Genomic DNA, 72,089 nt, shown 5'->3' with positions numbered 1-72,089 from the left:
ATAATAATATAGAGTATTTCCAAAAGCGCCAAATCCACATTGATTATGTGCTCAAGGCGCTGAGAAAAGGAGATAGTAAAGATTACATGAGAAGGATAAGACAAAGGATAAAAGAAACATCCGAACATCAAGTACGCATGACAATTTGCGAAAGTTTGGATCTCATTTTATTTGAAATAATTTTATCTCACATTTTTTTCATTACAATCAACCTTTTTTTTATATTCATATCACTTTCAATATCCAAACCAAAGATGGCCTTTACCAATATATTCATGATTATCAGAAACATATCAATTAAAAAAGTATTAATTCTCTGAAAAATTCCTTTGTTCTCGACTGACTTTGATCAACAAAATGATAAAGGATAATGTTGAACATGTTGATTGTTGTTAGATAATTAGTCCCAAAGATTTTTGTTTAACCTGAAAATGAATAGAGGATTCCTGGTTACGTCATAAAGACATCAATAACATTTTTGCTTGAACAAAATATTAATTTTCATGCATTTTTATCTTTTAATGACAAAACTATCGTATCATATTCTCCAACGATTCAATCAATTTCCTTATTTTTATGATACGTATACTAATATAAAACTTCTATGAACATTTTTTCTTTGCGAATAAAAAGTACGTAAGTGCAGGCTCGCCCCTCTAACCTCCCAAAAGGGGGTTGTGGGATAAGAAATTAAAGCAGGAGGAGTTAAAGTCCAATAATGCAACTTGGAAAGAGGACTGAGGCGGAGATGACAAGAATGGAGGGAAAAGAGCGAAACTGGAACAGCCTTTCGCCAAAATAGGATAACAATTAATCTAGTCGACTCCAGCGTCCCAGTAGCTTCCCCGGTTTAGGTGCCAATTAGTGTGTTCTTCTATATAGTTATGGGCTGAATAGTACCCTAGTACCCTCCAACCCCCACTCGTTAGTACAAGACCCTTTGGCCTAGATACACAATACCACTGACAGGTCTAGACGTGAATCCCGGCCGTCTTCTGTCGAATCTGTTGGATGTATTTTTTTTAATGAGAAAATGATGACAACGTACAAGCGATTGAAAAAATGTAAACTACACGTCGTCCATAGAGCAGATATGTTGGATAATATACAACAATTATGAAACACTAATGTTGCTGATCAAAACAAATAAAGGAAAAAGAATGTGTTAAATGTTATTCCTTCTGTTCTCTTTGTATCTTCAATTTGGAAGATAAATGCGTTGGCTTGATAGCAGTAGTGTTCCCGCCTCATGAACGGATCATGATCGTGGGTACGACCTCGATCGTATCGTTGGACCTATAATATGTATACCCCTTTCCTGGTACTCATCTAATTTGAATGAATAACATAAAACTGTGTTATGCAGGAATTGTAAAGATTCAATGGCTACCCTGTGTCAATATCGAAAAATGAAGAAATTTATGCAATGGAAGACAATAATTGTATATTTAAATTGAATTGGGAAATATATATATATATTTTTAAATCTCTAGGCAAGACTGTATATAGTCATTCTGACGTGTCCAAATTTCAAGCATTATTGTCAGATTATTGAGAAGGGTGTGTTCAGGGAGCTCTAAATGTAACATTTATACATTTCGGCCATCCAAAATAACAGAGCTTGCAGGTTTATGCCTTCTTAAATATTTTTTTGTATTAATTTCATACCTTATATCCTGGATGTTGCCTATTAAAACATTGAGACTGATAGATATACCATCTGTTGATAATGATTCAATGCAAATTGATATTTTGTCATTCAGGAAGAGAAAGAAAGAGAGAGAATGGAGTGGGTGATATTAAGAAAATTGGCAAAATAAAGAAAAAGGAAGATATTAAAATTCAAGGGATGCTGTGGAAAAAAACAATAAAGATTAAAAAGTGTATTAAGTAAACCGGTTTGGGCTACACATAGCATACTTCATGTGGGAATAGCGACAATGACAGAAAATACATTGATAAGGAAAAAATTAATTCAATATAAAGAAAATGTTCATTTATTTATTTACTTTTGGGGGGTGTTATCAGATATGAATTATGAATGTAAAAGGAGGAATGGGAGTTAAGCCAATAAATGATTTCGCAAATTTAAGTGCATATGCATAATAATAACAATATACACAATTAATAAAGCGCTTTGTACGGACGTTCCAAAGCACTAAGGAAGATGTAAAGAAAGAAGAATATAAAGTGGAAGGTATCTCAGTAAAAGAATAACAAAGAAACTGAAAGCTAAAACACCATTACGAAAATTAATGATACATATAAATATAGAGATAATCGGCGAATATACAACTTAAATATAACGGGTCGATAATCATGTGAGTAAATTCAAATAATCATAATAATTAAGGACACAATCCGACTTAAAACATCTGCATGCATGATACGAATACTTGTCAATGTGACTCTAGAGATAAACAGGCAAAATCTGACAAATCAACACACTTTACAGTTGTCCTACATAAACTCGTGACTATTGTCTTATCATGCTACATGTAATTTACCAAAGGGAACAACATTTTTACAGTAATACATGCATGGCAAACAAAACGACCGGAAAAGAGTCTATGGTGCTATATCAGAACGAGGCGAGAGTAGAGCGCGCAGATCGGCGCGTCTCGGCGTGTTGACGCGTAGGGTTCTGTTGGCCTAATTTCAGGGCTCTAAATATGTCAAACACCGAGGATCGAGTCTTGAAGAAAGCCCTGCTAAGATGAAAAGAGAAAGACAGAGGGATAAAAAAAATGAGAAAACAAAATGGAGAGATGACTGGGTAGACGAAGGGAGAATATCTCAAGAAAAAAAATATATGTGGGGGAAAGGAGGTGCGAGGAGAAGATTGCTTGGTTGAGCAGCGACATTCTTAATCCCATAATTGTGAAGATGTTTGTACATTTGTGTGCTTCTCATTCGTTCTATTTAAGCATCCCCACCCCATAATACCGCTGCTGGTGATTGATGCTCGAGTTTAGACTCTAAAGCCTTCCGCGCCGGCCAGGGCGAGTGCCGCTAGACCACACACATCATACAGCCTCGCATATAGAATATGATTTCTCTTTTGATGATCTCGCAGCCGTTGTTATGCTTTTTATTATTTCTGCACTTCACAACACCTCCGATCTGTCCCCCTTTCGCCTGATCTTGTTTAGATCTAAACTTTCTCAAAAATGCCCGTAGCTTTTCGGGGATATTAGGCTCATCCGTCCTTCCACCGTTTTGGATTGTAGATGGGGCAATCTTGTATGGGTTGACGACTGAAATGTCTCCCGGAGTTTTCCCGTAATCGTTTGGCACTTTCCAGCCTCAGGGGAACGAGAAAATTGAGCAAAACAGAACCTTCATTGTGGAATGGACCTGTACTATTTGCAAAATTTGCAAAATCATAGCCGATTTTATGATATTTTACATCGAAAACTTAAAAAAAGACAGTCCCTAAAAATTGGTACTGAATGAAATTGTTTAAAAATTAAGTGAACCTCTTTCAATATCATGTTAACTGTTCTCTGTTTTATTTTTTTTGTTTTTCTTCAAGGATACCATATTGTGTAAGTGATGTAGATATAGATAATCATATTATTGCAGTAGTATACCATTGAGATATGATGACGCATAAATGTGTCAGATCTTTGGCAATCAACAAACATGACAAAGGCGAGTAGTTTGGTTATACTTATCTCAAATATTATGCCGCATAATATCATTTCCAACAGTAATAACTTTCCTAGAGAAAAAAAAATGTAAAAAAAAAAGATGCAAGCACGTGTGAGTCACCACTGGGTATTATACTGATAGATATTTTTATCTAAAATATGGAGAATGTAAATGCATGAAGGACTCAAATCCTTCAAAATAAATATGCGAATATCTATTTAAATTTCTTCAAGTATCATGTATTTCATCCGAAAGGTGTAATTATTTGGAGGTGGTATAAAAGTCTGCAATTTCATTTTTTATAAATCGTTGCATTTTAGTGATATTTAGCCTACTCATATTCTCTGAATCGTTTGAAAAATAAACCAAATGTGTAAGTATTATAATGTAAACTATGATTTTATTTGGAAATTGAAATATCTCATGCAGTGATAATCAAGAGAGAATGTTATTATTTAAATGGAAAATGAGATATAGCCTGCAACGAATCCATGCCATATCTTGTCATTATATTCCCTTAAAATGTGTGATTTTTTCAACATCCCTTTTGCCTCTGAAACTTTTTCCTAATGCCCGATCGAATAATGTCTTCGTCTTTTCCACATGACCGCGTTTTAATAAAATTCTTAATGTATTCGTGATAGCTGCAGGGAGCAGGCAGTCGGTCGGCAACAAGAAGTATAAAACGTTGCCAAAAAGAAAAAAAAACTCGGCTCCCGGTTCCCAAAATTGTATTATTTTTGTTGCCCATTCTCCAGAGGCTTGGAAATATGAATGAACTCGTCAAAATCATGAGAGAATGTTTCATTCATAAATAGAGATAAATGCGTATTGGGAATGCCAGTCCCACCCTATTTATATCCCTATTATCACACAGTATATTGATGTTTCAAACTGACAAACAATAAAAAAAAGGATCATGATGATTAAAATTCAGAGAAAAAAATACTTTAAAAGGAAGTAATAGCATTTCTTAAATAGTTTCGTTTGATTTGTTTATATGTTTTATAGTATTTTGCTACATGTAAGACATGATAATAAAACGCGGATCCAGTGAGAATCGGTGTAATTTGGCGATGTAAATTTTCTTATTCAATTTGAAGCTCTAAGGTTTGAACAGAACAGCATAAAACGAAATCGTCTCTATTCGAAGGATGTTTTGTTTTAAGTGGACATTAGTTGTCTACATTTTCATTTTGAAAAGGGATTCTAAGTTTGGATATAGGACGAGATCTGATGCATGATATACAGTTTTCATGTATGCCAGTTTGACATATGGACATGCTAATTTCTTAGGGTGCACATTTTATGACATGTTATCATTGGCAAGTTATGTTTTCTATTTTCTAAAAATATGTTTCTTTCTGCTATTTTGCCCCATGTATATAACCTACCAACTTCAACCCTTTCCACGTTCAATCCCATCGCGTGACTAGGATTTAATTTTTATCTCTATACATAATTCCATGGTATTTCAATAAACAAGACATAAGACTGTTTCGTTAATAATGATTCATCTTCGTGAATGATTTATTTTTTCTTCCATTTTTATAATTTTCTTTCCATTTTTTCCCCTCGACGAGACCTTTAACACTTGCATCTTTGTGGAGCCGTTGAGGTTCAGTGTCATCGCTTGCTAACACGCATAAACAACTAGAAAAGTGCAGTTATACACAAAATAAAGGGCGAGGTTGAAAACTGAAAGACACATAATGGAGAATGAAGGGAAAATGGATGGATACCTGATGAGAGAGAGAAGGAGAGAGAGAGAAGGGGAAGTTGTGTCATGAGTTATTAAGGTAGTATATGCATTGAAAAAATGTATTAAAAAATAGAAGTTGAATATAATCAGATAAAACACTTATACTGATAATGTAATAGCTACATAGCATTAACCCCACAAAATTTGAACAATAATTGCCTCACTTTCAACAGAAAGAAGTAGTTTAAACACAGGTATTCATTTGACAAAAATAAATCATACAACAGATTTTTATGTTAAAGCAATCGGATTACATTTTAGTTTTAAAATTATTCTGATACCTGATAATGAAATAAAGATTTGCATTTTAAAAGACCAATATAAATTTCTAAAATTGTAATATCCATGCGAAGTATCTTGATTTTGCTTTGGGTGTATGTGTTTTCAGACTCGTGCACACATTCGACGTTAAAATCAATAATGCATAAAGCATTTTCATATATATTTGATGCAAGATAAAAGACCAATGTATATAAATATGCTTTGGCCAAGGGCAAGCCTGGAATCGAACCGCGGACTTGCAAGGTGTAGTCGGGCCCCTTAGACCATTTGGCCACGGCACCTCGCTAATTTTTGAACACGATACTAACGATCGATATACTCCTTTCATGCCTTTATGCGTATATGGCATACAAAAAAATGTGTATGGTGTTTTTGTTTTCTTCTATTTCTCCTGTTTGTTGTTGTTGGTGTGTTAGTTTGTTCAGCTTTGGGATCTGATAGGGGGCTCAAGGGGCAGGAGAATAGTCAATATACTTCACTCTTCAATTTGCGTAGTTGTTACGTCTTTTTATTATCATTTGCTTTAGCTGCATACATTAGCTGTTGAAATGTTATTTTTGCATGATTTCGGATTATGTCTCTGTTCTGATTTGCCTGCTATGTTTATTATTTATTTATATTGTGTATTGCACTGCTGCAATTATCATTTTGTTTAATATTTCCTTGATTATGTGTGTATGAAATTTATTTGAATGAATGATAAAGATCACTACAAACGAAAAATACTCCCCTTTACCCTTTACGCGTACCCTGCTCACCGGCGCAGAGAAGTAGAAAGGGAGCAGAAGAAGAAGGCGGCTCCGAAAGAGCTCCTGACAGATATGCGGTGTAGGGAATGAGGGTTCACAATACTTTTCGGATATGTCGGGAATTTTGTTTTGCGCCAGATATTATATTTAACGCCCTGCGCGTATACCGGCTTCACACCTCAACCCGATGACTGATGTACAGGGAGGGGAAGGAAGGGGAGAGAGGAGGGGGAGGAGGGGGGTAGCTGGTGGTAAGTTATTGGTGGTGGTGGTGGTAGTGGTGGTATCGGATGCGGAACCCAAACCCAGATGGTGTCATCCATCCTGATTCCTCTCTTCTCTCATCTTGTCCCCTTGCCCGGCCTCTTCCCTGGGGCTAGGATCATGTATCCCCGCCTGGGATAGGGGCTTCAGGTAACATCATGTCATGTGGAGGTGTAACTGCTTCCTCCATGGGTGTGTGCGATGGTGGGGGTGAATATGATGCGTGAGCATACCCCTGCCTGATAATTTGCAAATAAATGATAATCGCTAAAATCATGCAAACTGGAATAACAATAGTTTAACGAAATGAAGCATTTCTTATCATATTACCATGAAATATATAATAACATTGTTATACTGCTGAGAAAATATTTAATTACTTGAATTTCAACGCAGTGTGTGCTACATTTAGACATGGAGGTATATCTATGTTTTATGCCCCCATAGTTTAGGTAAGGGAACCGATTGTATAATCTGAAATAACTCCCATCAATTTGATTTTCAATGTCTGTTGAATCTGACTTTTTTTAAACAGCATAATGTAAAATTGAATAAGGACCAGTCCCCACCCCCCCCCCCCTGAAAAAACATCAGCCGTTTCTTCCTGTAACGACGGTAACATTGCACCCCTTATCATTCTTTAATGAAAAACGATAATGGTTGCAAGTTATCGTACAAGATACCAGCCTGTATGCGCGTTTTACCATATCCCATCCATCTTTCTCGAGTTTACACTCAAATAAAAAACTAACCGAAAAGCTGTCAACCGGGTGATAAAACTGTTATTACGGTTCGGTTCCTTTGCATATTGTCGACGGGCAATCAAATCGAAACGCACTTAACAAAGAGCGAAAAAAATATCTGATTTCTTGCTCGAAATCGATATCACTTCAGTGTGATTACCTTTTAATAAACGAAGCAATTTGTGAGAGGATTTTTTTTGTGGTCGACCAGCGTCTGAGAAGTAATACGAGATGCCGATTATACATGTGTCGTAATTACACGCGTTAACGACACTGAATATAGGAAAGGAAGTGTCGGTGTGTGGCGGAGAAAAATCACTTGTAGAAATCATGTGAAGCCAGAATGTTACTGAATGACATTCCGGTTAACATGGTCAAAACCGAAAGCAGCATTGTGAGTTGCGCAAATGGTGATTCGTTGATTACCTCGCATGTATAGTAAAGCAGTGTAATCTAGACGTGAGAATATTAATAACTTTATAAATATTATACTGTCACCATTAAGGTTCTACATTTTTACTTCAAAGCCTAAATCTGACTCCTTATCAATGTCAACTCCGAAGAATGTGATTTGATTTGATTTTATTTCAGCATTTTTCCAACAGAAATTATTAACAAACATAATGTACAACATAAAAAAGTAATGATACATTTCTTTTTACAAAAATAGATACAAATAATAATTATTCGGCAAAAATGTTAGGTAGGATTAGTTTGCAATATTATATGTTGTGCTTTGTTGAGTAGACAAAAAAAATAAATAAACTTGACTGAACCATTTAATATTAAACAATGCTAATTCCACATGTATATGGAGGAATTAATCACTGTTTCACTTGACAATGAGGAGAAAATTAGAATATATCATATTTCACATAATAAAATACAAAATAAATAGTGAGTGGATGACATTATCAGTCTCCTCATTTGCATACTGACCAGGATGTGCATATAACTATTTTTTAAAATTAAGCGAAACTTTAAAATGTCATAACTTTCTTATTTGATATCCGATTTTGATGAGATTTTCAGTGTTATGCTTGTTGGATATTTTTCTTTTTATTCAAATATTTTTTTTTGTTGGGGTGGACATGTCAATGCATAGCTCAATATAAACTGTATTGCGTGAAATGGAATCCTCTAAAAACGTGAAAAAATTCAGGATGATTTTCAATTTTATATTCCATTATTATCTTCATTTCTAATGTGAAGGTCGCCTATAAATATTGACAAGACATAGTAATAAAAATACAATTATGTTATTTTATTCAGGCATAATGATGCGCTTTAGAAAGCCTGTTATTTCCATGTAAATGGGCTTTTAATCTTCATGACTTCCTGTGCTTCCACTTGCAATCATCAGTACAATGCCATTATCTTGTATTTCCATCCACCATCATAGAGCTATTATTATGCAGTTACCGCATTCTATCCGTTTGAAAATGGTTGTATCGGCGCATTTTGAGAAGTTCCAACCGAGATCAACTGCGTATGCTTCTTTGTTAGGCATCTTAAGCATAAGAATTGGCCGTATTCAATGATAGCATAAATAGAACAAAAGAATTCCAGAGAAGAAATCTCTCTCTCTCTTCCCCCTTCTTTCTTTGCATTTATTTCGTCTTTATTTTATATTTATTCTCTTCGTTTTCATAATTAGCTGGGTTGCAAACGGCCTTGCATGTGAAACTGACCACAGGTCAAAATGGTGAGCTAGATTCCATTCTTTCAACTTTTCCACATTTTTCCCCGTAAAATCTATTCAGAAAATTGTGATAGAATTCACCAGGCTTTGGCGGTAAAACGGTTTCTTTCATATACTTAAATAATGAGAATAAAAAGAAAAGTCCATTCGTTTAGAACAATAGCCTATTATCGTGACATGATATAAGTTCGAGGTCATGGAGATTACCATTCAAAATAGAATTCACATTTCAATTTTTTTTCCGAGATGCGAGAAAGAACCGAAAGATAGACGAAGGACAGTTGGAATGCCATCATGAGCATGCCAACTACAATAGAGATCTACTTTACAGTTTGAATGACAACTCAAAGTCATGAAACCTAATATTTTGGAAAATTCATAAGAGTATGCAACTAGTCAATGTCCATTTTAGAATATCGTGTTGCAGAGCCCTATTCCTAGAGAAATTGCATATTAGAAAACATTTTCATTGTTGTAAAATGTTTCCTATTCACAATTCGCACTCGTGTGTAAAGTGTGTCTACATCTACGGTAGCTAGCAACAAATTTACCCATATATTTCTTTCTCATGCGGATTTTTTGTTTGTTGGTACGTTTCAAATCCTTATAAATTGCTGTTTAATTTATATTATTAACTGAATATAAATTGTTTAGTGGAAAATCATGTGATAAATATCGGGTCTGGGGTAACTATAGTATTCATTTGAAATCAAACGCATTAAAAAATAATCGAAAACTTATAACAATGAGATGACAAACTTCAAAGGTAGTAAAGTTTCATTAGAATTTGATTTTATAATGATCGTGATCCCCAGTTTTAAAGAAATAAAGAAATAAGGGATCGTAATTGCCCATCCCATAAATGGAAAAAGCACACCATAGCACTTTCTTGACCGACACTAGGACCACGTGACCTAAATTGGGTGGCGCCACAAGACTGAGATTCTTGTACATTGATGGCAGCACGTAAGACGTTGGCGGGTACTCGGATTCCGCTGCGCAATGGTATCATAGGTATGGGTCTGAGGTTGTTCCTGGTGCAGGAGGCTACACTGTGACGTGGACGACAGGTGATCAGGCAGTGATCCGAGCTTCTCTTACCTAATTCCGTAAAGACGATCCTGCATCCCCGACACATGTGAGAAGCCAAAACCATCTTATCCTATTAAAGAAGTAACGAAAAGACAACAATAGGTGGGGATAGTGTGTTGTAACTCAATTGCTCCGACCCACTCTTGACTAACGCTGTAGATCGATAAGACAAGGAGTTCCAGTGGCAAAGGGATTCAATAAGCCGTGGTTATTAAGTCTAAGCGCATTCAACCTGCCTTAATCAAGTTCGGGGGAAGATATATGTCAGGGGTGCAGGGATTTGGATTGAAGCAGACAACCGGAAGACCAGGTGGTGTGGTTTGGTGGTTCGGTACACTGAAAGAGGAAGAGATCATGAAGTCTCCAGGATCAGTACATCAAGGTTCAAAGTATTTTTTTCTTGAAATGAGGATTAAAAGAGCATTAGCTCGGTATTTCCACATCAGCAGTAGATCGTATAAGGTATATACTAATGAATACAGAGAGAGGGATAGAAATAGGGGTGGAAGCTAGGTACAAAAAGAAGAGGGAGGTGGAATTTACACAGGCACACATTCAAGCAAACCCAAGACTCACCCTCCCATGGCTACGCACACACCCATCCCCGTACACACACATACGCACACCCAAACCAAGAAATTTATCTTATTAACAATATATGTCACTCGGAGCTTTCAAAATGACCGATAACTTTTCCCCCAAGCACATTTATCAAAATCTTATTATGTCACAATGTTCCCTGACAATAACCTCACAAAAAGAATAGTATTTATTGCGCTTGTTAACTCTGATGAGAAAAAAGCTCAACCAGCAAAGACGCTCATTGTTTTTTATTTTATTTTATTATCATTCTTAAGCCGTATTGAAAAGGTTGTACGTGTTCCAAAACATAATACGGGGAATAATGCATCCAATTCAAGTAGATTGTATTAATGAATCGTCTTTGTGGCAGAATTAAGAAATGGTTCTGCTATCAAATTTCAAGGAATATTTGTTTAAACTTGAAAGACTCGTCACATCTTCTTGTCAGGGGTATCAACTTTAATGGGATTGGTGGGATTCCAGGAGGACTTGATCACGCCTAGCAAGTCCCAAACTTGAACCCCCTCCCCCCCCCCCCCTCTCTCTCCCTCTTTCTCTCTGATAAATCAAGGAGCATTATTCACGCTAATTCGCGATTCCATGCCCAACACTCATATAGGTGGGGGTAATAAAGATAAAGAGCTGAAGCTTTGACATGGATGGGGAAGGCACGCGCTGTGTTTGGACGGACATGACAGGTGTGTGAGCGCGCTAAACGCCCCTAATCCTCGAATCAGATTGAAGAAAATTTAAGGCAAATCGAATTAAGAATTATGGGAAGATCTCATCGAGGTTCATTAATTGAGATCCACCTTCAATCCCTTAACTTCTTAGATTGGTTCTTATTTCATTCGGGAAGATTAACTGTTCACCTCTGATGTGATAACGTAAATCCTTTTACTTTTATTATTTTTTTTATAAGTCATTCGTATTCCTTTACTATATCCCAAAATTGAGAAACAGTCTTCTATGAAGGAACTTTTGCACTTTTAGAATTGAATATTCGAGCAATTTAGATGTTTCATGCATCCATCTTATCAAAAGCAGTTCTGCATGAGGTTTCAAGTTTAAAGAGAAATATCAGAGTTGTCGTACATTCATCATTCACCTCCACTGTACATGTTGCTAAAATCATATCTTATCTCAATCGAAAACTATTTCAGAAATGGAAAATCACCGGTCGATAATGCTTCAAACGTTTCTACAAATGTAAATTGAAAATACAAAATCCACCGATTCATTCTATCATTCTTGTTTATGCCTTGTATTAACCATGTTAACAAACTAATCAAATTACAACACGTAGGCCAAAAAAAAATTATCTTCCTAAAGAGACCGTTGTCGTCATCAATTTACAATGTTCTCGAGTTAATAGAATTTCCAGATTTTCGCATTTTAGGCGTAACGTTCTCGCTTCTTGTGCCATGAAGTTTATGACGAAGAAGGACATACATTGACGGCGTCAATGAAGAAAATATGATACCGCAAACATTCCATTTTAACCTTTCGCGTCCCTCGGCGCTGTCTGTATTCATTTGCATTCAAGAAATCCCTACGAAATTCTCATTTTCCATTCTCTTTCCCATAACTGGCCACCTTCGCTTTCGCCCCCTCAAACCAAAAAGACACCGTAAACCTGTTAAAGCGTGAAACTGACATCGGATCAGATCTCGGCCGAAAAATTTATCAATTCCTCCCCCCACTACCCTCCGAAAATATGTGGGAATATAATTTTCCATTCATTCGATACGCTACAAGAGCCAACTCGGGGAAGGGCGTTAATATGTCGGTCCCACATATGTGATAACGATGATGGATCCTTGGCGTTAAAGACAGATAAGTTTTGTTTATGTTGCCGCCGCCACTGTAACGAAACCCGGTTGGGCGAATTACCCAGTGAGCCACACACACACATCATGAGATGCACAGCCTCTACAACAGGGAGGGTACATTTGAGGAGACAGAGAGAAGTGGGGGAGAGAAAGAAATACACAAACATACATACAAAGATACATAAAGACAGAAAAGCTGAAATAGACGGTGCAGATACGTGCGGGTGTGTGTGTGTCATTTTTGAATAAATTATAAAAACAGTAAATTTAAAATCTGAAGCACATAATATTTTATACGAATCCAGTATTGTGTTACGCTTCTTATCAGAATGACCCTATATTGTACTAATTTTGTAATTTAAATAGATTGTCTTTAATTTTTTACAATTGTAAGTCATGCACGTTGTAAACTACTGTAAATAAGAGCTAAATTAATTAATCGTCAGTAATTACCACCGATTTTGGTCATATTACAATGATGTATGAATGACATTCAAATTAATATTAATAAGACATACCAAGTGACGATCTGAAGAGATCAACTTGATAGCAATGAATAATTATGTACCTTAATTCAGCACCCACCAAATATGTAATAGCTTGATAAATTAAACAAAACGGTGATCAGAATTATAGGAATGATCCATAGAATGATTTGAAATACGATTAGAGATACTATAATTACTGATTGTTTTCAAGTTCCGATGCCAGGTCAAAGTTCACATCTTGCACTGTGTCGGGGTCAACGCCTTTTGAAAAACAAAGTCACACCTTTTCATCAAAAGAAAGAGGTTTAGAAGAGGGAAGGAAAGGGGAACAGACTGAATCCCATTAAGGGACTTGTAGGTGATGGAAATTGAAGAGAAACTCCTCCTGGGTATAAAACCGAAGAGGAAAAGGGAAAACAGGTTGTATGGAAGGAACAAAGCTTCAATAAGAGAGCACCGAATAGAGCAATGTCATGATTTTCAACTCCTTCATAACCATGCCCTCAAAATTTTCTTTGGTGTTTTTTTTTCTCTCTTCTATTTTCGTCATCAAACGGACGTGCGCTGCTGCACTAAGTGTGAAGGGTGATGAAAAAAGGATGGGGGAAAATGGCAAAGAGAGAGGGTGAAGCGACGGACCATTCGTTTGAAGATGATGAAGAGTTTGGCATGAGAAGGATGGTGATGATGATGGTGCATGTTAAAGGCGATGGCGGTGGTGATGGTGATGATGATGATGGTGATGATGAAAGCCCGGCCGGGCGGGCGCACTCGGCGGATCCGGCACTCTTCTCCACGGCTGACGATAAAAAGCTCCGGACTTTTCCCTCTTTTCTCTCTTTCCTTCTTACATCTCTCTCACTCGCCCTCGCTCACTCTCAGCCCGAAGATATTTTGCTTTCCCCACAGCCAACTTTCAGCAAAAGCCCTGGTCCTGAATCACAAACAACCCTCTGAAAACGAGCGACCAGTTCAACCGTGAATACCAGGAAGTCGTTAGATCCTTCAGGCTTTTCTCTCCTTTTTTCCCCTTCCTTCCTTTTTTCAGGGGTCGTCTTTTTGCAATCGTAGTACCTTGCTCCCATTACCCCCATCTTCTTTCTTTTTCTTGAAGAAACTAAATACTTAAATATTTAAAGGAGGGATTAAAGTCTTCGCGATCCTTGGAAGGTTTTTAAGACATACCCACAAAATGCATTTTGACCAACATGTGACCGACCTGGTTTGGTTTGGGTGTACATACACTGTTTATAAATATCCTTATTTTCGCAGGTCTGCCTTTCATCCATCACTGACTCCCCTTAATATCAAGTTAAAATAAATATGATTTATCGTAATTAAAGAAATATTATGATTCTTCTTATTTATCAGATCATGCAACGCACACTCTCTTTTAGAAAAAAAAGCTGACTGGCTACTTCTGGTTGAGAGATTAAAAAGTCACTCGTGTAAAAAAAAGCTCATTCCATCATCCTCTCTTTCTCCCACACAAACACACATATCTCACCCTACCCCCACACACGTTCACGCACTTCCACACACAGACAGACAATCTACATTGATATACTTTATTTTACTTTCTTTAACTATATACCGATCTGTTCAGCTATTCTCTCTGAGCTCTGAAATATACCCCCCCCCACCCGCATTCTGATTTTTTTCTCCTTGACTATTTTGTCTTGCTTGTAGCCGTTCTTTTTATTTGCAGTGATTTTATTCAAGTGCCACAATTATTCAACCCTTTTCGAGATTATTGTGTAAGTCTCTTGTCCTGCCCAACCAGAGTGGTCCAATTACAGGTTTGACCAGAAGCTATTTCCAATAATCCAACACCTCTAAACCTTTTCACACTGTTTCAATTTGTACATTCAATTTAATTTTCTACTTGGAAGTTGCATTTTCAGCGAACGTTTACACATTTAATTGAGAATGCCTTTTAGGGAGCGTAGACACGGTCAGATTGTGTCGCCATGCGTGCCATGCGCTCTGACGGACTAACGTCGATGAATTATGCAATGGTCTCAACTCTCTTTCTTACTTTAACGAATTACACCATAAATAAGCATAATTATGACAACGAGCTATACACCTTTGCGTCACAATAGCAATGGCGGCTTTTGTTTTGATAAAGATATGTTATTCATTACCTTTTGACATATGATTGTATATCAAAATCAAAAGTATTTATTGCATTCGTAGCTATCAAGTATTTTTTAATTTGATAATTACATTATGATAAAGGGTAAATGCTGAAATCAAGGGAATATTTACACTTATATGTCCTTTTTGGACATACAGTATCTGTATCTCTGACTGAACGTATCTCTGTATATCGATAAGGCTCCATGTCGAACGAATTATAAATGAGTGTACAGATAACACCTATAATGAAATGCCAAAAACAAGAATGCAACTTTAAGATGAGACGAGTAAAGGGACGAAGAAAGTCAAACCTGGAGACCAACGAAAGTCAAGAATAAAATGGTCTCCAAAGGAAAGCAACTGCGATGAAGAGGAAAAGACGAGGTCTTAAGATATGAATTGGACTTGTTGTCGACCCTACAGAGGACTCGTAAAGGATGGGCCCGCGGCACGTCTTGGAGAAAGAAAAATAAACGGAGCTGCTTGACAGAACTTGAGGATGGCTTTTTTGTATTGCGTTGTTTAGCAGCGGCCTGCGTTGCTTAATACACCACTTGTCAGTGCTTCTCCAGTAAATCCTTACACCATGCTAGTAGGTCCATGCTTACACCATGGATGTACACCTTCTACACATCCATCCCTTTTCAGTAAACCGTTCTCCATGTACGTACACTTTCTTCCTTTCAATTTCCAGTTAGTAATTCGTAACCATGGTAACGTCAATACACCTCCTTTCTTTCCATTCACTTTCAGTAAACACACACCATGTATTTACCTATTCTATCTTTCAATGTCCTTTCAGACAGTTCAGTAGACCATGCATTTACACCTTCTGCCTTTCCATTAAACCCTTCAGTATACCCTTACAACCTGTATTTACACTTTCTACATTTCCATGCCCTTGTGTGTTAACACCTAATAGCTTTCTATTTTCTTTCAGTAATCCCATACACCGTGATTGTAAACATTTTACATTATATTTCCCATTTAGTTAACCCCTAACGCCATGTAATTACACCCTCTACATTTCCAATACCCATGAATAAACCCTTACACCTTTTATTAACACATTTTTACATTTCCATTGCCTTTCACCATGTATTAAACGCTTTGTCTCCCCATTCCCCTTCAGTAAACTTTTACATCATGATTGTACAACTTCTTCATATCCGTCCCCCAAAACATGTTTTTATATCTTCTTCATTTCAATTCTACTTTCAGTAAAGCTTCACGCCATGAAAACACCTCAAATTTTCCGTTTAGCTTCACTAAACCCTTAGGCTAAAACATGTATTTACACACTTTACCTTCTCTCTCAGTAAACCATTACACCATTTAGCGCACTATTATACGCATCCATTCACTTTTGGTAAACTCATGTACCATGTATTTTCACCTTTTACCTTTCCATGCCCATTCAGCAAACCCTTACACCATGTATTTACACATTCTACCTTTCCAATTCCATTCAGTAAACCCTTACACCATTTCAATGTACCTTCAGTAAACACATGCACCATGTATTTACACATTTTACCTTTCCATTTCCCTTCAGTAAACCCTTACACCATGTATTTACACATTCTACATTCCAATTTACCTTCAGTAAACACATGCACCGTGTATTTACACCTTTTACATTTCCATTCACTAAACCCTTACACCATGTATTTACACATTCTACATTCCAATTTACCTTCAGTAAACACATGTACCATACATTTTCGTGCTTTACCTTTTTCCATTCCCATTCAGTAAACCCTTTTACTGTGCATTTACACCTTTCACCTTACCGATTACCTTCAATAAAAGTATACCAACATGTCCATATATTTACATTTATTTTCCTGATTCTGATAGATATCACAATAATTGTAGAAGGGGAAAATGGTAAGAGAGAAAAAAAAGGTTCTACGATTCTGTTGATAAAATGGTTAATTTCGGTACAGTTTTCTCTTTTCAAAATGACAAGTGGTACACTTATTCTAAACTGATGATTGCACGTAGTGACAGTCATATTACTTCTACTTGGCCTATTTACAATCGGAATGCTCTTCCGTGTTTCTCTTTTCTCTCTCTCTCCCTCTCCTTTTCTTTCTCTCCCTCCCTTTTCCTATCGTTCATTATATTCCCATCCCATGTCTGCATCAAACCATTCTTTCTCCTCTACCTCTCATTCACTTTCTCTTTTCCCCTTCTCTCTCTTTCTCGCGCTCTCTCTCCACCCGATGTCCACTGTGTCAATAGCATGGCAACTCGGTAGAAGTTCATAACCTGAGATTGAATCAAATTCATAAGCGTAAAATCTAGCACCAAGGGAGTTGTTGAGGTGGTCTGCGTGTGCTTGCAGATGCGTCGATCCTGGGGGGCAGGGGGGGCGATCGCCCCACCAATGAAAATATTGGGGGGGCAAACATATCATTTTGCCCCCCCCCCAATAATTCCGGATATGGCAAAAAAAAAAGATTGTAATGTTCAGCAAGCGAGAATGAGATAAACAACTCGTTCTTTATTTAAAATCGTGCTCAAAATTCCCGCTTTTCTGATTGAAATATAAAAATTTTCAGCTCGCGCTTCGCGCTCGCATCATTTATGTAACAAAAACCTATACTTTTCATGATAAAATAGGTGAATGCAAATGTCCTGTTTTCACTTTAAAGCCTCAAAAGACCTCCTGCTTCGATTTTCAATCATCTTTTCTTGGATATATATCTTGTTCTTTATCAAAAACGTCCAGTAAACTGTCATTTTTTTTCAGATCGAAAAATAAAAATTTTCAGCTCGCGCTGCGCGCTCGCATCTATTCTTCTTTTAGATACCAATTTTAATCATTGGTACCAAAAATGCTTAGAATATCAAGCTTTCAGGTCAGAATATATTTTTTTTAGCTCACTCTCGGCACTCGTACTATCTGTGTAGTGATGTATCCTCATCATGAGTTACTACAAACAGTTCTAAACAGGCACGCTTTTCCTGCCAGTATAGTAAAAAAAAAAATCAGCTCGCGCTTCGCGCTCGCATTAATTTATTGGTGAGGTACGTGACTGTGTCTCATAAGTCATATATATATATATATATATATATGTGTGTGTGTGTGTGTGTGCGTGTGTGTACATATATATTATACATATATATATGTGTGTGTGTGTGTGCGTGTGTATGTGTGAGTGTCTTGTACGATCCAGCGCCTGTGGAACGTTAATGATTTTGCCCCCCCAATCTGAAAAATGGATCGACGCCCCTGTGTGCTTGTAAGTGTGGGCGGATGTGCGTGTGTGTGTGTTAGGGGAAGGTAGGCTCATGTGCTTCCCAAAATAAGCAACGCCGACATACATTTGTATACACATACACATACATATGTTTATGTATTTGGTGTTTTATTGATACAAAGCAACCTTGCATGGTTCTGACATAAAATTCGTATCATATTGATATATTTACAAAAGGTTAGGGGATAACCGAAATTGAAAACGTGAAATATGGCTAAAATTGACCATAAACATAAACATCAGGATTAAATCATTTAAACCAAACTGTTTGCTTTTATTAAAGACTATTCCTATAGACTATTTATACATTAATCAATAATATTGGGTATGTTTGCATGATTATAGTCTGGAAAGTCATAACATAAACATTAATTTAATTATTTCATGAAATGATTTAAAACTGTAAAGAATTTATATTTTAAAAAAAATATTAAAATACCTCTTTCTACAAAACTAGTTATCCTCTGTATTTGACCGAATTTAAAATTTCATATTAATAATTTAGAGACCAACACGTGTACTTATGTTTGGGTTATCTTCCCCCGATAGCGACTCATATCTTACTCAAGATAATTTTAAGCCCTGCGGATTATAAGTGCTTTACAGTGATAGCAAATCATTAATGCAAACGACTAAATATTGTCTCGCTTTAAAATAAACCGATGTCATAAACAGATAATGATTGTTCCTATTTAAGATTCTGCAAGACCCTTTTTATTAATATTATTTGTTGCTCAAGCAATACATAAAGAAAGATGACTAATCCATAGATATCAAACTCTTACACCACAATTCAACACAAATTTCATATCACCATGGCAACCATACAATGGATCGTAACCGACCCCCATGGCTTGCACCATTGTACTTAACACCTTAATAATCGAGCTATCAGTGACGTAGAGTATTAATAATAACAAGCTGGTATCCCCCCTGACTCATACACAGCGTATTCGATAGCCATGTCTTACATGACCCGACAATGTTGTTCAAAGATGGCCCAGTGCTTCTTCACAAAACAGATCCACGAATATTGACGTTTCAGAAATAATATTGCTGGGGCTCGGTCGGCGTTTATTTAACCAACGCTCCGTTTGTTTTATGTGTAAACCTCAGTGTTTTTCCTCTCCCCTCACCCATCCTTGCCTAGGTTTCTATATGTTGGAAGCTAGCAGTCCAGGGAGTTTCCATCCTCATTCTACATTGTATATCTCTCCATCTTCACACATAATTTTCTCTTTTCATTTTCATTCATGCTTTTATAGTATTACGAGCAAGACAGTGTTTGTGGGTAGCAGCTAGCTAGCCTGCCGGCGTAATACTAGAGAAACACTACTAGATGGTGTGGCAACAACATTAGTTACATATGGAGACAGCAAGATGGAAGAGGGTAAAGAGAGAGAGTGGGAGAAACGGAAAGAGAAGAGCCTTTGGACAGAATATTATTGTAAGTATACGGTAGGCTAAACACATTCACCTCTATTACTAAGCCAACCTGCCTCACCAATTTACATTTGTTACTCACTCTCCGACTATGTCATGTCCATGATTGTTTTTGCAGCTTTCATTTTTTTTTCTTCACTGTCTTTCCACCCACCCTCAACTCATTTTCCCCATTTCTATTCGCCTTCGCATAATTCAGCGCGACTTCATAGCAGCTTTGACTGTTTATCCTGCTTCAAGCAGCCGTATTTTAACTGCATGCATTATGAAATAACCACCTTTTTCAGCAGAAAGTCTTGTATAAGCGGATTTAATCTCCCGCACCCTCCGGGACCTATCCCTCTGAACATTCTACTCGGTGACTCGCTTCGACTAGGCTAAAGAAATCTCCAACAAATACCTTTTATCGCAAACGTGATTATCATTAAAGATTCCGATATTGATCTCAGGTGACCATACAGGAACAGATTTGGTATTGCATCTGATCCCGGATTTCACAAGCGCCTATTGATACACCGTTTTGCGAATCGTCCAAATTTGGCGCCAATTTCGTGTCGTCTGCGTCATGCATCACAATGACGACGTGTTCGGAGGGAACAATCGCCTCCAAGGGGTCTCAACAAACTGATCAAGGTAAGACCAAGATACCTACAAGCATTGTTTGGCCGTCTGCTCGCCGTTCTAACTCAACCAGCCCCCTGGCAACATGAATACAAAGTAGAGTTGGCCCAGAATTTCACTCACCTAACCGTAGAAAGCGCTTTCACGCGCCATTTTGTTCCACAGCGCCGGACAGCGCGCAGTCTCGACAGGAATATAATGAAATTGTATCTCGCGTAGAAGAGAAAACGGGCGCCATGAATCTTATTCGTTAAACTTTCAGGAGAAATCTATCGAGGCGGAAAGGGAGGATAGGATGTAACTAACTTAGTGATTTGACTTACCTTTTGCTTTTACTTTCATTGTACATGGACCTTATAATGTCACGTGTGGTCGTGTTGTCGAGATAGTCCAGATTAATGTCCAGATCAATGCTGCCATTAAACAGTCTTGAAACAAAATCATAAGGATAATATTCTTATCATGACTATGTATGGGTATAGCTCAGTCATCCACGTGTTCACTCTATGCGCATTGTAGTCATTTAAACGGATATATCAAACAGTAGCGTGCATTGTTTCATCGATAATATAATAATATCTTTATCTCCTTTATTTTAATTATGATATTTCATAATGATAACCACAATAATGTTCTGCTTGGTGGTATTTGACATTGTTTATATACCTTGAATCTATACCTTACTTGAACAACTGGAATTGAAGATGTGTATCAGCTCTATATTACTGAATGAAGATTGAAGATTCTCTTTCGGCGTGTATGTTTGTTAACGTCAAGCTCTTTTCGCCCTTAAACAGTAAAATAGGTTTGAAATACTTGTGAAGAGGAATTTTCCGTCACCCATGAATACGTTCAATTAAACACACACAAATAAATCTCACCCCCATTCCTACGCACCCTCACACCCACATAGGCTCACATTCGTTCACCCCTCCCAATCCCCAAGTCATTTATGATGTTTGTCCTCTCTCTTTCCCTCTCTTTTTTCCTAGCTCTTTCACCCATTATTTCCACTTATCTTTCCATACCCCTCTCCCCCTCCCTCCACCCCTCTCTTTGTTCATATTTATGATTTCTCTTCATCTTTTTCTCTTTTTATTTATTTTTGGGGGATACAAACAAGAGTGTAACCACTGATAAAAGAATCCTATTTCTGTTCTCTTTTCATGTTAACAGATCTCAAAAGTGCACTGCACGACTATGAATTACACCAACACACAAGTACAATACCTTTTCACCTATATACACTCGACAACCCAAACATAATTGTTCTAAAAACAACACAAACTAGACTAGAAACTGGAGAAAGAGGAACATAGGACCAAAGAAGAAAACATCCCCTATTTTTAACCTCTGTATTCGAACTCCCCTTGGATATAGCTTAGCAGTGGGTGTTTTGCGGTAGGGTTCTTTTATCCAAGGGCTAAGAATCAATTTACAGGTAAAGTTCCACGTGTGAGCTCGTTGAGAGATCTGAGCTGGCAATTAAGGCAGATTTCATCCTTAAAATCGCTTTCTTTTATTTCTTTCTAGATCATTGGACACCAACGAGTTCAATCCCCTTCTTCCAGCATTCCTTTACAGGGGCATAACCCCCCCCCCTCCAGAATATCACCTGACATGAAAATCCCTCATTTCGGCTGTTTACAATTTAAAATGTGAAGCGAGACATTCTGCATCTACGAGAAGTCAACAATACGTTCAATTTATATGCGCTTGCAAGTACAATTATAAAATGTAATTTGGTCAATCAAGAGATATAGATTGACTGTCTACCCTGTCATTGTGAGGTCCGTGTAACACAAAGGGATACGACTGATATTTTCAATTGATTCTAAACTCTTTAGGTGCGGTTTGTCATTGACTCGCAGTTAAGACTGATTGTACAATTTATGTTTGTCTTTCGTGAAACAGGGCACACTATTTTAACGCAATTCATAATTTCGACTTATTATAATAGGCATTTCAATTACCTCAACGGTAAGCAGTCAATAACTAAGATATATTTACATGTTCGTCACAGTTGAATTGGTTCTAAACACGTTACTTGTATTTGAAGATTTTTTTTCTTTCTTTAACAAAAAAAAAAAATTGTGTCACTTCATAAAACATTGTACAAATACCAAATATCGTCACTAATTTATGAAATCAAAATGCGTTCTCGTTCATTTGGCATTATCATACTCAAGTGCACAGTGAAACACATTTAACATTATATTTTCTCAGATGTAACTATGAAAGGAAAAGCATTAACTAAATGTAATTCATGTTGGAGCATTCGTCATAACTGTGGTATGATTCATCATTAGCAGCAATAATAATAGTACATTTTGCACGGGGACATCATCAATTGATTGAGCTTTAGCTACACTGATATTTGCTTACCTTTTACAAAGAAATTCAAACTCCTTATTTGAACATATTTCAATTCATTATAGCCACAGTGAAAAACGGAGTTTACTCCCAAGTTACAGATATGTCGTGATTTTTTTTTGTAAATGTGTAATTGTTTCTCTTTCTCTTGGTTTTCAAAAATGTTAGTATTATTGGGGCACGAGTCAGATATGTTTAATAACAGCAGGGGTTGTTTTCTGATCCATTTTGATCCATTAATTTTATGCACAATTGTGGCAAATTACGAAAGTTTTCTTCTCCCCGATCCTCTCACGATACGTTGCCTCTCGCAGCGGGGTGGAGATTGGCGGGTTCCGACCCCCCTTGTTACCGGGCAAACCTCGAGCACTCAACGCCAATATTCGTGATATTTGAAAGTAGGAAGCGGTGAAGTGTTTATACACAGCGCCTTGAAAGATTGCGGGATTGATAGAGGTTTACTGATCTGTATTAGATCTTAAAATCATATCGCCATTTTTCGTTGAAGTTTACTCTACTATCTACTTTGATCTTGTTGGAATTGTTAAATGAATTGTGTTGCAAACATTTTTTGTAGATGAAAAACCTGCGTTAATTTGTTATGCCCTTGATTTATTCTATCATTATCCACGGGATTTTAGTCAATACTGCAGTTATACGTATGTTGGAATGGCGCCTTACTTAATTTTATAATCAGGATAGTCTTAAAAGAATTAAATATATGATCCACAACTAGCTGGTTACAACACCACTGTAACCGGTGTGTTTTATGGCAACTCGGGAATCGATTTTCATCTATCTTCCACAAATCATATTATTCTTATTTCTTCCAGATAGTGTTATACCCATAAAATTATTGCATTTGTAAAAAAAAAAGTATGCTCTAACTATATGAATTTCGACAGAGTGATGTTTTGCCCAAGCAGATGCAAAGCGCATACAAGTTGGTGAATATTATAATGAGGAGGTGTAAACAACTGCAATTCAGTATTTTGCGCTCTTTTTGAGTTACTATTCATTTCCTCAAAACAATTTTATAAACCATGCAAACTTTATACCTAAATCGATATAGACACACTTATTACAAAGGCTATTTGACGAAGATGGTCCATAGGCTTACATCTCTTTCATTTGTTTATCAATGCGATGAAAATAAGGGCAACCTACAAATAATATTGATTTGTATGTCATATGCAGAGGCATGCATGCGTTTGCGGGGGTAGGCTTTCCAATTTGTTCACTTCATAATTTATGTTCATTTGACCGATTTATCAAGTATTGTCATGTGGTATATTGTTTCACACAGCATGGTTCGTCAATCTATGAACGGCGTTACTTGTGTCTGACACGAAACCAAATATTACGAGAGATGAAATAAAGAAAGTAACAACCCTGACATTTTTCCCCATTGGTAAACATATTGTTTGAATTCGAATTTGACTGTGAACAATGTCTCTAAACAAGCCAGGCGAGTGCGTCTTTGTTCTCGGGATAGATTCGGCGTCGTAGACCTCGCCTCACCAGGTCCTAGTTTGAAAGCCGAGCTGGGTGACGAAAATATATTAGGAAAAGAGACATTTTACAATAATTTGCCTCCTTCTGGAGCCAGGCGGAAACAGCCAAAACTTCGATTTTCTATTCTTCTCTGACGTGTCCAAGACACAGGGCCGACGAAACCTAATGCATGTTCAAAAATACAATACCATTTTCCTGCTTTCCAAATGTGTCTAGAAAATGCGCTTAAATCGAACTAACCCCGCTCAAATACACGTGTCTTTGCGAGGATGGCCCGCGGCCGGCGCGGCGGCGTACGTTCCCAGTTCCTGTCCGTCGAATCTTCTTCGACAACCAGCCGATATAATTTCGATCTCTTTCCTCTGTTTATTTTCATTCTATTTTATCCTTTCCTCATCGTCCCTTTTCAAGACCCTCCATCCGACGTGGTATTTTCGTACTTCTGTTTTCATTTCTCTTTCCCCACCGAATCAAAGCCATTTTAGTTCGAGTTTCTAATTAATAATATGTCGCCCAACTCTGACTGGCTTTTGGCCTGTAGCAAGTCTTGACACTGGCCACGTGTGTTGGCGCTTTTCCTCCACTTTCCCTCAAGAAATCTGCTTTCATTATTTTCATTTCCCATGATTATGCTAATCATTTCATTAATTCAATTTTATCAAAATATCCCAAGCAGTTCTGCGACAGAACATACTCATTTGAAGTGTTTCATGTGTTTCATACAGACGATCAACTGATTCTTTAAATGCTGCTTCCATGACTTGTGATAAAAGTCGTTTGTTTTGCATTGTCTTGCTGTAATGATTCGTCTTTAAAAATCTTTACATGACTAAAAGGTATATGAAATCCTTTCACCCAATACCCGAAGACTATAATTATGCAACACGGACAAACATCCAAAGATTTGACAACAACAAGCTCCGTTCTCTAGTTTAATACGTTTGTTCTATTTAGAAAGTATATTATTTTGAAAGTAAATGAATAGTAATGATATTTTTAACACAAAAAAACCATGATCATGATATGACATTTCGTCTAAATACTACAATGGAAACAGATACAATTATTTCAGTCATTGCCTAAAATCATGAAAATTTCGTTTGTTTATATATTTAACGCTACTTTGTATTCACTAGAATTCAAATGAATATGTACTTTATTAATATGATGCATCATCAATAAATGACTAATATTTTGCTATGAAACATTTGATATGATATATATATTTTTAATATCTGGGCTATAATATATTGGTCGGGCTGAAGGTAATCATGGTAATTTGGTTTTGTTTCACACAGAAAAGTATTTATCAACAAAGGAAAGGGGTTATAAAAATAAACATTCCCTTAAAACTTTGCAGAAATGGAGAATCGGGGGATGCGGGGCGGGGGGAAATCCGATACGATATAAATTACATATTTTATTGGCAATTTTAACACAGCATCGGGTTAAGCAAGTATAGTATTTGAGATCATTAAACAAAACATCTATGATAAACATTTTTGAGAAAATTTATTGAATGTGTAACATAAACACTTTCAAATGATGATAAAGCAATAAATTCCATTACAAGTAATGGATACATACATGACGAATATGATAAACTTAGGCCGATACGCATACTTAAAACAACATCTGTAATGGGTCGAATATCATTTTACTTTCACTATTATTTCAATCCTTACTTCAGTCTTTACTTTTAGTGCTTAACTCACGAACAAAATCCTATAGTCTTCTGGATGTCATCAAATATAGATTTTAGTTATTAAAAAATATTTTAAATTGGTTTTCATTAAACATATTAAATAAGAATGAACTTGAATTCGTTTATCGGAAATATATCAATTTAAGAATTTCATGGTGTAATATATATATATATATATGTACAAAAAATAGAGCCTTGCATTTTAGTCAAGTTAGGAACAAAACGGAAATTCAAGGAAAGCATCGGGAAGACGCAAAACTCGCTTGGTGCCAAAAATACGACAAAAAGTGGGGAGGAGGTGGGTGATGGAACATGAAAAAAGTAAATCCGTCAAAATTCGGTTGTAGATCTTCGAACAGGATGAAGAAAGAAAAGGAGAGTAAGGGGAGACTTTAGACGAATGAAGATGAGTGAACGGTAGAAAATCCTAGCCTGATGTGTGAGGATCGTGGTGGCGCCTGTCTTCTCGTCGTGGTGTTATCCAATAATGCCCGCCGGCCTAGGCTACTTCTTCATACCCACGGGCTAAACGAGATGGATATAACAATACACATATATATCTCTCACGAACACACAAAAAATGCTCGTCTTACGTGAAGAAAGCAAGCAAGCAAGCTATGTCCAAGATCATGCTTGATGGGAGCGAGGGGGGGGGGATATGTCCGCGTTGGGGGTGATCCCTTAGACGGGGTTAACGTATGACGGGGTAGTTTAGCCAGAGCAATTTAGAAGATGGACAGAATCACTTATTTCTTTAGTATCCCTGACTTTCGAAGTCCGTTTTCAGCCTTTCAATCAGCTGATTTCTTAGGATCTCAATTCGTGCAATTACACCGACTATTTTCAAGAATAGTTTCATTTGTCGAGCTCTCTATATATGTAATGCAGACTCAAAGATTGATACGAGACAATTTAAGGTAGTGCTTTTTTCTGTCAACTAATCTCATGTATTCATTGTCACTTAGACTGTGTTTGCCATACACTAATTTAACGTATGTATAATGTTCCGGTAAATCATATTCACGAGACACATGTTGGTAATTTGTATATTTTTTTCTACACAAACCATGAAATCAATGATATTTAATTTAGTGATATTCCCCTCGTTTCTTTGACTTGACAAAAACCGATGTCGATAAATAATTCACACATGCATGATACAATGTCGATTCTTATGATTTCCTCATCATTGTCTTTTAAATGATCGTTCTATAATCACTTCAGAACTACACAAAAATAAAACAAAAGTGTAGTAAAAAAAAAATATCCCGTTACCATGGCTCCTTTCTTGTATTCCCACGTACGATACCGAGTTAATGCAATACATTTTGATATAAATTAATTGGATAAACCTAAAGATGGATATCCGTATTGATTAATTGATTTTATTTTATCATTAATTCGCAACGATTTAACATTAAAAATATAGTCCACTTTTCATTTTTATTAAATATAGTCATATCAGACAACATGTGATAACTTAAGGATTGATATCCGTATTGATTAATGAAATTTTGTTTTATCATTATTTCACAACGATTTAACATTGAAAATATAATTTAATTTTCATTCTTTAGGGTGTTTTTATAACAACCCTTGGCAAGATATCATGACTTGTACGCATACATCTTTTCGTAACCGAAGAAAACTGGAGCCATGACCCATATGTCATTCCTGGTTAGTAATGTAACATTTCTCTCGTTTTTTGTCCGAATCTATTATGCTTTGACCGCTGAAAAAAGGGGTTCAAGCTTATCACCGGGCGTCTGAAAACTAGAGAAGGGGGCACCCTTTATATCACACGAGCATATAAAGTGCTGATTATGGAGGGATGAAGGGGAATTTTATGAATTTATTGACTTATTTTTTCCACGTCCAGAGAGACATGTTAACATCAAAAGTGAAGAAAATCTCTCACGTGATATCAACCTGTATAAAAAATACTATTTAAAAGGGATTACATCTTTTATTTTTCAAATATGACAATTTTAAATGTACAATATACTCTAGTAAAGTTGCCCAAACACACATCTTATTCTATACATTTTGCACTTTTTCTTTTATTGATTGACGCATACAAAACTTTTTTTTAATATTTCGATGATTTTACTTCTCATTTTTTTCACATTTCCAAACGCATTTATCTTTTTTTTTTATATAGGTGCATCTCGAATAAGACCAGTGTAGGTCATTGGTCGCAACCCTATGTCCCTCTGTTTATTGGAGCAGAATATTGATCTAATTAGATCCCTTATCCGTCTCTTCTCTAATCGTGTTCCATTTTGCTAAAACAATCTCTACTTCTCCCATCTCAAAAGAAAAATCTTTTGACGTAAATCTGTAATGAATCATGATGAAGATATGAATTAAATGCACCCTCAGGTGCTAAGCTCCGCATCGTCACATTATTCACACGAAAGAATCCTCGGCACACGATCAGATAAAAATAATTTTCATCTATTATCTTTGGTTGGTTCGCGCCAAAAGCAACTCATCTTTCCCCCTGGGTCCTCGGCCTGACTAGTGGGTGATGTGTCTATCCCATGCAGGGGTAGATAACTCTTCGGGCATGCAGTTCTTTTGAGGCGGCTTGATTAAATCGAGACTTAATTTTTGTCTTTTCTATATTTCCATGAACTGAATTCCATCGCATTTAGGTGTTTTCGTCCTTATGATCCGAGTTATCTCGTCAGAGGAATAATGTTTTCATTATCATGATTGTTGGGGTCATTTGATCTCTGGTTGCAATATCACCATAGCAACGTAATAAAATGATAAAGATATAACGTTTTGCGCCATCTGCATCACAGTTACTAATCCTTTCACCTGGTACGTCCATCTATTTTATTCCATATACATGTAATCAAGGTTTTATATTTTCACAATCAAATCCCAATATACAGCCTAATTATTTAAATTCCCACTCTCTCTCTTTCTCTCTCGTTTTTTTTTCTGGGTATGTGATCAGTGTGTGGTGTTTTCACCCTTCTTTGGTTACTTGGAAATGCCCCGTTTGGTGTTTCGATTTTTATCGCAGTATACATTGGTAATTATATGAGAGAATTATAACATTCTTAAGATGCTATAAATTATACAAAATGATTCAAACACTGATGTATTTTTAAAAAGTCATTGAAAGATAATATTATGGTATTGATCAAACATGATTAAAACGTAATTTGGTATACACTGCAAATGTGTTTCAATCTCCTATCTTAAATGTGATAAACTATCCCAGTTTTCCAATCGACAATTTCCTCTCTTTGCCTGAGGACATTGGAGTTGATGATCATAATGATTATGACGCTGTCATGAATGAGATGAAATGCTTTAAACCCTCAATCAGATCAGGGATTTCAAGCCATGTCCGTGATGCAACTGTCCCGTAATTTCTATCTCGTAAAGTCTATACGCCTCACGCCATAATCAGGCGGGGCGTCGGGGACACATCGGGCGAGATAAGTCCCTCCCTCGGCGGCTTCCAAACAGTCACCAAGAATCTTATCACAAATTAATAATTATCATCTCGCAATCAACCGAAAAGAATCTTCTTCTTTTTATAGGAGAGAGGGGATAGACACCACCTTTACCAGTAACATCGTTTCTCTGTCACACTGGTGTCCAGGGTAGTGCATGTTAGCCCCTGGTCCTTTTTTTTATTTTGTCCATCCACCGTAATTTTTTCGGTTTGGGCAACCCTTGGGAGTGGGGGCACGCTGAATTATGATGGTAGCGCGGATAGGGCAAACTATCTGCCGAAAGGGCTTTTAAAATAAAGAACTAACAGAGATCAAAGAGTTGTTGAGGGAATTGGGACAAATTGAATCTTCTATACGGATTCGCCTGCTACAGATCATTCTTGAAAGACGTTTAGAAAGATACCCGCTTTAGGGAAGATCTCATTTTATATTGGTAGACTCTGGTGATGGTATTAAGACACTGGTTGATTAGAGTGATATGCTAAAACGGCGTCACTAATTCATCAACCGTTAGCTTCTTTCTCTTGAGATTTAGACAAACGGAGGAGGCTGGGAGATGTTGTGCGTTTGTGTAGCCCACATAATAGTATACTGCATGGTGCTTCATTCAATTTCGACTCTAAATTTTTTCCCTCTCTCAAGATAGATTTTGATCTGATTTACACTGCAAAAACTCTGGTGTCGATTTAACCCCAGCCCGAAATCTACACTAGATTGTTCACACTCGAGAAGTATTGAAACAACAGTTTGGAATCAAACCGATGCTGTTTTAATACTAATTGGTGTTGTATAAACACCTATCTGGTGTTAGACTAAAACCAAACTGGTGTTGTTTAACACTTCTCTGGTGTGGACATATATAGATACCAGGCTGGTGTTAAATCAACACCGGAGTTTTTACAGTGTAGTACATGTTTTTTGTAAAAAAAAAGTCAAATTATGTTAAGTTACACCCATTGGCAGATTGGTAGAACAACGTCATGATTCAACATTCATGGTAAAGATGTTGATGGTGATAATTCCTGGCATTTTTTTATTGACCTTCAGTAGTTTTTTATGCTCACAAACATTTGATGGCGCAGATCCCTCAAAAAAGGGATTTGTATAAGCATGATAAGCTTGTCTGGTAATATCAGTATTGAGTTAACATTTGAAGCGATTGAGACTGCCAATTTCACAAATAGAACCAATAACTAAAAAGACTAATGAATTAATTACTTTAGTTAATCAAACTTATTTAGAATACGTCAACGGACGTACATGAGACGATCTCGGATTTGTGAATAGTGAAAATTATTGTATGTATAACTTTGCTTTGAAAAACGTATGGTGCATTCAGAGATGCACATTATGGGAACAATCGCCCATCATTTCCCAGCATTTCAATGTTTGACCAATTTTAAAGGAAACTAGCAGAGATAACCTAGATCTCGCAGACCGTAACCTTGTCATGATGAATGTTTTCACATGTTTTCTACCATGAATCAACGTTAGAATTAGGAAACCCCAGAACAATCATTTTTTTTTAATTGGGCCGTTGACCCAATTCCACCAAACTCGTGTTTTTTTTTCAAGTAGTACCTTGTTTCAAAGCTGGTAATACCATCATTACTCATCGGAGACCACCTTGCTTCCTATTACATTACCTTATCTGCACTGATTGTCGAGACAAAAATCATTTAAAAGTACATATCATGTAATTTATATCACAAGTTTGCCAAAGAGAACTCTTGTTGATGTCAAGGCACTTTTTATCGTCAAGGTCATTCTTAGAATTTGACTAATATTATAACTTATTTCCCAGTAGCTCACTCTGTTATTTCATATTTCTTCTAGGTAATGGTAATGTTTGTTTTAATTTCACACATCTCTTTTTTATTGTTCATTTTTTTTTATTTTGCGACTACCGTAGTGCATAATGTACCCAGTCTCACCGACCACGCAGACTGCATAAGACAGATTTTTTTTTTGTTTTAAATCATATTTATTTCTTCCTCATATCACATGTAAAAAAAAATATATATATAACATGACATCATTAAAACTTAATTGTTTCAAGTTAACACATTAACATTGTAACATGGTGAGAAAAGGAATATATATGAATTTCAAATGTAAACTTAAAATTAATCTGCTCACATTTCTTTAACAACTTATAATCACGAAGGGATAAATACAGAACAGAATCCGGGTACAACAGCAAAAATCAAAATTACGGAAATAAACTTATAATCTGTATATAAAACTCAAAATTCACCATACTCTTCAATCAAACTGATTGATGAGGAAGTTATATTAATAAAAAAACATACACACAACTTAAAGCCAGACCCTTAGCTACACTTAACCCCCCCTACCCCCATAAACTACAAATAAAGAATAATAATAATCATGGTAATAAAAAAAAAACAGATTGAAGGCCTATTTGTTGCGAATGACATAACATCTGTCGGTTTGTTGCTTGACTTGGTGTGACTGTGAAAAAAACCTACCAACATACATTTGATCATAATACAATGGGAACATTTTACATTTCTAAAAGCTATAAACAATGTGAATCAAAATGATTTTACTACTCACTGTCTATATTGTCACTTCTCCCTCCGCCACCCCACCCCCCCCCCCTACCCTCTCTCTCTCTCTCTCGCTTTCCCTAACTCTTTCATGACATTGCATGACATCGTTTTGAATTTTCCACAGTTAAAGTTAGGGTTGTAATAGTTTCGGTTCAGGAATATACGGTTTTAGATTCTGAATAAAGTGAAAATATGAGGTACATAAGGTTTGGGCTAGGTTTGAGGTTAGGTATTATGTGTAGTAGTTTTGCTGCAAAAAAAGATAGTGTCGTCAAATCATCATAGATTTGAATTTGGATCCGAATCATAATATTTGGTGTTTTATCAGGTATCAGTATTAAACATTTCATACCATGAAATTTCAAAATGCAACATCATTACTTTGATTATGGTTAATTGAATATGGTCTTCCCTCCCCCTTTATTCAGTTATTTAAATTGTAATATATATGCATGTCCCATGTGCTTTCAGGAAAAGTGGTGTTCGTTCCACTTTGCTAATTTAACTCCCTTTCCTGATTTTTCAAAGATGTTGAAAGGAATGATTTATTCACTGATTAATTATCAAGCAAGAATAATGAATTGGGATATGAATTGACAATTTGCCACTGATTCAAGTTTTATTTTTATAGATCATTAGGGGTCAGTAACCAGTTGTCACTTGGCACGGATCAAAGGTCAATTCAATCCACCCCTCGCATCCTGATTAGCCGATCGGCCTGAAACAGGAACCAAAGCTGAGAGAGAAAATCGGAATAGATTGTTTAAAACAAAAGGGAAAGTGTGCTGTATAATAAAGAGGCCCTCGATTGCAGCTCTTCTATGCACAGTTGGTTTCTCTATTAACCCATTTCCCGTGTGTTTGTCCCTGGATCGGTCAGTGAAGTCGGTGACAACAATTTACCTGGCTGCCAAAGACCGAGCCAGCCTGTTAGACGCCTGTTCACGAACGTTGGTGGCGCCCTACTGAAGATGTGGACGTGGTGACGACCGTGATGGGAGAGACATGGGAGAAAGTGACGTTTTGAAGATAACGGTTGATCTGACTAAAGCTGTATTCATTAAATGATATTCTTATTTTGCTTTCTTTGATATTCTTACGTATGATAATAAGATATTTTTCTTCTTCTTGAGATTTGTTTATCTTTGAAGATTGTTTAAAGACAGGACAAACGTTTATCTTTGCATGGTTGTTAAAGGTGTCGAGCAGAATACATTGCATGGTCTCGAACTATCCATGATGGAATCATTGTAGATTTGTCGTTTGATAAAAATATTAAACCTTTCATTTTTGTATTTCATTTTGCATGTCTTTCTTCTAAGGTTAGTTCAGTGAAATGGAGCATTTATCCAATTCATGAAAACAAATCGAAATTAAGTAAAATCGACATCTTTTAAAGCTCTTGCGGTCAACTACCTCTCCTCAATTTTCAATTATTCAAGATCGTTCATCCGTTCTTCCAGCAGTCCCTGAGTTTATATCGACATCTTAACCACATCAGGTTATTAACCTCTTCCACCTGACTTCAGACATGACACCATTACCCCTATCTACCACTCTATATACTACCACCACCACCTCCACCATCCTCATCCCCCCGTCATCATACCCCCTTAGAAGACAATCGATAAAGGACTAAGGACACCATCCCAAAGACCACTTGATGCAAAGGACACAATTTACGCTCTCACCTCACTTTCTCGACCATTCTCTTTCCCCTTCTTCCTTTCTGTTAGAGAAAGAAAAACAACGCTTTGGCAAATATGGCTAGTGCTATTAACGATGAAAGTACATCCACACGTTACTGCCCTGCGGTCGCATCAGTGGCCAGGTGACATTCTAAGCTTCCTTCCAGCACAAATTATCACCGTAGTGCTGGAGAAAGCAAACCAGGACACGTTTCCCTTCCCATCAAGAAACCCTAGCACTTTTATTCCTTTCCATTCTTTCCCTTTCTATCAATGACCCCATCATGTCCATGTCACCATCCCTTCTTCCACTTTGAAATAGAGCCAGTGAAAGGAAAAGAAGAGCCAAAGTACGTCCTTTAATTTCGAGTTGTTTTCCTAAAGTTAGGGTTCCCAAGTTACTTGAGTTCGTAAAGGGTTAGTACGGTGATACTACTTTTGGGATGCGTTGACACTATACGCATGCGCACATTGGCCTTCATTTTGGGTTAAGGTTTATCAGGGGTCGAGAAAGGGTAAAGGAATCTAGAACGTGAAAGTACAGTGTCCTACTTTGTATGAAATTCAGGGCTTTTTGTTTTAAGATTTGAAAAATACAGTCCTTACAAAAAGTGACTTCTGAATAAGTCGTCCAATCATAGAAACATAAGATGTGGTATTGATCGATATTGTGTAGGTCCGTGTGCATTGTTGGAAGAGTTGAGTGAAGCCCCTTAATTCATGGAACAAATTAACCAACTTATCATGATTATATCTGCAGAGATGGCATCGGTTTACTCAGTGTGCAGTGTGTGTTTTCTTTACTGTCTGGTACAATCTATTGACAAGTGACAACGAAAATATATATTCAATAAACAATATTTTATTTGCCATTGAGGCGTTTCAGAACTATCAATTCCACCATCAACAAAAACTGGACACTCCGCGGCACGTTTGAAAAGCTCCCAGAATTGTTACGTGCTCTACCTAGTCCAGACAGTTCGAAACGAGCCATTCACTTTATTCATACCTTTCATTGTTGGCAAAATTCTTGTATTAAGATGCACAGTCATCATAAATAAATCAAACCGGATCCCTACAATTTCACAGGTAACAATTAAAAAAAGGCACAACTGAATATCTCATTAAAAGTGCAAGGGACCTTTGTCTTTGGTAGTTAGAGCAACAAATTCGCGTCAAATCAAAACCCTGTGGATGGTCCCACCGAGGTAAAACGCTACGATCTCATATTGATCGAAGGAAGGCGATGCTAGGGTCTTTAGTTTTCTTTGTAAACACATCATTTCAATGATGAGGGTAATTTAACAGATATCATGTCATGTTTGTAACCAACACATGATTTATGGCAACCCTTTTCTGAATATTCGTTGTCATTGACCATCGTTCTGGTGTCAAGTTCACCACTTATTTCTTTTCTGAATGAAACATTGACTTGAATGTCTCGACGGTGATTTCCTATAGGATTAACGATTCTTAGCATCCAAACGTACTTTTTCAAGTGTCATGTTTTTTAAATCAAATTTCATGGAAATTACAGGCGTTTTTCTTTAACATTCATATTCGTAATTAGTGAGATGAACTGTCTGTTGAGATTTCGATATATCCTTTACAAACAATGACAACTTCTTCCGTTAGAAAGTTTGTACATGTCTATTTACCCATCGGTAATACTACTCATTTATAAGGACAATGTACATAAACCTATTCAGTGATGTACTAGTAATCATGATTATGGTATGAACTACATAATGACAATTGGAAGAAGTCAAGAAAGCCAGACAGAAAAGAAAATGAAATGTTCAAAATATTTACAGACTGATAGCTGTATCAAATATTTTCCATTTTTCTTTTTGATATATCCACAAACTGTAGCCCGACTACGAAATTAATATGTAAAAACAACTCAAAAATGCACTGACCAACAGAATTAGACTTTACAGAGATACTGCATTGGGGTTTACTTTATCACATAATATCTGGTGAACATTTCCCGGTCAAAACAAGCAAAATCTATTGATATTTCATTTTTTTACATATGATTATAGTAATTAATGAACTACAACGGAATTATTGAAACATTAATGTGGTAAAAGTCATGAATAAGCATAATTAATAACGAAATTGTTTGCTTATTACACTAAGAGAATAACAGGTCTCTAGATAAATTGGCGTGAAAAATTCATTTATTACATTTGATATAGTGTAGTCTGGAAGTAGTTCTTGGATGTACAAAACTCCACATGTCAAGCGAACTACAATGCATTGTTCAAATGAATTATGTCTGCTTTCATTCCATTCCCTTTTTCCCCATTTCAATCTTGCTGTTTTTCTTTGCATTTTGAAATACATGAGAGCAAAGGGGAAACAAAATTTTAGAATAAAACGAAATTTCATGAATCAAAGTTTTTGAGAAATATCTTATCTTATATGAAAAAAATTGAATATTCTGATTTCTGTTCCTCTCCGGTGTCATTCCAGGAGCGGTGATGATTTATGTGCGGATCGATGTCATCAGACCTCGGGCAATCTCTGGCGTCGAGTTGGGGACATCTACCCTTCACCGCAGACCGATATCTCTGCCCCGTTTTGGTGACGACTCATCTGATTGGGTTCTTTCGGAGAGGAGACGGATGACCCCGACGTAACACCCTATACCTCCCGACTACTCCTTCAACTTACTTCTGACATTTCACCAAGGTGAGTGAGAGAGGGGGGACATATCGAACACCAACAACAACAAAACAGCGACTTTGATTGAAAGCGCGCAGAGAGATGACAGGGAATCGATAGCGAATGATCGATATCGAGCTTATTTGCATTACTGAGATGCACAAAGTGAATGTTATTTATCAAAATGCTTGGATGTCACTTTTGAAAGGAATAAAATGCACACGCTGCGTGGTAAAGAGAAAAGAAAAGGGGGAAATGTTGATGCGCCAACCTCTGATTGCATCATGACACAAAAACACACACGCCTGCACTCATAGCTCACCCACACACTCATTTTTACAGTATCATAGATTGATAAAAATCATCATCATATTTTTATTTCTATATTAGTATTTCTTATGGAAAGGGGTTACATAGCGCCAACCTCCTATCCCACACACTCATCCACACACTCCCACATAACCCCAACACACCCCCACACACACACTCCTTCATAGTCATGATAGTACACCCCCACACACGCACAAGCGGTGTCACCTACGTCGCATTTTTCCAAACACAGACTGGATAGCCGCTGCAATTTATGAAGTCATTCCATGTTGATAGATTATAGATATTATCCGATCAGACGATCATGATGATACGTGTTTGAACTTATGACGAGACAAAATGGTGTATTTGAAAGAGGTTTGAACTCTTGTGACTTTATCATAAAGTGACATAGGGTACATAAAGTACAAAACCCTGGGTCCTCGGTTAGATTTTTATTATTACCAACGCCGAAGCCGAAAACAGTCGTATAGTTTTCTTAATTTCTCGAATCTTTCATCGCATGCAGATAAACATGTATCTACTATCACTCCGTCTATCCTTTGGGAGGGTATTGAATTGACATAGAGAAGGGCCAATAACCTCCAGAATTTTCCATTTTTCCCCCGCTTTAAAGTTAAACATTGAGGCTTTTAAAAGAGATCTCCCATACTTTTTTTTCAGCAGAGGAGATTCGCTGTTTGCAAGTTTGGTCAACAGCGGAAATGGAACCAAAGACTTAGTGACCTCATAACACCTTTCTAAATCATTCCCACCTCTAATGCCTGGTAAACAAGAGAGGATGGAATGAAAGGGGGAGGTGTGGTGGAAGGGTGGTGGGGTCGTGGCAGACAGGTAGATTTCTCGGCATTCTTGGCGTAAATCCGGCAAAATACGCTAATGCGGCTAAGGGCAGAGTGATGATCAACAAAATATGCACGTGAGGTTTCTAAGAGTATAGGCTTGTTTGTCTCTGTCACCCTGATATACGTGTAGTCTGTCTGTCTGTCCGTCCGTCTGTATATAGCTTTTAATACGTACGACATTTGAAATAGGTCAAGCACCTTAAACTCAATTACAGTATTAGAAACGAAATTCAAAAGTGATTTCGTCTTAGTTTATTTCATCCTTTTGTCATATTAATTTAAAAATATATATATTGTCTCATTATTTTACACACTTTTGCATTTTCGTGCCATTATTTAGAAAGGAAAAAAAATAATACAGTGTAGTTGGTTTTACTATATCATATCGAATAAGACCGTATTTTAAACATAGCGTCCTGTTACAGTTACAACAGTCAAATAGTTCAGGGCTTAAAGTTTTTTGACAAGTATCCATAGCCATATAATATATCATCATTGCCAAGATGAAAATATTTTGATTCCTTTTCCGTCATATCCTAGTTACTTTCAACACGCTTATCCCCTTTAATTTGTCGTCATGTCATTATACAACGTTTCCAAGCTCAATTTCCTTGAAACGAATTCTTTTATTTTCATTTGATGCATTTTTTTTTATTTCTTTCCTCCTTGATTATCTCTCCAACCAAGCAGACATCATACTATCTCGGATATCCGGCCTCTATCTTTCAATTGCTCGACACATTTCCTGTGTTTATGCGAATCCTCAAACAATCTTCACATAACGGTTCGGTTTGATAAACCGTCTGTAATCCCCCAAATTGGCAATCTTTCCGACTTCCACTACACTTTTTTCCCTTACTGGTATATAGAGATGTGAATGTTATGGTGCCAGGCTGTCTACCTCACCTGGTTCCAGTCAGGCTTCCCCGTCTGACCCCCGGCCGGTAAACGCCAGCGTCCGTTCTACTTCCGCTCATGTATACCTGCTGCTTAAATTAATACACCGATCACAGTCTATGATACATGATCTCTGAAGATTTTGCACTTCTTCAATAGAATTCAACCTTAATATACCCTTAAATACACCCCATTTTTATATTGTTGTTTTAATATTTGATGATTATTATGTATTTATATTATGCGGTTATCCGTCTATTTAGCCTAGTGTCACAAAAATGTACCTCTTTGATGACGCATTAATTGTTAAAACACAATGAATTATTTGAGTGAAGACTCAGATTTGATGTATCTATTCAATTTGCATTTGTACATTTGATGATTAGAAACGCGAAACCCACTCGACTTTCTCAATTTCCTTTCCTTTTCATTTGTTCAATTTGTTGAAAAAAGTATATTTTGGTAAATATATAGATTTTAAAATGCTAAATGAAAAAAAGAGAATTGAAATTCAAGTGAAACTGTTGCACTACTATACTTAACTATTTTGTGAATTTGATTTTACTGACTTTCATCCAATGAATAAAATGAATATTGCTCTAGTTGGAATGGGGTGCATGGGGTATTGCAGAAAACGGAAAATTATATACTGAAAAATAAGAGTTAAATTTTATCATGTTGATTATATTTCTTCTCAATAGATTCAAGCGTCTCCAAGCGTTTACAGTATACCCTTTCAAATAGATACATAACCGATTTGCATAATAATGGCATTTGGTAAACTTTGTAAAGAGATATTAAACAAGATTTGTCGCATTTGGAGGTTGAGGTCTGTTAGTTGAGTGAATCCCTCTGGTATTTATATCCTTTCTTCACGGACCGTTAACTGTATTACGCCCCTCACATCTGTCGATTATCTCCACATGGTGGGGATCGTCACCTCGGGGGAAGGGAGAAAATGGCGTAGCCCCCCGAACCCCCCCCCCCCTTGATGGAAAAGGGGAGGGGTGTCCCGCGCGTGAGATTCGAGAGTTTTAGTTTGTGGGGAGGGGAGTGAGATCGTAGACGTGTCTAATTATGCCACTAAAAATCCAACGGTTTTCTAGTGCTTATATAGAAAACAGTTACGGGGGGGGTTAAGCCCCCACTCCTTGGGCTGGCAAATAAGAAAAAGTAATGACCTACATATTTTAGCCTAAACCCCTAATTATCTTAATTTTATAGTGAACCCATTTTTTTTTGGGGGGGGTGCTCGTCAGATTTTTCTGTCAAACCCCTTCCTTGGGAAAAAGCTAGATCCGCCCCGGAGAACACAGAAATTAGACCATTTTGAATTTGTTTTTATTTTTTGTGGATTAAAGCGTACTAACCCAACTGGAAGGATTTTAGTATCACAATTCATTATCATTCTGTTCACATACTGTGAAGATGTGATTCGGATTCACAATGTGAGAATGCTTAAATGAGATAATTTAACACAATTGAAATATGGGAAGTTCACCCTGACAAAAGTTTACGGTAAAAGTAGCACCAAAAATAGAAATATTGAGGAAAATCCATCAGTGGTTCAAAAGTTAGTAGAAGTTGTTATTGTTTTTTAGACGTTAAATGCTTTCGGCGCGAGTAGCTTTTCATGTACCGCGCGCGAATAAAAAAAATAAGTAAAATGTCATTTTCTCAAAAAATTGTAAATTGTTTGTCCATCGGTATTTATCATTAAATAAATCTATTCACCCCACTCCTGAAATAAAAGGAATATTTCATTTCATAAATCATTAAAAACTTTTTAAATATTTGATGGATTTTTCTCAAACCTTTACCATTATTTTTTATGTTATTTTTACAATAAACTTTTCGTCAGGGTGAACTAACGCTTTAATAATGTGTGGATGATTTCACAGTGTTTCACACTTTTAACACACTGTTAGATGGGACACAGTGTCGGTTACTTTGTTGGGTTTTTTTCAAGTAGAGAAATGCATTTTATTATCGGATTGCTTGGCTGAGGTTATGTTATTAAAATTATTGCAAAATTTCTCCCAAGTAATAAGATTTACGAATAGAAGGCAAGCGAGCAAGGCGAGAGAAATGATAACGTTTAGGGGGACCTCGAAAGCGGTTATAACCTGAATTAAAGGGATAGAGCCTCGTCTATCTGGCGCTGCACAGCGGCTGCCGGGCCCACGATCAATTGGGCAAAGTAAATTTTCGGAGTATTTCATTTCATGTCTATTTCAAACAATAAAATATGGATTTTCATTTCATTTTTTAAATTATGATTATCGTAATTCATCGAAATATTTCAAACATATACAAGTATGTGATAATGTCTATCCCGAAACGTTCACGCGAGACGATATTGAAGGGGTACATTTGTGCAACCAACGGAAATTGTGAGCCATGTCTGAGGAAAGCAATAAAGATGAGGATGGAGGATGGAGAAGGGCGAGGAAATCTTTCAGGGAAAGGGGTTTCTTGGTTGATGTTAACTGCATTATCCGTTACACATCTGTCGATTATGTCCACATGTTAGCAATTGGCACCCATGGGTAATAATCTCCCAACATCATGGTAGAAAGGGAGACACAGAGAATCTTGAGGCTCATCGGGGTTTTCCTCTCCTTCTTCAATTTCTTCATTATCTTCATCTGGCTGGGAGGAACGAGTCGGTATCGTAATTTGGGGGTTAAGGGATGTGACCCCTTCCCCCAAAATGTGAATGAAAGAAACAAAGAAAGATGAATGGTATATTTGTTATTCCTTTGGTGAAATTCACATTTGTTCTAATTGGGATGTGAAGAAATCTTAATGATTTGTGTGTGTGTTTGTTGCTTTTGATGCTGTTATTCATTCCAAAACACATTTTATATTCCTGTGAAAAACGTATTTTTAAAACTTTGACTTGGCAGACCCCCTAAACATATCAAATAAAATAACTCAATATGAAATAAAATTAGATAAGGGATGGCAAAGCATATCATAGAGGTCTGAACATGTTTATGTAGTATATTTTTCAAATAATAGCGTATGAAGAAATGAAAGATAATGAAAATGCGTTATCAATATTTGCTTCAAACAAATTCTGATCGCATTTCATATTGTGATAAGAGAGAGGGTTAAAAAGTGGAGAGATTGATTTGTTTTTGTTAACTTTCATTTGTACCTCTTGCCTATAAAGCAGCTGTGTAATCGTATTATGTTATGGAGCACATTCAATATTACATTTTCAAAATTAAATGCAACAAGAACAAATTGTATCATTTGAAAAATCCTATCAAAATGATCACGCTCTAGCACATTAAAAAAACCTCTTAATCAAAGGAAAACTACACGCTCCCATTCCTTTATTTTCCAAGCTTACTACACCCGCCCCTTCGCTTATATCATACGGTAGAAAGTAATCTCTTAAGTCTCCAGAGTTTAAATCAATTGTCTTGGCGTGATTTGATAGAATATTCATATGAGGGGGACTACAGACTGGCACACTGACACTAATTAGAATCGAACTGCTCCCAAATCAAATCACAGAGCGCATAAATAATGTTCTTATCTGATAGTACCCCTTCTTTTAACTGTTGCAGCAACCAGAGGAAATTATAGTATTTTCCCATTTTATATTTGCTAACATTCTTTCTTACATTTTAGGTAAAGATGAGAAATCAAAATGTTTTAGATGTTGATTGATGTACCTAGTTCTTTCAAACGATGTTACCCCATGAAGTTTAATATAAATCTTAATTTTATATATCTAGATCGAGTATATACCTACAAGCAATGTATATTTTCCTGGTGAATTGAGGGTCTCTTATGATCATGATGATAGGCATTGATATAGCTAAAAATGATTTTGGATCAAAAGTATTCGGTAATGATGACGACGATGACAATGATGATAATTACAATGAAAATGATATTAATGATGATAGGCTAAAAGGATAATAATGACAATGATAACAATGATAATAAAAAGATAGTATTGATAATTATTTTTTTATAACTTTAATTATAATCATCGCTATTTTCATCATTATTGTGAGAACAATAAAAATAGCTTCATGAAAATCACAATAATACTTAAGAATCAGTGCAAATCTGCTGCACTACACGAAACCCAAACACGACCCTCGTATCCGAGGTACCACATTATTACGTAATAGATTGGAGTGACTTTGTAAATCATTTGACTTTGCAATAGCTCGTAAAGCTATTCTTATTTCTTATCAATTATGTATGAATAAAGGTGAGCAGACGAGTGATTAAGCAGCAATGGTTTCCCGCCAAAAACCGGATAACATGTGATGCAAGAAGGCGTCATCACCTGCGTGAATTGTCTGCAATCTTAGTTTCGATAAATGAAACTGATAAGTCAGACCATTTGGGATTCCTTTCTCACGCTTGTCGATAAAACACCTATCTAAGTCGCACTTCGACCATGAAAATAAGACAAATTAAGATGAAACCATTATTCATTGTTTACTCTTTTGTGTTATATTTGGTAACGACACTCAGACACTAAATTCTAAGAAATATATTTGATAATATTATGATGTGTCTGTCAAGACAGTTTTCACTCAAAACATGGATTATAAACGGATCCACTTTTGCTTGGTCCTACGTATTTCCAGTGGCGTTAGTAATTTCAATCTCCGTAAGAACACCTTTAAATATCAAGATAAGACCCAGCTATGACCTTAGCCGATATCAACTAATCAGTCCAGGTGTTGGAATCTTTGTTGATACCAAAGTACATTACATGAATCGTGAAGGATGTGTTAAAGAAAACACGATTGATATACTTGGAATCCCCGCCCCGATAGACTTGTCATTTGGTATCTTATTCTTTTCTTTTATTATCCAGCTCGCAGCATCCCTATCACATATCGCATCCGGGCAGTTCATTTCGGAGGTATCTCTCTCTTTCATTTACTAAAACAAATAGGCGGACAGATAGACATCCATACACAGACAGACAAACGCAAATATCATAATGCAGAGTTGGATAAAGTGAATAATCGAGAGTATGGGTAAAAGAAAATGCACATGGATTCATAAAGAAGATGTTTACATGGTCATGGTATAAAAGAATGAGAAGAAAACTGAAATAACAGCTATAAGAATACGCGCCGAGAGAAAGCGAAATATGTAAATCAAGAAAGGTGACGAGCATGCACGATATTTTGCTTGTAAATGATCGCTCGTCTTGAATTGTAACTAAAACATCTTACTTTGAAGATGCATTTCAGTTGTACGGATAGCGTGTCTAAAGAAACATGCTTCAAGGCGCCATTTTGGATATATATATGGTGTCTATAAACTTCCAGCAAATAAATTCGGATTAATTTACTAAGAAATAGTACACCTACATAAAAGTGACATATAAAAATTACTGGGGTACCGTCCAGTTTGAGATTTAATTGTAATGATAAAAAAAACTTTAAAATACGTGATATTAAAGCTATGAATTTACTCTCATATCGAACGGCAATCGTGAGCTTATTATCATTATTACTCAGTTAAATCACAGTAAACTATGTTGTATAAAACAACTTAATTGAACATGATCTTTGTTTCCTTTAATATATTGACATAATTTCACTGATTGGTTGGATGAAAAGAAATGTAATACAAGCCTGCATAATTATCATTATAATAGTCAATAGTCTAGATGTATAATGATATTCATCACTCTCTATTCCACCATGTATAGTAGGTCCTTGATTCCACGCATGCGCTAACAGGCAAGGTCAAACTCAAACAGGCTTGTCGCAAGTACAAAATGTCACTATCGCTGCGCTATAATTACCGCTCTGCCATCCATGATATCTTTCTCCCCATGTTGTAATATACCACGATTGTTTATCCCCTTCCTCATCTCTGCTTTCGCTATTTGACGTTTTTAAATCGATACAAGAGGATTAGTAACAGAAATAAGAGGAGAGGCTTAGGGAAAGCAATCGTATGAGACTCCCTACGTCATGAGCGTGAAAGGTTATATACCGTTTACATTACATGTACAAGGGTGGGTGTGAGGCTGTGAGGGTGTGTAGGTACGGGTGTGGGTTCTTAAGTGAGATACTGATTCTGCATTGCATTTAAATGCATAATGCGATGCACTCTATATTCAAATTGATGTAATTTTAATCTATTATATTACTTAGAAGACGGGGTTGTAAAGTGTAAATATTGGCATTTTTTATATTGAATAGATTTTGACATGGAAAAATACACAATAAAACACAAAGTAGTAAGCGGACAGGACATAGAATATAGTCATGATACAGGTATTTTTGTGTTCACATTGCATCCACAATGCCCCATTGTGCGTCCATACCTCGGTATAAGTAATAAAATGTCGAAATTATATACAATGAAAAAACTCAGAGCTTCAAATTATATGTTTACATCAGCATAAGACAGTTCTCCTATTTTATTATGTCCATAATCCAGAGAAATTTACAGAGAAATGCTTTAAAACGTACACGTCTCTTTTCCAGTATTTTTTTGGAATTAGCAAATATTTCCGTCAATGATATCATCCGTTATTTAGAGGAAATTTAAAGAGAAAGCGAATTCGAAACTCAACCATACTGTACACATGCTATATTGAGGTATCGCATGTTGGCGCGCTTTCTTGTCTGACAATGAGATGTCGTCTGCTAGCGTGATTTAAACTGTTATCAGGAATGGAGAAAAGGGCAAAGAAAAATTTGGTGGATTTTTATTATTGATTGACATGGAAGATGGATATGAATCATACTGAATAGAATTATATATGGGCATGAGTAACACATTCTTTATTATTTGTGTGCTGATGATCTCAGACACAATTTTTGTGTGACAATATTATTACGTATAGATATTACAGTTTCAATTTAAACCATGACAAAACAGGTTATGATTTTTTGACTAGCCGAAAGTTTTATCTACCTGTTTACTGTATTGCCTAGTCTTTGATAATGATTTCCTTAACTGTATAATGTAATTACTCAAATCATCACTCTTAGAAGGACATGAAGACTAAAAGAAGGATTCTAAAATCAATTTATATCCAATCATACAAGTCTTTTGCTTGATGCTGGCAAATACTTTTGTAATTATACAGAATGCCAAAATATATAATAAAATCGAGATGTAAATGAGATTGCATTTTGCACCACTACGTGGAGAAAAACCAATCAAGAGTTATATGACTTGAGAGATGTATATCGGACGATAACCATCGTTTTGAAGATTTTTCTTTTGTAGATATTAAAATTTATAATGTACATTTAAAAATCCCTTAATCCCTCTCTTTTCCGACATTGCCTAAAGACATTGACTTCCATGTACCTAGTGGGACTAGGGTAATAAAGACACATCATCTTCAATTATGTATCTATGATATAAATCTGACAAGCCCTTATCATCCGGCACTTATCCAATTAGGATGAAAGGGGAACGTTCAGCAGGGATAAGATTGGATAAGATGATATTAAAAACAAAAGCATTGGAGATTAACAGATTTTTCAAAAATCTGATCCAGAAAGTCTGGATCGCAAATTCCTGTTCAAGGTTTGGTATCTATCGATCGTGATTCGACATTTATTCTTCGTCACCCCCCTCTCCGAAAAAAAGGAAGAAAAAAGAATAAGAATCAAACCATGTTTGAAATATTCATGAAAAAAATCAGAAAAAAAGTTTCTATAACAAGATAAAAAACATTTTATCCTTCTGTTACTTATCTTCGCAACACAAAATTGTCTTTCAGCAATATTTCATGATCGAAAATAGAAGAACAAGTGTAGCAAAACAAACTAAAGGGCAAACTTTGAGTTCTTAATTGCAGAAGCGTGTATCGTTAAGTCTTGGCTAATTGTGCCCGCATTTCAAGCCATTACACACAGACTGGTTTTCCACCTGACTGCATCGCTTCGTATTTTCCACTCGAAATAAGAATTATTCTTTCCCCTTGCCCGTTTGCCTGTGCAGGCCTTTGGTGTAAAGTATGTGCTTTCGTGTCCCCTAGTCCTTCTGATTCCCTTAAAACCTGAAATTTAATCTTCTCGATACAGAATCGAACATTTGCCCTGTCGGTTTAGGAGGCAGGGGATGGTTGTTGTTTTCACAAGCGACAACAAGACTTGTCTCTCATAACGCTCCTCCCACCCCATTTAATGAAAGCAGAAACCAATTTGGTTTCCTCGTATCTTTTGTCTCTGGTCTTCCAACACTAATGAGCCGTACTTGGGGAGGCGTTTTGTGTAGCATTTAGTACGACTCATGGTGCCTCGATCCATATTGGTAACCGTCATATAGAATCGAAAGCTCGAATGTTTCATGGATATCATAGCTCTATGGGAAAGGCATAGAAACGAGAAAAGATTAAGGGGAAAATCGTGCATCACCAAAGAAAAATCGAAAATGCGTGTATTTGTCACTGTAGTCGCATGGATATCGTTACGTGTAAAATTTAAATTAAGCACGAGGGTGGGGATTGCATGGGAAATAATAATTACTGCTTATGAAAGGAGTAGGTGCCCTTAGTGTGTGTTCACACCCTGGGGTGAAATTATAAATCTAGCTGAGAGTTTGGTTTAGGTTGATTGGCGTAATTTTCCTCTTGGTCTTTTAGCTTGTCGTGTTCCGCCCGCACCAGTCACTGGCTGTCGCCCCTAACATCGCCCGCCGTATTGTCCCGGGCGGAATCAGCTCCGTTGCGTTATGAGACTTGCATGCATACCTCATTCGATGCATCTTGAGATATCCCCCCTCCTTCCTTTATCTCGAATTCATCTCCATCTTGTTCGTTTTTTCTTCTTCTCTTCATCTCATCCAACACAACTTGGCTAGATGTCGAGTGTTTTGCTGTGTATACAATGGGAGAAGAAAAAGGCAAGCAAACGTATAGGCGGCCTATCAAAATAGCTCAGGGGGACTTGGGGACGACTTCCGAACAAAAATCAGAAAAGGGGAGGGTTACAGAGGGAGAGGGAGAAAGAGACGAGGGATAGATATTGAAGAAAAATGCGTGTGGATGTGCATGTGTTGAGAGGGTGTGGGTGCGTGTGTTTTTAGAGTGTTTTTGGTAGAATGATATGAAAAGGGGGAGAAAGGTATACAGAAAGCAGGGATAAAATAACCAGAAAAAATAATGAATGAGAAATCTCATCTGAGCTTGATATATCACATGGAACTTTAGAGAGCAATTGCTAGCGATTAATTTCTTAGATTGTGCCTGAAGCTAATCAGCCCGATATACCTGCCCGAGGGTACGTAACCAGCCAAATACACCAGCAAGAAGCTACATAAAGGGGCAATAAAAGAGGCGAAAATTAGTGGCTTTTGAAATGCTGACGAGTTCCCCGCCCCTCCCTTCAACCCTCGCATGAGGTCTCCCATTGTTACCCTTTCCACCACCCCCAAATTCGCACCTCCAGATATTCCCATGAAAGAAATAATTAATCCGCACAATATTCAATCATGTAGCTCCCCTTAATACTGTTATCCCCCTATACCCTAGTTTCATATTTTTGAATAAGCTAAAGAAAAATTACAATTATTACCCATGAAAGGAAAAATATGGTTGAAAATAGGGAAGGAAAGAATTGAAGGAGATTGAATGAGACCAGAGGCCACAGTGGAGCAGGCAATCTTGTATTCATGGTACTTTATCCGGAAGTTGCCTATTATTCAGGCTTCTGATCATATTCCTTTTCATCGCATATACAAAACCCGTCCAATCATTATTTTACAACCACTCAAACTAGAAAATGACGAGCGACCTCCATTCAACTTATTTGTCAGAAAATGGGGAAAATGGGTTTTGGAAGAAGAAAAAAGAGGGATCTTTTCAATACCTCTGTTTCTTTCCGGTTGTGTGGACCCTTCAAGTTGCCTTAGAATAACACTGGAGATCTCTTATAAAAAGCCTCTCGTATGCGGTGGCCTGGAGGTGAGCACTGCGGTGAGTGGCCGACTGCAGTTCTGACAACGCTCCGATGACAAACCCTTGCAATTTCTACCGCGTACTTTATATTCCCCAACACCTAGATATCCCACTTTTCACATTCTATTTACTCCATTTACGACCATTTTTCTCTTTATTTCCATTATGCATGACTCCATTACAGAAAAACACAATCGAGCTATATTGGTCGAAGAAAAAAAATAAAATAAAAGAGAAAGATATTGGAGCTCTAATTATAATGGCCTGTATTTATTCGAACGAAAAGTCAGTGTTACCTAAATATTATCATGTTCACTTAAGCATAGTGCTTTGAAAATAAAGAACAAGAAATCTCGTTTTATGGCTATCGAAAGGTGTTACGTCAACAAATCAAGTCAAAAAGTCCTTAAAAGGTCTGTTTATTTGTTCTTTTTTTATATCAGGGTAGTTTGATATCAATAGAAATCAGTGTTAATATATGATTGTCCAATATTTGAACGTTTAGGAAATCAAAATATTTTAAGACGTGAAAATACTATTTAATATATATTTAGAAGTTTAGAAACCCGTTGTAAACACTGCTTAAACATTTCATTTTATAATAAATTGTCTTGTTGCCCAAATCGATAGTTGCTAATTATTTTGGTTCATATATATCATTCTCTTTTTATTGAATTATAGTCATCCTTTTAAAGTATTTTTTATGAATACATTAGAGTTTGCGCCTATTCATGATTACTTTTAATTGCGAAAAAAAATCACTAAGGCATTTACAATATACATGTACATATTATACCATCACGGGATTCATGCATTTCTATTCTTCAAGCTGAATTTTAGGATTCATTTCGATTTTTCTTTTTCCAATGTTCATTATCTATTTCTGTGATGAGAAGTTTATGCTGTTAAGTTCTTCTAAGTATTTACACTTTTCTACAACCGGTAACTTTTTTCCTAAAATTTTTGTTCATAATGAAATAGACATATCATTTTTTAAGCTGGGATTTTTTTAATTTTGTTGTTTGCATAATATATACAAACACTGTAAAAAAAAAAATAAAGTGCTAGTTTAGCACTTACAGTGCGTGACTGCACTACGAGTGCTGAAAATAAGCACTCGCAGTGTGCAGTCACTAATTTAGCACTGTTAGTGCTAAATTAGCACTTCATTTGTTACAATGTATATATGAAATGTATGCAATCACTGAGACACGCAAATAATTTCCCTAAGACTTGATATATTTGTAAACCTATGACTTAACTTTGTAAACCTATGATTTACACACATTTGGCCGTATTCTGAAGTCGGGTTTAACTTAAACTCAGGTTTAAAGTTGTGGTTTAAGTATGGATAGCCACTTGTTACATAAATCACTAACGGTGGAGATATCACATTTCAGCTCATGTGGCTCTCAAATCATTCACCATTGTCTAGGAAGTATAAATAGATGATTGTCTTCACCATCAATGAATCAGAAAAGAGCACATTAAACATAGGAAACAGACAACTTGTAATAATAAGAATTTTGACACTTTTGGCTTCCCATAATTTTAGCACAGAGTAAGACCTTGGTCTAAGTTAAACCTGACTTCAGAATACGGGCCATTAAATTTAGATTTTGCGTCAAAATAAGTCTAAGCTCAATAAATAACAAATACAAAAAAAATATTGAGTTATGAAATGTGCAAATCACGTAAAAAATTTGGGGAAGTGTTACGCGTTCATTACAGGTGAGGATGAATGATCAGAAAATGAATTTCATGAAAAAAATCACTTTTCTATCTCTTGATGAATGAACGTTCAGTCCATTTATTTATCGATAACTAGATCATATATAATTTCAGCCTACAAAAAAGTCCAATCCAAATTTGGTTCAACTGAAGCATAAGTTTTATCAACTTTTTTCTTCTTTTAATTAGGTGACAACGTACTCAGAGCGGGCCAAAGTAAGGAGGTACCGGCAAACGAGGGCGGGACGGGCACATACCCTGGGACGGATGACCGCGTATATGGAGACAATGGAGTAAAGATGAGCAGACGAAGAGACGTGTCATGTCTCCTCCTCCTTTTGTTCTCCGTTCCATATTTCGCAAGGCCGTTCAAGTAGGTAGCGCTTCTTTTTTTCTTCGTCCATCCACCCATTCTAAAACCGACCGTATCTCCAACACGATTGCGTCTCCTTATTCGTCCCATTCTGTCTTTCATTCTTTTTGACAGCTTTTCATTCTCACTCCTTTTTTCTCTTTTTTCCCTGTTGTGCTTTGTTGAGCAGACATCAGTATCTCGCCAAGCCTTTATCCTATGACCTTGTTGTCTGCACGTCACAACGCATCCCTGATTGGTATAAGGTGGTTCAAAAGAAGGAACTTTATTAACCTTATCCAAGAAATCTAGTTGAATTAGGTTTCACTATTACATTTCAAGTGCTAAATATCTATCCATTTCATAATGTGACTTACAAAAATTCAATATGTCAATATATAATTCGTCCTCATCCAGATGATCACTTTTATCACTCTATTATATTTATTCGTCCTTCATTGAATGAACAAATATTAAGTACAATTTATTCGTTATTAGTTATGAAATATAACATTTCTTTATTTTATTCGCCTGATATTTATCCCTCCCCTCTCCGTTTTTTTATGTTCTAATGCTTGTTATTCTCTTCATTCCCTTCCAATGTCTAATCGAAACGATAATCACAGTCACTTTCCTCTGCCCAGCTCTTCCATATCTATATCCATTTGATCGACTGTAACTGTGGAGTCCTTAAAGAATGAAATTATATTTTGATGAACCACCCTGTACCTCTCTGAAGCCTTAGCGCGCGCTTTTTTGTGTGGCGCCAAATTGAAGAAAGGACATTCAGAAATGTGACAAGAAGATACACCAGGTCACGGCCATGGGTGGAGGACGATCTTCAAAATTGGACGTTTCTCACTAATTTGTCCCCTCTTTTATCATTTTCCCCATATTGTTTCTTTGACTTTTCGCTTATAAAGCAGACGACAATGCAAAATTAGAAATTCTACTTTTTGTCCCATTTCAGCATCATTCCACTGATGACGTGCGTCTATCTGTTTATTTAACTTTATCGCAAAAAAAAAGTTTTACATCGGTCACGCGTACATCTTTTATCTCAAGTTTTGACAGGAATACAATGTAGAGCATGTCCTATTCGGTGAAATAAAAGCGTAAAAATAAAACCGTATCGGATGAAAAACAAAAACTAATTACAGAAGATTGCTCGTATTCATCGACGCTGTAATACCAAATTTTATGTAAATATTATGAAAGCAATCTCGTAATTGGATATGCATTAGATTAATGCTCTTATATAAACTTACAACTGTATGGCTACAGCTCCCAAGAAAGTGAGGGTTAGCCAGATTAGTATACTGATATTTGATTATTGTTGACTTTTTTCCCCAATTACATGAATGATTCAAGGGGCGGATCCAGCTTTCGCCATTAACGGGGGAGGGGGTGAAAAAATATTTTCATCCACATTTTCACCGATCTGCCGTTCAAAGCTGCTTTTTTTGTTGGTTTCTATAGTCGCAACAGTTTCTTCTTAACTTTGTTCTGATAAATGTTATAATTGTATCTCATGACCCCTAATTGGCTAATGTGAACGCGAAGCGCAATCATTCTTTTAATTTCATATATTTCGTCCTGAAAATCGAACATTGATCATTCTGAGTAATGTCTACGTGGTGTATGATCATGGGTGTCGATCGGTGTTCATGGTGGGGAGGGGGATGACACAAATATTGTTCTCAGTGAGGTTTTTTTTCTTTCAGTTGAAGGGCTTTAAGAGTCAAAATTTTAGGGGGTCAGACTTGGCACAAAGGGCAAATTTATAAAAATAAAGAAGAAAAATCGCAAGCGAGCGATCAAATATTTTTACCTTTTTGATACAAAATTTAATCTTGTGAAAGATTGCGACATTATCTTGAAACATACATCATACTTCTCTCATTTTCTTTAATTTTTATTTTCTCTTTCTTTATTGGTTTTGAAGCTCTTTTTTTTTTGGGGGGGGGGTAATGGCCCCAGGCCCTACGTCTGTACGCTAGTAGAGTGAGGGTAGTCCTAAAGACTTAAGTTTTATATAATGTTACCTTTATTTCTTCATGACTAGGTACTGCATTAGGACTAGATCAATAATCTAAGCGCGAGCTATTTTTTCAAATTTGACCTAAAAATGAGCCATTTTGAGGACTCTTGTTGGTTTTCAGGGTTATTTCCCTATCATACATTCTTTAATTCTCATTTTTTTATGTTCTATACTTTTTACATCATGAACTTGGATAAAGTAGACTAACAAAATTGAAGTGATATCTAAAAGTATGATCTATAGGCGACACATTTGCTCCATTCTTAACCCTAGGGGCTGTTTTTGCCCCCCCCCCCTTCTCGGTCTGGATGTGACAAACATGGAGTAAAAAACATAGAAATACATTAGAAATTTTAAAAACAATAAAATTCTTGTAATTCGTTTTTTTACTTAAAATATAATTTCCACTTTTTTCTGCATAAGTGAAAAAGAAAATGATCTTGATGAGAATTAAAAGAAATATGATGAAACATGGCACAATATTATCAAATTTCCAGATTGACAATTTGCCAACTAGCCAATCTACACATTGTCCATTTCTTTTCTCGATCTATTCATGACCATGATTTGCTGCTATTACAATACTAACGTAAAAAAAACCCCACCTCTCCAAGCATTGTTGTATTATCTCTCTAATACTGTTCCAACCTTTATAATGTTACATCTAGAGGGTTGATAGCTCGACGTTTCCGCAGAGAGGCCGTGAGGGACAGGTGAATCATTTTGGGGAGATAAAAAATTATGTGTGGACCCCCCATGAAAAAAACACAATCACATTTAAGAAAGTTTTATGGATTTAATAATAAATAAATTGCATTTAAATGATTTATTTGAAATAAACACCTTCTGACTAACTAAAATAATTCTTAAAATATTGATATTGAGAAGACCAGATTTTGATCATCATAATCATTTCTTTTTTCTAAATTCTTTTAAGTTGAGTGATAAACATAATTATAGTGATGAATAGTAATTTCAACCTACATTATAAGGGGTGTTTTGAAAACAATCACGATGAATAAATTAGCGTTGGTGCAAGCAGTATAATAGGTGTAGGTGTGTCTTAGATTGGTTTTATCATGGATAGGTCCATGGTTTTATCAATGTTGTCATGACCAGAGTTAATTTAGTGGCATGTGATGCCGTATATCTAAAGGCCACTGCACACTTTGCGATTGGCCTGCGTCCCGGTTTTGGAATAAAAATTAATGTAATAACATTTGAGATAATATTGAGACATGGAACATCTTACTGTGTCATTGTTTTAATTGTCGGACAAATACTTATGTTAGATTTTTTTGACTATGTTATCATCTTTATTAGAAAAAAAATGAATTACATATCTAGTCGTAATGACGTCATGGCAATCGTACGATCTAGGGGCCGCGGAACCGGGGGCTTTCCAAAACCATGTAGAAAAAACCTTAAAAATTACCATCTAAATGTGATTTTGACATGGTCAGCCCCCACCCCACACTTTCAAAACCGTTCCGCGGCCCTTGCGATTGGTTACGATTTGAAAACAATTTGGCCTTTACTCCAAAATAAACTATTGCAATCGTCCTAAGTTTGTATATTAGTCATGTTAGAATCTGTACACCTAATTTGAACCTTAAATAAAAATATAGTACTCATTCCCATTTTCAGAAAAAAAAGCAAATGCAATTTTTTCCGAAATCGGCTAGTGGACCAGTCCTATGGTGGTATGTGGCCTCTAAGTAATTTGGGGGTAAATTAGTACTTCCAAACCTCCTATCTAATATGAGCACCCAGTAAACCAAACCCTTCTCAGTCACGAGCCAATGAACAAAGTGAACTTTGCAACACACAAGATACAAGGGCTGGACTTAAAAAAAAAGCATCGAAAAAAAATCAATCGAAAGTCGTTGTGTTTATTTTTTAAACATTCAAATTGTTTAAAATGAAAACAAATCGTAAAATAATACCGCAATTATGCAAATTTATCCACAATATTAAAGAGAAGCGCTATATGAATCCCACCATAGCGGTTTCAAGCGCCCGTTTTTCTCACAATGCTCAACAGAATTATTTCAGGATTCCTAGGAAATGATTTAACAGTTAGAGATGTCAGTTGCAATCGGCGATGGATCAGGGGAGGCACATCCCCTCGGTCCGTGCCCCCCCCCCCCCTTTGGGAGCCATAGTCAATAATTTTAATGTAAGTATGCCGTTTTACACTAGTGCGCCCCTTTTAAAGTTACATTATTTTCAATGGGAATATGTCGTCATATTTCACGTGGACGAATGATCATTTTTTTTTCTTCTTTGCAGCAGCTAGTTTTTGCTTGTCAAATTTTCCTCGGTAAAATGTGCCCTCCCTTTTGAATTTGGAAAATCCTAGATCCGTCCCCGGTTACAATCTACACTATCATCAGGATTCAAACCATTTCAAAACAAATGAATGACAATGCAAACATTTATCTTGCCACCCTGCAAAAGAAACATTGGTATTATCATCCTAAATAATTCAGACAATTGGGCTCATGTGATTAGTAGGAAACGCTGGTATTTGTTTAAAGTTTTGGCATTGCCGCGTTGTTGTTGAGAAGTTGTTTTGAGATCCTTGGTTTAGCCAAGGTGTGCTAATTATCGCTGGTGTATCATACCTGTTCATATCCGTGAGAATTAGACATGCAGTCAGCCAGACGACCCAGCTAAAAAGTACAGGTGAGATGAGGCAAGGTCACCACATCAGCACCGTGAATTAAGGGACTGTGTCTCCAAAACAAAAATTGGAAAGCAAATCTACGAAAAATATTTGATAATATGTATTTTAAAATCTCTTCTTTGGTTGTATACGGTATTTCAAACGTGAAAGGAATTTGAGTGGTTGAAAGTTATATTATTTTCAATGAATTACTCCTGATAACATAGAATGACTTATAAAAGTGAACTTAAGTGATGTAGATTTAGTAATTTAGTAGAAGACCTCTAAACAAAAACATTACCTTTCAATAAGCTTTGAAGTATTTCCTGGTCATTTCACCTGAATTGTCATTAGTTATCTATATTAGTCTTTTGGTCATTAGTCTTTTAGTAATCCCTAACGTCACTCCTACTGGATTGTTTTATAGTTTGTGTTTCTTCATTTTGAAAGAACAAATAATAACATATTTTTATATTGCCCCGCCCCCTTGCCCTTCTATTTTGATTTAATACCTGTTTATTAGAGATATGACGAGAGAGATAGGAAGGGGAATTTGTAATAGACGGGGATAACAAAAAGGAAATAACGATTTAGATTCAAAAGAGAGAGAAGGATGCAAACATGAGAGAGGGGTAAAGAAAAGCCGAGATAGAGATGGAGAGTAAAAGAAAGAACAGAAACATTGAGGTGTAAGACAAAGACATTGTGGCATACCTCAGAGACAGTTATATCGTCTGCTAAATTAAATTCATGCACCTTCCCATCCAAGCTTATCTCGCTTTATTGCACACCATACCCAAGCTTGGACGGGCAGCAACGGACGGCAGTATTTAATTCAAAAATTATTACGGATTGGAGGCGAGTTTCGACGGGGCCAGATTTCATACCAGCTCGCCCAGAATTAATGAAATAGTAGTTTCTCTAATTCAATTTGACGATGCTTAAGGAGAATATTATATTCCTTATCGATCTTACCGAGGCTACTTTTGTAATCAGCTATATGAGTGTGCGTTAGAGCGTGCGATGCGCGTGTGGGGTTTTCTGTGCGTACGTGTTGTCAGCACTGTGGGTAGTGTACAGCAGAGTCACCATGCATTAAAGGTGGACGGTAAGGGGTATGATATTGCATTGGATAAAAAGCGAAAGTAGAGGGCTCTAACTTTCTCAGCTGGAATGGTAATTGTTAAATGATTCTAAACAACATTTGAGGGTTAAAACTTCAAATAACAGCATGACGTAGCAGTTGAAAAGTGCTACCGTTTCACCGTTTGGTATCGTAAAAGAAAATTGGCTTACACACATTCATCAAGTGTGCAAGTCATCGTACATAAAGCTAGAAAATGTTATGAAAGCTTCCGTTTTGGATTTTCATCCCTGTTTATTATTTACAAGAAATAAATTATAAGGTACATCATAAAAATAGTAAACGTCATGAGCTCTTTGTTTCTTGCGCAGAACATAATTCCTGGAGAAAAAAATACATTAAGGGTTAAGCACTTTTTTCAAGGAGAAATCGATGTGTTTTGATAAGAGAGCATGGTGTGCAATTTTGATGGGGAGATGAAATGGATGGTGGAGCTTTCATATCTTAACCAAACAAAAGAAAAAATTGAGAGGAAATCGAAGACAAGGCATGAGAACGCTTTCCGTGTCTCGAACAACGAAGCAAAGAAATTTTGTCGATCATATCGTGTGGTATTATTCTTTTTTTCCAATCGCACTCATAGGTAAGGTCTTTGATTTTCAAAGCGAACACGGTCTAGATTTCTTTCTTCAAGTATTGATCCTCAAACCGCAGGTGACCAAGAAACACGAGTGAAACCAAAAACCTCATTCTCTGATCGTTCACCACCCCCCCTTCGCTTTCTCTCTCTGCATGCTTGTAAGACAAGCGATAAAGTACCGTTATTAAACGAGAAAATGGAGGCTATTCAAAGGAAAATATTATCATAACGATTGTCGGAGAGCGGTGTTCCGATTAGAACGATTGGGCAAGAATAGAAATCAAAACTGGGTAAGATTTCTGGCCTAAAAGTCGATAATAACATAGGAAATTAATTTGTACAGATGTGGATTTATTTGGGAGAGCGCTGGATATAGCGCCTCGAGGAAATTACCTTAAATTTGTTGATTTCGCTCTTATTTTTTACTTCTTGTTTTCATTCGCGTGACGTCGCATACTCTTGTGCTAGTAGCAGCTTTAGGTAATCTGGATTCTTTTACAAACCTTTTTATTGCACGTTCCCGAAAAAAATCCACAAAGAACTTTTTTTATTTCAAAACGTAATATATTCCACTTAATTTCATACAAATATTTGTCTAATAAAAAGAACGTTAATACATGCATTTTCGTAAAAAAATGTAATCAATTATTATTTTGATTCAGATATCGCCAACATGCTTTTTGTCATATCTATGAGTACATGGAGTATTGCCTTCCAACATCTTATTCACAATTATTGTAGTTCTTTGGTGGTTCTTAGATTTCTTTACGTTCTAGATATTTCAAAGTCAATTCTTTTTTCGTCTGTTACTTATACTGACAGTGACACGTCATATTTTGCGGTTGACAAGTTTGCATTCAACCTCAATTAACCTTGAAAGGGGAAAATTTCTGGTCGTCCAATTACATCACTTTAGCAACTAAAAACGCCCAAGAACCGTGCGAAATGACAAAAAATAGCTATTCTTTTCTTTTAAGAATTTTCCCCAAATTTATAAATCTAAAAAGACAGCGATGTGTCAACGATGCGGAACAAATCTGCCTTTGATGCTCAAGGATGGCCCGATATCTTTCCCTGCAGTTGTTTTCAGTTTACTCGCTAAATGTTTCATATTTTTACACCACTTTAGACTATCGTATTACATGTCCCTTTTAATCTTTGTAATTACCGCATGGCGACCGAGAGCTAGATTCTCTTAACTCGTCGGTGTCAGAGCGAAGAGGGAAACCTAGATGAAGACAAGGAGGAGGGAGAGTTTAGGATGCCTCCAGTCATATCGGAGGTTTTTAACAGGACGAATTGATACTTTGCCTTCCTTCATCCCCTAAACTCTGTTGTTTTTCAGAGGACCAATTTCATGGTAATGTAGCTGCTCAATTAGAGAGCAGCGGAAATCTAAGACTAAAACAACACCGTCGTAAGCATCAATTATTTGTGAATTATGACAGTGGGCGCGTGCACAGATTTTTTCCCCCTTTCATTTTCATTTTGTTCATTTGAGGACATCTGAAGAATTTGGCTTGCCTATATTGGCGTCAGCTTTGATGATGTAATTTAAGTTAAACAGAGAAACCCCCAATATATCTGAAATCACGAACAGGTCCCTGGTGATAAGATAGAAATCATAAAGAAAAGTAGGAGACACAAATAAATGATAATCATGACAATGAATTACAGTACACAAAAGCAACCAAGAAAGTGTTCTTGTCCGGGATGTTATAGCTGATGTGATGATAGGATCGTGCTCGTTCAACACGTACACTCGGTAATTACCCTGTAAGTAAGATTAGTTTGAAATTGTAATATTAACATGAATTATGAATAATTATACACCGCATAGTTTAAAAAAATGAACTAGTCTCATCAAACTTTGAAGTTTGCTGCCTATTCCATCAAAAAGCATTATAACAAAAATATTAAGACCTAGATATAAATACAAGGATTTTGTATTTCACCTAGAGTACATTTGATTAGTGCTCATTATAGTTAGTGAAACCCACCAGAAAATGAACAGAATTCTGCCATGTTTTAGATATTTAATTGTGAAGTCAGGTGATAAAATATTTCATTCAATGAAGTTTGTTTCTCATTGCAGTGTTGTCTACATTTAACACTCGGCATGAAAGAGTGCATTTTTTTGGTGGGACTCACTAACTCTTGAGCACAAATGTAAATTTTTACTATCATAAACTTATGATAACATTACTCCCCTTCGTACTAGCTAATGATTATGCACTGAAAAAAATCCGGTGTTGATTTAACACCAGCCCGTAATCTATATGTCCACGTCATAGAAATATTGAACAACACCAGTTTGGTTTAGGTGTAACACCAGATATGTGTTTACACAACACCAATTAGTATTAAAACAGGATCGGTTTGATTCTAAACTGGTGTTGTTTCAATACTTCTCTGGTGTGGACAGATGTAGATTCCAGGCTGGTGTTAAATCAACACCGGAGTTTTTGCAGTGTGTGAGTGGGTGATGGGAGTTCGTGTGGCTTGGCAAGTATATTGAAGGTTTTACTTTATGAACACCTGATTACACCTTGCAATTATAAACTTTAGAATGAAAGTAAAAGGTGTATCCATCACGCGCTATCTACGGGAGATATGAACGTGTTTTCTCGAAGCAATGTACTATGTACTCCCTTTAAATAACCTGTAATAATTCCTCAACGGTTCAAGCATTTTACCTTGATTAAACATTATAAATACAAGAGTAAGAGACAGTGAACAATAGAAGCAGAAAAGTAGGAGCAGTGATCTGTAGCAAGAGTGCATGAAACGTTTTAAGTAGCAACATCAGAAGTAGAAGCAGTAGAAATTGCAGTAGTGGGAGCAGAAGTAGTAGTAGTAGCAGTAGTAGTAGTAGTAGAAGTAGTTGTACAAATAGTAGTATTACTAGTAGTAGTAGTAGTGGAAGTAGTAGTAGTATGAGTAGTAGTAGTAGTAGTAGTAGTAGTAGTAGTAGTAGTAGTAGTAGTAGTAGTAGGAGTAGTAGTAGTAGTAGTAGTAGTAGTAGTAGGAGTAGTAGTAGTAGTAGTAGTAGTAGTAGTAGTAGTAGTAGTAGTAGTAATAGTAGTAGTAGTAGTATAGTAGTAGTAATAGTAGTAGTAGTAGTAGTAGTAGTAGTAGTAGTAGTAGTAGTAGTAGTACTGGTAGTAGTAGTAGTAGTAGTAGTAGTAGTAGTAGTAGTAGTAGTAGTAGTAGTAGTAGTAGCAGTAGTAGCAGCAGCAGCAGCAGCAGTATAATATGAAATAAGTAAAACAAATAACAATGTTAGTGCTAGGGTAAAGAGGTTACATCAGTATTCAGTACAATTGATTTTATTTGTTTTTCATGTTGATCTATAGTCTTTCTGTGACGATCAATTGTATTACAATGATAAATTGAATCACCTTTTATTTGTTTTTCATTCTTGGAAAAAAGGGGTAATGAATAAAGAAAAGGAGAAGGACGAATAATGTTTTGCACAAGATATGGGAGCCGAGGCTTTAGGAAAATAAGAGTCATTTCTGTTCCATCTGATCATTAATTTGAGAAAATATCTCGATTACTTTGTTCACGCACCTAACCTACTTTCCTTTCCATTTAAACCTCTCCCCCGACACGTGATACATGCTTTTAATCATTTTCTCTTCTTCTCCTTCTCACATTCTGATAAAGGAACCAAAGGCTTGATGCCTGATTATTATCACGCCCGTGGTGCAATTATGAATCAAAGAGCGAGAGAAAAAGTGTTAATCTTTAATCGCATACATCAAATCGGCAACTTGTATATATGCCATCCTGGTGGGCCGATTTGTTTTCATCCTACCGTCTTTCTGTTCTGTATATTAGTCTTCAAATCTCCCCATTCCTTGGCGTCGCCCAGCTTCTGTTACACTCGCTTCACACCTGGGGTGTAAGCCGTGATTTCTTCTCAACGCCTCAGCCGTCATGTCATACCAAGACCACCTATGGACCAGTAAAATCGACTGCCTGCTCCTCGCCCGATGTCTTCATTCTGAAAGTGACGCGCCGCAATGCCTCCGTCAACTTGCCTCATTATACAAGCACTATGGGAGGCTATAGTGCGCGCGCGTCGAAGCATTCGCCTCATTGGCGCTAACCCCTTGGGACGCGGCCCAGCTTGCGTGTGAAGCTCGTCAGGTGAGGAGCACATAGCGCAATGAAATTAAACAACGCTGTGCAGCGGTGGCCCAATCTCGGCGATCAATATGGGAATCCCAGCAAGACAAGACCTCTCCTCGCTTATCATTTTTAAGGGGCAAGAACATCCGCAAAACGTGGTCAAGGTTATGATTAGCTTCACTGCGAAATGGATTTCCATTTTTGAGAGGTAGCAGGCCGTGTACGCCTGGTAACATTGCGAATGAAAAATGACATTGAACAGACGAGATTGGACAAAACGCGAGTCGACGACGACGAAGGAAAAAATGCGAATAAATCTTCCCACTTATGTGAGCTCGATTGAGCATACACTTGCCATTCAGAGAAAGTGAAGAGATGGGACGTCGGTGTTTATACCGAATGCCGAGAAGGCCACAATTTTATTTTGCCAATTCAAAGCTCCGCCTCTCAGACAATGATAAGACGCAATTAATAATGGGAAAAATGGTATATATGACCTTGCAGATATTCTACTTTAGCTTACACCACTTAAACAATCGATAGCCAATTAGTGAGAGGGATTGTTCGAGATTGATTCTTTTAATTGAATCCTAAAAGTAAGGTTGCCAGACGAAAATCCATCGAAGAACACATGTTGTACCCTCATGCAAGTTGCACAATGACATGACTGAGATTGCAAAATAAACATGAAAATGCATTAGTCTGGCGTATAAAAGATATTCAAAAATGTAACAATAGGATTTTTTTAAAAATCTGACCTGTGAAGACCTATATGTACTATCACGTGCTAAGTCTTCAAGGTATGCACCACATATACCATTTCATATGATGGCGCCATCTTGTTAATAACAGCCAATACATTCTAATACATTTATGTTATTTTCTCTTTTTTAACTAATCGTATAGGACTCGATATAGGCCTACCAAAAATATCTATTCCATGACGTTATTCCGTGACTAGGGTTGCGTTATGCAATGAAAAAAGTTCTGCGTCGTTACCTATTTTGAGACTTTATAGGCCTATGAAATTATCTCAAGGTTATCGACGTGCATTCATTCCGTGACATGTGTTTCATGATTACGTTCGGTTACGTCAATCCTTGATGCAATCATGCGTCTTGTATCTATTAAAGGTATTGTAAGCAGTAGTCATCGGATGTGCCGTAGAGATGCAGTGGCCGAGTGGTCTAATTAAAGCACCCGACATTTTAAAGTCCTTGCTTTGAACCAAGACCACTGCATTTATGCCCTTGAGCAAGGTATGATAAAAAGTGCTCTTTTATCCTACATTCAAATAAATGGAAATGCTATATGCCTTCTTGGTAACTGTGGGTGCAGCAGTTGCTTTAAAAGGTCAATGAAGTTCATGTAAAATAAATGAATAAAGTAAAGAGTTTCAAAGATTGTTTCTCATGAATCATGAGATCATTCATGAGATCATGAATATCGGTCCTAGACCTAGCGTCAAGGCACCGTCTCTATGTGTTTCTTCTTGTCCTTGGGCCAGATGCATACAAAGAAGCAATTGCATTTGCTCGGCTTTTGCTTGTTTCCATATGCATAAAAATGAGCAAGCAAAAGCTTTTGCTAGTAAGCTCAAGCAATTGCTAATGCCTACTAGCGTTTGCTTCACGCTTAAGCTATTGCTAAAAAGCGTATGCATGAAAGCAAACATTTCGCCTGTGCGTTTAAGCACTTGCATGGTTTTTGGTCAAGCTCTGTCAGAGCAGCTTGATCATTTGTTGATCAGCCCGTTCGAGTCTTATAATAAACATAATAATGTTGATGTAAGTGAGAGAGAACCCAGAGGTGTAAAGTAGCCTACATGTACATGTTTTCTTCCTAGCAATAGCAAACCGAATGCCAACTATATAAATGGATTTATTAGAAAAGAGAAAAGTTTGACACCACGTCTGAGGAAAGACATTACAGGCAGAAGGGAGAGAAACAGTATTTTGCACTACTATACTTTTGGTTTGAGTCCCGCTTTTGTTCTATGAGTCTTGTTCGCACTAGCGTGACATCGCCATTGTTCAAACCTCTAGCAATCGCTTTGTGAAGGCAAGAAAGGGATTTAAGCACAAGCAAAGGATTATGCATACGAAATAAAGCAATTGCTAAGGTATGATCTCTTGCTTGGCGAGGAATTGCTTGTGCTTGAAGCAATTGCTTGAAGCAATTGCTACTTTCATGCATCTGACCCATTATCATCATTACCATTGAAAATGCTATACAAGGATTTCCTTGCACGGGTTCAGACATACACAATAACCTTCATAACATTTCTGCAAAGCCAGAGCTATTGTCATTATACCAAAATCAAGCAAAGTCTTAATTATTTGAACTTCCTTTTACGTTCAGCGATGTGATCTTCCTAATCACTGGCAAGGCCACCGTGGTCGATGACATGCTCTTTGAGATGCGGCGAGGTCGTTGATGATTCGACCGCTGCAGGAACAGAAAAAGAATACATTTAGAAGACGAGAGAGTCCTTGGCAGATAGAGTCTTTCTCGGAGTGGACTCGAGAGCTTGAAAGCATGATTGGTTGTCAAACGTTAATGGAATTAATTTGTTGTCATTGCATAGGTAAGACGGATATAATCAGAAACGTAATGGCCGGTGTCGTAGGCATCAAATATGTGAGTCTTACCCAGTATCATTCTTCTTACACTCTCCTGTGCAGAATAAAGCCAAATAATTTCATTTATCTTTTTTTTTCAATGTGACGACTTGGGGCAATCGTTATAAGGTTCATAGCCTCTTTTATGGTGGTTTTTCTTTTCATTTGGTAATGTTTTTATTTCTTTCTTTTGTCAAGATGGCATTTTACCATTCATCGTGTCATTGGTCGAATGCATTCTAACTTTCCAGGTGATTGTTCACTGTTTCTATCTTATTGATCGATTGATAAAGAATTTATTTCATTTCAAATGTTCAACAATGAAATTACAAAGTAAGGCGAAATATCAGTCTCTTTTGGAAATGGTAGAATAATATAATAGGTTCAAATAAAAATACCCATTATTCTTTAAAATCGGAAAATTTGAAAATTCGAGTTTGCCTTTCAAGATTAATCTCACCCTATTTGCATGATATTCTGTTTTATAAATAGCAATAATCTTGCAAAATTTTCAATGTAATTGCATAGACCCAAATTCTTTATAATCTTAGCAAGCAAAGAAGACTTTTACTACTTCTTAACAAAACAGTTGGATATGTATTATGTTTGAACGTCACGGAGAGTATGAGGAAAAGCCTGTCGTTCCTTGGAGCGAGCATAGACTGCGTGTGGTAATCAACGTGATCGAGGGGGTAGCTAATTCGTGGCGTCTCCTCGATCACTTTCACCCGAAACAGTTCACGTCGCTATACACTTCTCCATTGAACGGTCAATTCGGTAATAAGCTGGCTACAATCAGCTCGCAATCTACCAACATGCTTGGCATTACTCGCTCGCATCATCATCACCATCATCATCATCTTTTTTTTCTCCTCACTTTTTTTTATTCAGGAAATTTGATCTGCAACGAGATGGAACGCCTCGTCCGCGCCTTGCCTGAGCAGCTCAGCTAGCGTTATATCAATCTCGTCGCCGGAGCGTGGGGGCATGGGGCGTCCACTCGGTTGGTTAATCTTGGCTTGTACGCTCGAGTTACTAATAAGCGCGCGACTGGAAAATGCGCGCCAGTTGGATATTTGGGCAGACACGTATCAACGTATCTGGGACCGAAGGGGAAAGCAGATGACCTCATCAGCTAGAGGTCTTTCACTCTGACTGTCAATGCAATGCCACTATGATAGGACACTGTATTACCAAGATTGTATCTTCTTCATTTCCTTTTTGTATACAGATCCTATTACTTTAAAAACAATCCATCTTGTGTGTATTTGTTTATGGCTCATAAAATCTTTCCCAAAATCTCTTGAATTGGCGGTCTCTGAATGAAAGAAAATGATATTATGCACATGTCATCTTCGTTTCTAAAAGCCTCGATTAAGGTTTGATGAATCCCTTTTCAAAAATATATATAATAATTACATTGTGTCAATGTGTTTGTCATAAATAAATCTATTATGATGTTGATATGGCATCAAAATATGTGTTTGTATATGTATTTGTGACAATGAAAACATATTTCGTACGTTATTAGACTAAAAAATCACTTCTTTTTATATGAAATGGTTGACAAATTCACGCTATATAGAATCTTTGTTCGTAAAGCTCTCGGAATGCAACCTCCAATTTTTAGGATATGTGTATAGAACCATTAAATAAATATTACCGAGGGACCTCTCAAAAAAGGAATGGAAAAATTTCAATTTCAATACGAATCAAGGAAAAAAAATATCTACGTCGATTGCATTTGACAAATTGAAAAAATAGAATAGATGATGCACAAATATAATTCACATAAATGAACCTTTAACAAAATTTTAGACACATACTTTAATGCTTTGCTAGCTAATTTCATTCCTTCAATACTTATTTTCTTTTATCTTCATGTTCCACATTTAATCTTTTGCCTTCTGGTGTGGTTGTCATCGATATTTGACTTATGTGCTGTATACTATACATTTTTATATTTCACAACGTTGAATCAAATCACGGGTAAGGGTTAAAAAACACATTACTTCAACTTTACGCTAATGGCGTAATAAACGAAACATTTCGAGGAGGCACAACATTGTAAACGGGGGAAATTAAAAAAAAACGTCACGAGCGAGCCGAGCGAGCTTGAAAATTTTGGGCTCGATGAAAATGAAATTCTAGTTTTGTAATTAAAGGGGAATGTCTAGACCTTGGCTAGAAAAATGGGCAATGCTTGGGCTTTCTGAATCTCGTTCTTCCCGTTCTTTATTTATTTTTTCCTTAGCAGCCCGTCCGTGTTCTTAAATTCTTCTTTTTTGTTTTTTTCTTTTTCCCTCCATTTTCTAGTCAACCTTTTCCGTTGCATTTTAGCTCACTTCCAGTTTCTTTCTTGCCCATTTTCTTTCCCTTTCCCGCCATAAATTCCCGTTTTTTGCGATCTCTTAATTTATCTCCCCTTTCTCACTTACTCAATATTTTGGGATATATTTTTTTTTGTTTCTTTCTTACATGCCCTTCTTTGCTTTCGTTTTACTTTTTAATCTTTACATTCTTTCTTTCCCTTTTCTTTTCCCACTTTCGATATCCCTTTTCTTTTTTCCCTTCTTTCCTCTTTTTCTTCCTTTTCCTTCCCTTTCCATTATTTTTTTCATCCCTTTTCCCCATTTTTTTCCTGTGAGCTCCACCAGGGGGAGGCAGACTGCCCCCACAGCCCCCTCCACCTCTGCCTGTCACGCCATTGGGACTTTGATATCTATCGAATATTGACATGATATAAGAAATATCGTCATTTTTCAACATGAAAGTATCAAGAGGCATATTTTTGTAATTGAAATAAGTTTTAACCATTCGCAACATTCTTCACTTCTTGATAGAAGACCACCACGCTCACCCAACACTGTATGGTAGAATGTATTTTCTTGATTTATACGTTATCATGAACATTTAAATTGTGCAATATTTGAGTTGTAATTATATTGTATCAGAATTGTCATAATTAAGGGGCCGCATCGTAATAACAAAATCCATATGCCATCCGATGGACCATTCAATACACATTATCTCCATCGATCAAATAGTGCATTCAGCTAATTATGTCACAAAATCTGTTTCCTCAGACATTCCATAATGACTAGGAACATATCACCATAGCAACACCTCTCTGTCACATATTTGCCAACATCCCTGCCATCCCGATACGCCTCTTCGTTTTGAAAGAAAACACGATGCATGGTGTTCAAACATCAATGTTTGCACGGGTGGTTAGAGAAATGCCCTCGCAAATGAGCAAAAATCAGTTGCAGATTTATATCCAAGTACAAGGATAACATCCTCCCGCTGCTTCGTCTATTTGTTCAAGTTATCTATAGTTATTCTTAACAGTCAATATCCGCATTTATCCGTGTTTTTTTTCTTTTCTTCTCCTTCTCTCTCATTCTTTCTTTTTTTGGCAGCCCCCTCTGCGACAGGTGATAGAACTAATCGAATCATTCAAGATGCTAGTGATGTGAGAGAACGTTCAGTGAAGGAGGTTGATGCGGGATGCCATCCGCTTGGCTGGCTGGAGGATGGCGGTCGATGGTGGTGGTTGCGATGAAGATGCAAGGATCAGGGGATTACGACGTCCCATAGGACACGATGGCTTTATCCTCGGCTACGTTAAGAAGATGTGATCACTGGGATGAAACAGGAGATTTTAAGAACCAAAGCAGATGCGAAAGATGAACAAGAACGGTCTTTTCCAACTGAGAAATCCTATTGAAATAATTGAATTGAAAAAAAAACTCGGTACACTACTGAAAGGTTATCGTTATTCCGATCAAGATATGATAATATATAATTTTTGATTAATGACGTAACAAAAGAAAAACTTTAAACACTCTACCTATATTAAGAGATCGTGGTTTACCATACCGTTATAGATTTTTTTGATCTGATTGTGACAGCAAATGCGATACGTTTTTATCTAAATTCTTCGAAAAAGAGCTATTCTTATCGATAATTATGAAAGCCCGAAAATTTAGTATACATTGCCTCGTAAAAGAGATAAATGTACTTGCATCTTTCTGATCATACTGATGTTGAGTTTATTTGTCATTTTTTGTCGAAGTCAAACCTTGAGCCATATTTTGGGGGCTTTTTTGTTCTGTGTGTACTTTGAATCTAAGGTAAAGATTATGAATTCATAAATCTTATTACTTAAAAGATATGTACAGAAATAGTCATTCGAGTAGCACTCAATAATAATATAAAGATGATAAATATCCTTATTGTCATTGTCATCATCATAATCATCCATTTAGTAATAATTATCATAAATGTAATACTCTTCATAATAAAATCATACAAAATTGCTAAAAAAAAAGCATTTTTTCTTTGCCATTTCTTATTGGTTCCAACTCTTCCCCCTCTCTCTCTCACACACACACGCACTTACCCCCACACACTGCACATTCGCAAAACCACACACTCACAAAATATCCACACACTTCTTTTCTTTCTTTCTTGCTTTATTTCTTTATTTTTGTTTTCTTTCTTTCTATCTTTCTTTCTTCCTTCCTTTCTAACTTCCTTCCTTCCTTCCTTTCTTTCTTTTCTTTCATTCTTTCTTTTTCTTTCTTTCTTCTCACTTTCTTTTTTCTTTCGTTTGCTCTCGCTATCCCCCACTTCCTCTATTTGGTTTACTTTTATACCCCTTCTTTCTCTCTCTTAGAAATTATCTTGACGTTTGGTTATTTGTACAATATTGTTTACATAGCACTTAGAAACTCCAAGGAGAAATTGTTTTGTGAAACAAATAAAAAATGAGAAATTAAATCTGAACTAATGCCATCGGGTGCATAAAAATGGTATATAGCAGCCACGGGCAAGAAGCCATTAGAATAAGGAAGAAAATGGAAAAGATGAGATTGATGAAAATATAGGGAACACGCTGATCGAAATCAAAATAGCACGTAGTCAAACGATTAGCCAAATATTGTATCACTTAGTATCCAAAATGCCTCTAATTCGACCGAAACATGCACGGTGTTTATCTAACCAAATCTAAATTGATTTATAATATAATGTTTGGAGGAAATTGGCTGCAAGGTCGGGCTCCTGGATTCTCCAGTTACGCATTCATATATGGAAAAATGCGCACTGACAAAACACGTCAAACTTTGCTTCGTTCTTTTAATTAAAAGCGTGTCGTTTAGGCCCCATTCTGATTTCTTGCTTTCCCCTTCCTCCCTCCCTTCCTCCCTTCTTTCATTTATATTTAATCTGTTTTCTCTTTCTAATTTCTTTATTTCTATGTCTCACTCCTTTCCTTTAAATTTAGTTTTTGCGTTAAACACTTCATGTCATTCCTTGCTACTTTATTGTGACTTGCTACATTTTACTTTTTTATTGTAATTTTTTTACCATGCTTATCTGAATGAACATTTATTCTGTGGTTTATCGAATTGCATTTTCTAGCGGACCTAATGGGATAATTTGCAATGCTAATGCAAGAAAAGCACATTTATTTTTCCCTGAATAATAAAATGATTGGACAATGATTATAACAAAATCCATTCAAACAATATATGTCAGAAGATTTCAATTAAGTGAAAGTTCTAGGCGATCATTGAAATAGGCAGCCAGTCTCCATTGTAATAAAATCTAATTTCGGCGGACAATATAACATGTATAAGAGATCACTTCTTAAGTAATAGTCATATTTAGCCCGTGGCGTAGTAGCTTCGGGGAGAGATTTGTCATTCTTGCTGGCCAGTTTGCCCGAGGGTTGGCCTGGTTTACTGCCGAGCAAGGCCTGGAAATGTTTCACCTTCTTCTTGCTTGTGAAAACATTATTTCATCACTCTGATAATTGAAATGTCAAATTTTCTGACAGACGTTCATTCTTTCTCCTCTTTGTTCCCAGTTACTTGCGAAATTCACGAAATGTCTCCCTCTTCTCTTATTCTTTTCTGTTTTTTTTTTCATCTTTCATTTTTCGAAAGTTTATGCTTTCACATCATCCTTTCTATTTTGTGTTTCTCTAAAACTATATTCCCCACTTTATCGCCCCCCCCCCCCTCTCTCTCTCTCTCATTTTCTTTTCCGCATTTAGTCGATTTGACATTTTCCGAACCTAGAAATGTTCTTTCCGATGAAGTTTTTTTCTTGATTCGTGTTCCTATTGGGTCCTAGAACAAATTCAGCTTGGTTGCCAAAAGTTGCCGTATGGGCAATTTTGCTAATTTGCATAAATCCAAAATGGCCGCCAGATGCCATCTTGAAAACCTAACTTTTAAACTCCTGTCCACAAAATGATGAGTAATGACTCGTTTTAGGGGCTTAGAGATGTGTAGAACTGATTTCTGTAATCATTTTTGCAATATAAGGTCATCTTTAGGTCAAATCCAAGATGGCCGCCATATGCAATCTTGAAAAATTGACTTGTGTTCCCCTTGCCCCAGAATGACGAGTAATACCTCTATTTAGGGGTTTTGGGGTGTGCAGAATCCATTTCTGCTTTCTATTTTGCAATATAATGTCATCTTCAGGTCAAATCCAAGATGGCCGCCATATGACGCCATCTTGAAATATCAATTGTTGAACCCTTTGCCCCAGAATCATGAATAATAACTCTATTCATGAGTCATTAGGTATGTTGATTCAATTCATGTAGTTATTTTGCACAAAAGATAATCTTCAGATCAAATCCAAGATGGCCGCCAACCGCCATCTTGAAAAATTACTGTCTGAGGCTTATACGTGTTAGAACTAATGTAAAGGGATTTCAGTAAGAATACTCATTTCTTTTATTAATTCTCAAGTTCATTTCAACATTAATTGCTCAACTTAGAATGAATCCTCTTTAGGTTTGGGCTATCCATTTCGAGTGTATTTTTTTAAGGTCCATTCATACCTTTGTACTGAAGAGGCTTTTAGGGTCTTATTTCAATTTCAAGAAAGTGTTTTATCAATATTATTTTTCTAAATCAATGTGTCCAATGATTGGTAGGCATCAGTTCGCCTTAAAAGACGATGGTGTAGCGCTAGGCCTTATATTTTCGAGAGTGACTATAGAGCTCCACTCTAGAGTGGCAGTCTCTAGAGCAAATTTTTACAGATGAAGGAGGATGACGCTGAGACACGTTTATATAGAGTGCTGCCCTAGCCTTCCTCCTAGGCCTTTGGTCTGCCAATTTAGCATTCCGATTATTTTCTGACGTCTTGACCCCTGTACTTAGTAGCTCTCCATAGAATGGATGGCAACTATCATCTACACCTTCATAAGTGTTAGTGTCTATGCCGGCAAGTTTTATGTCATATTTGCATGTGTCTTTAAAACGGAGGTATGATCTATCGATGGGGTGAGACCAATCACACAGCTTACCTTACCTTGGCGAATCCAAGAAGGGATTCGCCAAGGTTTCATGGGGCAAACATGCCCCAACCACCTGAGGTGCCTTTGACTAAGGAGCGAGAATAAGCTTTTGATGCTAGCACGTACGCTGAAGGGCCTCTGTATTTTTCACTTTGTCCTGCCATTTAACGTGCATGATACGTCCGAGGCAGCTGACATGGAAGGTGTTTAGCCACTTTTCTTGGTCGGCGTACGTTTTCCAGGACTTACTTCCGTGCAGGAGCTTGGCCATGACTGTGACAGATTTTACAATCCTGATGCTTATATGCTTGTCCTGTGAAAGGGGACAAGAGACATATAGTCGGTCCAAGGTAGGTGAGGAGTCCACCATAACCAGACGAGTGTGTGCTGTTGATATACATATCTGGAGGACAGTCGGTGTCTTGAGTCTATCAGGATTTCTGACTGTCTCAAAGTCTGATGGATGGTCCAAACCCCTTACATGCACAAGACAGGCAGCTGTTATGTATGACTAGGTCTTGTACTCCCACTTCTTGAGAGGCAGGGGCGACATCGTTTCCGTAAAACATTTCACGAATGAGAACAATCCTGACCATGGAACAGTCTTGGGAGCCTATCTTCTGCAGGAGGCTAAAGAGTGCACTCCTGCTGACCAAGTCAATGGCTCTTGTCAGGAGGAAAAGTCCAATAATAATTATAAAGGAAGTTAATAATTAAATAATTTTTTTTGAAAAAAAAATACGGAGAAATCACTTTTTAATTCAAATAATACTTTAAAGTCATTTCACTGGAAAAGTATTGTTGCATAGAAATAAAAAAGGGATCAAAACTCCCGAAATCATAGCCCAAACCTTGAATGG

The 72,089-nt window shown here is 36.7% G+C and overlaps 1 long non-coding RNA gene across 2 annotated transcripts; it reads left to right on the top strand.

Moving 5' to 3' along the window:
* Positions 1–19,732: 19,732 nt before the first annotated feature.
* On the top strand, positions 19,733–68,174 carry LOC121407518. 2 transcript variants are annotated; one of them, XR_005968924.1, is made up of 4 exons: positions 19,733–20,008; positions 36,440–36,658; positions 50,549–50,732; positions 67,325–68,174. It is a non-coding gene; the product is annotated as an uncharacterized LOC121407518 (long non-coding RNA). The 2 variants fall into 2 exon arrangements; XR_005968925.1 differs by lacking the exon at positions 19,733–20,008 and adding an exon at positions 20,097–20,637.
* The last annotated feature ends 3,915 nt before the right edge of the window (positions 68,175–72,089 follow it).

The sequence above is a fragment of the Lytechinus variegatus genome, chromosome 2, assembly GCF_018143015.1.
Source record: "Lytechinus variegatus isolate NC3 chromosome 2, Lvar_3.0, whole genome shotgun sequence".
Lineage (NCBI taxonomy): Eukaryota > Metazoa > Echinodermata > Echinoidea > Temnopleuroida > Toxopneustidae > Lytechinus > Lytechinus variegatus.
The sequence above is the reverse complement of the archived record's forward strand: the minus strand, read 5'-3'. Positions and strand labels throughout refer to the sequence as shown.